General features: G+C 36.4%; 5 protein-coding genes across 5 annotated transcripts; all 5 read left to right on the forward strand.

Moving 5' to 3' along the window:
- Window positions 1–7,433: 7,433 nt before the first annotated feature.
- Window positions 7,434–8,372, forward strand: LOC105716032 (olfactory receptor 6C68). The gene has a single exon (XM_012450566.2). It carries the CDS (start codon window positions 7,434–7,436, stop codon window positions 8,370–8,372), a length of 939 nt encoding a protein of 312 aa, XP_012305989.1.
- An 18,032-nt stretch (window positions 8,373–26,404) lies between these two features.
- LOC105716033 (olfactory receptor 6C2-like) lies at window positions 26,405–27,343 on the forward strand. Its single transcript, XM_012450567.2, has one exon. It carries the CDS (start codon window positions 26,405–26,407, stop codon window positions 27,341–27,343), a length of 939 nt encoding a protein of 312 aa, XP_012305990.2.
- A 9,890-nt stretch (window positions 27,344–37,233) lies between these two features.
- LOC105716034 (olfactory receptor 6C2-like) lies at window positions 37,234–38,172 on the forward strand. Its single transcript, XM_012450568.2, has one exon. The coding sequence runs from the start codon at window positions 37,234–37,236 to the stop codon at window positions 38,170–38,172; it is 939 nt and encodes a 312-aa protein (XP_012305991.2).
- A 9,622-nt stretch (window positions 38,173–47,794) lies between these two features.
- On the forward strand, window positions 47,795–48,724 carry LOC105716035 (olfactory receptor 6C4). Its single transcript, XM_012450569.2, has one exon. It carries the CDS (start codon window positions 47,795–47,797, stop codon window positions 48,722–48,724), a length of 930 nt encoding a protein of 309 aa, XP_012305992.2.
- A 19,449-nt stretch (window positions 48,725–68,173) lies between these two features.
- LOC105716036 (olfactory receptor 2AP1) lies at window positions 68,174–69,103 on the forward strand. Its single transcript, XM_012450570.2, has one exon. The coding sequence runs from the start codon at window positions 68,174–68,176 to the stop codon at window positions 69,101–69,103; it is 930 nt and encodes a 309-aa protein (XP_012305993.1).
- The last annotated feature ends 2,986 nt before the right edge of the window (window positions 69,104–72,089 follow it).

The following is a 72,089-nucleotide window of genomic DNA, read 5'->3' on the forward strand; positions in this document are numbered from 1 at the left end:
CTCCTGGATAATATCCTGGAACATGTTTTCCAGCTTGGATTCATTCTCCCCATCATATTCAGGTACACTGATCAAGCGTAGATTAGGTCTTTTCACATAATCCCACATTTCTTGGAGGCTTTGTTCATTTCTTTTCACTCTTTTTTCTCTTGCCTTCCCTTCTCTTTTTATTTCATTGAGTTGATCTTCAATCTCTGATATCCTTTCTTCTGCTTGATCGATTCGTCTATTAAAACTTGTGTTTGCTTCACATAGTTATCATGCTGTGTTTTTCAACTCCATCAAGTTGTTTATGTTCTTCTCTAAGCTGGTTATTCTAGTTAGCATTTTGTCTAACCTTTTTTCAAGGTTTTTGGTTTCTTTGCATTGAGTTAGAACGTGTTCCTTTAGCTCAGAAAAGTTTGTTATTATCCACCTTCTGAAGCCTATTCCTGTCAATTTGTTGCACTCCTTCTTGGGTCATGTTGTGTTCCTGTGTTGTTGAGGAGTTGTGATCCCTTGAAGGAAAAGATGTGTTCTGGTCTTTGATGGTTTCATCTTTTTTGCACTGGTTTTTTCCCTTCTTTGTGGATTTACCTGGCTGTGGCCTCAGGGAGCTGCCTGATGAGTTTGCTTGTCTTCCTGTTGAGGCCTACTGGGTTTCTAGGGACTCCTTCAGGTTACTAGGGAAGCTTCCTGTGTCTTTTTTGTTTACACTGGGGGTTTAGGCCCACCTCTTCCACTGACCTGGCAGCGCTGCTGGGTGGTCAAGAACGCAGTGCCATTGCTACGTAGGCTTCCTGCGTTTTTTGTTAAAACATGTAGCCCAGTCCCACCCCTCTAATGGTGGGTTGTGCCCTTCCTCCACTGGGCTGGATCATTCAGGGTTCAGCTCAGACTGTGGCACTGGCTGTGCAACCTGCTAGAGTCAGAGCTTCAGCCCTTTGGGGTTTGTGGGGGAGGGTAGGGACCTACCCAGCTACACCTGGCCATCTACCCCTTTCAGCTTCCTCTCTCTCTAGCCATGGGGTAGGGGCCCATCCAGCTCCTCCCACTGACAGCTCCCTCTCTCTCCAGGTAGGGGAAGGGGTGATATCTCGGTCCGCAGGCTCTCTTTGCTGCCTTTTGTGCTTTTGCATCTGTTTAGGTCTGTGTGCCAATCTGGGACACCGTCCTGGATTATTATTCAACTCTGCACTTGTAATTCCCGGCACTTGACTGGCAAAGATCCCGTTCTGTGTATTGCTGAGGCTTTGGGGGAAGCACTGTATCTGGACTGGAGTGCCAGAGGGGGAGCCTCCAACTCGCCAGTCAGATGCACTTTCTGGGTGAAGCAGCACCCCTCCCTGCATATGTCTGCCCTGTGTGGGCTTTGCTCATTGTTGGACCAGACCCGTTGAAATGCACCTGGTACCTCGGTTGGAGCTAGGAGATACCTGGATTTCTGCATCTCTCTCACTGAGTGTTGTGCACGAGAGTTGTGTCTATTCGACCATCTTCTCAATCTCTATTTATCTATTTTTTAAAATTGACTCACATGATTGTGGAGGCTTGCAAGTTCAAAATTTGCAAGGTAAGCTGACAGGCTAGAGATCCAAAGAAGAGGTGACATTACAGCTTGCATATGATTTAAATGTGAATTTCTTCTAAAAATATCTTCACAGCAACATAAAATAAAGCCTGGTGACAGATATGTACACACACATACACACACTCACACACATACACATACACTTAGCCTCTAAGTGGTAAGAAGTAATCTAAATGATCAATTATACTCAGTTTCAAAAATTATTCATGAGCCTATTGTGTATTGAACTTTTGCAAAATAAAAGACAAAAAGGCAGCAATGAGGACAGAATCCTTAAAAGACAGTAAGATGCAATAATATAAAAAGAGGAGGTATAAACAATAAGTGTCACATCGTGTTGGCTGCTTTCTATTTTTAAGGAATTTCAGAGAATACAAAACCCTCTTTCTTTCCTTTATTATTTCTTCATGATGTCAAATCATATTATTATCAAAATAGAAATGTATTCTAGAATTCAAAACTGTCCCAACACAGAGACAATCAGAGTTAGAACTAATTAAGAGCTTCAGGTATACATTTCTAGCATGGATACATGTGTGTGTGCACGTGTGTGTGTGTGTGTGTGTACATATATGTACCCTATACATTATAACCTAAATTATTTTATATTAACAATATTTGATTAATATTTTCTATTTAAGTATAAATACACTCGTAATAGCTAATTTATATGTCAATTTGGCTAGGCCACAGCTCCCAGATTATTTGCTTAAACATTATATGTTGCTGTGAAGTTTTTTTTAGATAATATTAATATTTAAATCGTATCCAAGCTCCAATATAACGTCAGCCTACCTTGAAAATTTTGAACTTGCCAGGCCCCACAATCATGTGAGCCAATTTATTAAAATAAATAAATAAATAATCCCCCCATCTTCTTTCATATATACATACATACATAAATCTTCTATTGGGTCTGCTTCTCTGGAGGACCCTGACTAATATGGTACCTAATCATTTCCAAGTCTATATGGCATTCTATTGAATGCATAATTCATAAAGCCATACCCTATTATTGGAAATTTACTTGGCTTACAGTTTCTACTGTTATTTAAAAAGCTATATATTAAATGTCTTTTTGTGTCTTACAGAAACATATAATGCTATTTTGTTTCCAAACATAATTTCAAGAGGACATTTTCAGGTTACAATGAGACACATGTTAAACTTTTTGGTATTTGTCATATTTTCCTTCAGTGTTACGAATACATTACTTCTTAAGCATCAAGTCAGAAATCCATTTTACTCACCCTTAGGAAAACATAAGGAATTGTGATTATTCCTAAGAATAGTTTATATTTGTTTCCAGCATTAAATTACCTTCTCAGTGACAGCATGCCTCAAATGCGCTATGGAAAACGTTCCTCACATTGCTGTCCTTCTCTTCACATTTACCACCATCTAAAACATTATATGCTGTACTAATTTATCTGATTATTTTCTGTCTCCTTAAGATTAGAATATAAAGACCTGCATGGATTTTTGTCTTCTTTGTTCACTGATGTAGCATTACTACCCTGAACAGTACTCAGGATACATAACAGGGTCTCAATAAATACTGGCTAAATGAAAGAAAACTTGTGTTTTAATTAATGAGAGAAAGGGTGATAGTCAATTGCGTATACAAAAGAAGGAAGAGAATAAAATCAAGTTTGGAAATGTCTATTTGGAACTGTCTAAATATCTAAGTGCTCCACATTTCTGCCTTATTTTTCTCTCTGCATTGCCCTCACCCTTTCAAGAGTCTAGTTGTTGTCATGGAGACGGTGTGCTCTGACACCTCTACTCATTATTGGAGACATCTAGAGATGTCCTTTTAGACTAAGAAAAACAAAATTATATCACTGAACTACTATTCTCTTTGTGTAGTTACAGAGAACTCTTTCTAGTACAAAGAAAGTTCCCGAGCCTCCCCAAAGGATCTATTAAGATTATCCATCCAATCATATCTATTCTAATGATTTCTTTTTCCAGATTGGACCACATATATTTTTTAGTGTATATGGTGGGAAACACATTTCAAAAGCCATACAAATGCCAAAATTTTCTACCTACAATTAAAAATATCTCCTATAAGAATGCTCTGGTATCTAAAGAATTATGTGTGCAAAGATAATTATATAAAAACTTCAGGGCAGTATTTTCATTACAAAGAAGAAATATAAATAATTTAAGTTTCCAAACTGGTGGTATTTACTAACAAATTGAGACATAAAACATATAAATTCAGTCACTAAACATGACCATTAGAGACAGCTATAATGAATGAAAATGGTAGATTACAACTGTTTTTGCAAGTTTACTTATGTGCTTATGTTTGAATGGTTATCTACGTGTCATTTTTTCTTTTCATCTTCATATTTTTCATAATATCCATAAGTAACCTTTTCAAAGTAGAGAAAGTGTTTCTGTACCAGCTTTATTGCCTTAGACGATACAAGGAAAAAACCAAACACCTTATTATTTGACTTACATTGTCCAGTCCAATCACAGTATGTCTGGTGCTGTATTTTTTTTTTTTTTTTTGGCCCCAGGGGCTCTGTCCCCATTGTTGCCTGAGGTTGATTGCCAAAAGTGATTACATCCAAGATTCCTTAGTGACTTTTAAAACTGGACTCCAAAGACTCTTTTGTTTGTTGACTCTTGACTTCTTTTATAGATGAATATTTAGGGCCAAACATGTTTTTCTGACCAATAAGTTTACACCAGGTATTTCTTATTTCTTAACTTTAGCCAACAAGAGAACAAGAACATAGCTTCTTAGATTAAAATGGCAGAAGCCCTTTCATGGAAAAAAAAAACTGTGCAAAAGGGCTCTGGGCATTTCTAGTGCCTTTTCTGGGTGAGTGTATTTCCCTGAGAAAACTTAGCATTCATATGTCTCCACAGTAATATTCCTGTTCAACCTCTTACTGTGAGCTTCTGTAAATAAACCATCCGCAGATGTCATGAAATAACTTACTGTTTAAAGGGTAAGTATGAACATTTTTTACGTTGGTTATTTTCAGTGTATTTTAGTGTATACTTGTAAATATACTGGCAGAAAGAGAGATGTGGGTGGGAAGTGTAATGATATATTTCTCTTTTTAAGTAATGTGTTAGGCTTAAATAATCAATATGTCAAATACTTATGTTAGTATTTGATGGAAATGCTGGAAATCATTACTAATTCTGGGTTGGAAATACTCAAAAATAAAATTCCTCCTCACCACACACACAGGTATGCAAAAAATATATAAATTCAAGTGCACACAGATGCATAATAGCAGCAGACTGAAATATTACATGAGATTTTATTATGTATTTCTGATCTCTTGCCAAATTGAAATATTTTCTGGAAATTAAATATGCAAAGCAGTATTGAGTCAATATGATTATGACGATATTGTTAAATATTTAATATTTATGCAAGACTGGATTCAGGGAAAGCAAGATACTAAAGATGAAAGATAGTCTGGAGACCCAAACAAAGCTGAATCCAATACCAAGAGAACTACTGGATGCTATATTGAGATAGTGAAAAACAAGAAAACAGGACAGAGGTTCTAAGTGTGAGTTACAGAGTCACCTTCTGATTATGTTATGCTCAAAAGGGTATTAGCTTCCTATCCAGCTTTACCTATCCTGAGCCTAAATTAAGATCTCTCCCATGTGATGGTGTTCCTCTACCAAGGAGACTTTGCTCAGTGTGTTGGGTGTATAGTAGCGGAAGACAGCACTTATTTGATCTGACGAGAAAGAGAAAAACACTGATTTTTTAAAGCTCTTGTAGTACATGTATTAGGGCTTTCTGAGGGAACTGTTCTAAAACCATTTTTAAAATGGCTTATTTTGTTCTGCACATGCATCCCACATCTTAAAGTATAATTTAAAAATAGCTTAAAATGGCTTATTTTATATCTCTTTTGCATTTAATAAAGGTAAGAAAAATTGAAGCTCTTAAGGTATTACTTAAAAATTAGAAACCTGTGAATATCTAACAATATGATAGAGAATACATTTAAAAAAAAATCTTCTACCTAGCTATTGAACTTAGCCCAGAATAACAGAATCTCTAGTCTTCAGTCTTATTATTTCACTGAAAGAAATATTTAAAAAAACATTGAGGGATCAGTATACTAAAAGAAATAAAGAATAAGATGGGAAAACTAGCCAGTTGCACTTCGTCAACTTTTAATCTCCGTCAGCCCTAATATTACACCTGAATTGAGGAGTAAGGAATTATATAGAGAGTGGCACAAATTTAGTTTTTGCTCTTGATATAGCCTTACACCAGTTGTGTCAACATAATTATTAACACTGTCCCCACCTTTGTTTCTCACACATCTTGGTTTAGATAATAAACTATGTGGTAACCCCAGCTTTGTTTCAATTACCAATAGACAGAATACTGTCTTCATGAAACTAAAACATTCGGGTAAGATGTGCACCACAAACACAGTACAGGGATTAAAGAACTGGGACTCTAGGGTTTCTCTGGCCACTTATCCAGAAAATAGTGGCCACATACTTTACCTCTTTGTAAATCAGCTTTTTCATTTTTTAAGTGCAGATAATATACCTCCCTACTTCACAGGTTGTCCTAAGGATTATATTAGTTATATATGTAATACACTTAAAACAGTGCCTGAAGCATAGCAAGAGATTTGTGTTTGTTATTATTATGATTATACTGGGTTAAATCATAGGAACATACCTGATTAAGCACTTTAAAAAATCTGATGAGGTGACAACTAGGACAGTAACAGATTGAGAAATGAATGCATGTTGTAGAATAGAATCAAAGAATGTGGACCTGAAGGAAATGAAAAAAGGGGAGAATACTGCAGGTGAGGATATTCAGCAATTTTTGTCCTGACTTTTCTCTATGTTATATAACTGGTTCTAACCTGAGAAGCTAGTAAAACTGAACGCATGAAAGCATAGTTTTTACATTTTTCAGCAGTTTATTTTTTATAATCGAAATTGCCTTGCACTGTGATAAAAGAGCACTGAAAAATAATCAGATGGCACTGCACAGCATTATCCAAAGAGTAGATATAAGATTTACATAATGAAGCAAAGAAGAGGCATATAAAATTATAAATGCTTTAGGGTCAAAAGATGGTTTTCTCTTATAATGAATAACCAATAATTTAAAAGCAATCAAAAAGCAAATAAACATACATCTCAGAGGGAATTGAAATGCTTCACTTGGATCCTGACATAAATTTTAAGATTTTAACAATTCCCAATTTTTAATTTCCAAATTTTAAAACATAGAAATGAAACTAAAGCAAATTTTTAATGTAGCTTATGAGTTGCAGGAAAACATTCGGCAGCACAAAAACAATTCATATTTCAAAAAATAATTCAATTCAATAAAAAGGCACAACTCAGAATAAAAGTTAACATGTTTAATAGAAATACCTAATATAGATGACGGCGCAATGGATGCAGCAAACCACCACCATGGCACGTGTCTACCTATGTTAACAAACCTGCACAACCTGTGCATTTACCTCAAAACTTAAAGTATAATAAATAAATTTTTTTAATGTTTAATACACTATAATTTAATTCCTATAGAAGATTAATAAAGAAAAGTTATTCTATAGTTCATTAACTAAAATTTGTAAAATAATTTTATTTAGCCATTTTGCTTAAATAGATCGGGGATTTCAACTTACTAAAACATACATACATACATATATTATTTATATTTTCAGTATAAACTTCTGCAGATCAACTAGTAAAACCTATGATGTTGGATAAATGGAACGTGCATGAGAGTGTTCATCATTAGCTGCTTTTGTTATTGAATGCTGCAGTTCAAGTTCCTCTGACATTTAAATTTAGTTTTGGAAAAATCCAGAAGTCGCTCATGAGAAACCACACAGCAATAACAACATTCATCCTTCTGGGACTGACAGAAGATCCTCAGCTGCAGGTTCTGCTTTTCTTGTTTCTGTTTGTCACCTACACGTTAAGTGTAACAGGGAACCTGACCATCATCACCCTCACCATGTTGGATCCCCACCTGAAAACACCCATGTATTTTTTTCTCCAAAATTTCTCTTTCTTAGAAATCTCATTTACAACTGCCTGTGTTCCAAGATTCCTATACAGTATCTCAACTGGGGACAGAACAATAACGTATAATGCATGTGTCATTCAACTGTTTTTTACAGATCTCTTTGGGGTCACTGAATTTTTTCTTTTGGCTACCATGTCATATGATCGCTATGTGGCCATCTGCAAACCCTTGCATTATATGACAATTATGAGACACAAAGTGTGCAAAACAATGGTTATTTGTTGTTGGATGGCAGCACTTATGATTATCCTCCCACCACTTAGCTTAGATTTTCGTCTAGAATTCTGTGACTCTAATGTCATCAATCATTTTGGCTGTGATGCATTGCCTATTCTGAAAATATCATGCTCAGACACATGGTTAATTGAGCAGATGGTTATAGCCTCTGCCGTGTTAACCTTCATCATCACTCTGGTATTTGTAGTTCTCTCCTACATATATATCATGAGAACGATTCTAAAATTCCCTTCTGTTCAACAAAAGAAAAAAGCCTTTTCTACCTGTTCTTCACACATTATTGTGGTTTCCATCACTTATGGCAGCTGCATCTTCATCTATATCAAGCCATCTGCAAAGGAAGAAGTAAACATTAACAAAGGTGTGTCAGTGCTTATTTCTTCCATATCACCTATGTTGAATCCTTTCATATATACCCTGAGGAATAAGCAAGTTAAACAAGCCTTTCATGACGCACTCAAAAAAACTGCATTTCTCTTAAAAAAGTAAAGTGTACCTAAGTTGAAAAATCAATACAAAAGATCTGCTTCGTATTTTTCATAAAGCCAATAACCAACTTTGTAAGTTCTTAGTCTATAGAGCAATCAGGCTGACTGCATAGTCATTTCATTGTTAATTTTTTATTAACTTATTTACTGAGAAATTAATTATTGAATAATACTCTATGATAGACAAAATATAGCACTTTCAGTTGTTAACCGGATTAAATCACTCCTTTTTCCTTCTTTCCAGATGTTTTTCTCTGATAATTTTATAATATGGTGTGAAAAGTCATTTTTTTCCAACCTCTATGAGAAGTTATTCTTTCCCCAACCCACCCACCCCACCCCACCCCACCCCCACCCCACCCCCACCCTACCCCCGCTTGGAGACAGAGTCCTGCTCTGTTGCCCAGGCTGGAGTGCAGTGGCACGATCTTGACTCACTGCAACCTCCACTTCCCAGGTTCAAGCATTCTCATGCCTCGGCCTCCCGAGTAGCTGGGACTACAAGCATGTGCCACCATGTCCAGCTAATCTTTGTATTTTTAGTAGAGACGGGATTTCACCATGTTGGCTAGGCTGATCTCAAACTCTTGGCCTCAAGTGACCCACCCACCTCAGCCTCCCAAAGTGCTGGGATTACAGACGTGAGCCACTGCACCTGGACTATGAGAAGTCATTCTTAATCAAGATACAAATTCCTTCCCCCATTGAGAAACAGTCAGATTTAACTAACAAACTTTAAAATATCTATAGCAAAAAGAGAAAATTTAAGAAAAAATATGACGGAGGAAACGTAAGTAAAAGAATAGCTTTATGGTACAGTTAACATGAAAGGTTTAATATCATAAATATATACAAAGTTTCTATGAATCAAGAAAAGCAATAAATTTACTATAAATACCAATAAAATATTAGACATTTGCTGCAAAATAAAATTACCTATAACAATAGGAAAGGATGAACAACTTCATTATTAGCCTTAGATTTAAACATTAAAGTCATATATATTCCACCCAACACATTTGCACAAACTAAATTTTTTGTAGGTTCAATGTTAGCAAGTATGCTAACACTTAAAGTGAAACAGGTACTTTAATGCACAATTTACTTGAAAACATTGGAATTTATATTTACTAACAGTACGGATAACATTTCACCTAGAAATCAACATCTAGGGTTATATACCAGAATCTAATTGCCAATAAGTCTACTCATTGCAGTCACTTTGTAATAGTAAAAGGCTGAGAATTACCAAATGAACATCACTTGGCAATGTGTAAATCAATTAGGGAATTACAGCATAAGATGTAGTATTCATCAAATGATATAGAACTTGATCTTATAATGGAAGGATATTGAAAGTTTTTTAAACTATTTGCAAGATAATACATATATCATTATGTCATTTAGGAAAAATGAAATCCTATGTTGATCATAAATGCATAAAGATAGATGATACATGTTTTAGCCATCCCTTTCCCATCCCATGATCACCAAATACAATAATCATGTTGCACTATGCACAGTACATATTTGTTAAGTGAATGAACAAATGAATAATTGCCTGTATGAAAATTCGAATAGATGGATAAATCATTCTGTGTAAATAGAAATGAAATGTAAAAACACACTATACAGTTTATACTATTCATCTTGGGAGAATAGTGAGTGACATAAAAATCAAGAATATTCACCTATTTTCTAAGCCCATGTCATTCGCTTCTATTGGTAATATTTGACAAATGCCTCTTGCTCTGTTTATCAGCCTACATTAAACTTTGGGGGTGAAGGGAAAAAATTGTTCACCCAGTGAACAATTTTATCAAACTGAATGTTTCAGGAAAGTTGTTTCCATTCTAATTTCAGTGGAGAAACTCAAAACTCCCCAAAAGTTAATTACTGCATTCTATTACCCAATCCACAGTGTTTTTAATTCAGGGTTGTGATCTAAATCAGGCCAGAGTTCATCAAGACTTTTTCTGGAAGTCTGATACATTGTACATTCTTTCTCTGATATGGTGTGAAAAAGTGAAGTCTGACACTGCTATGTTTACACTTTCTATCAGCAAAGGAACTACCCTGAGTACCAGGCCAGCACACAGATACGGTTAGAGCACACATATAAGTGAGTCACACGGAAATGCAGACAGTACCCTTATTCCCTCATGGACCTCTGGATCAAACTATCTGAAAGGTTCATTCCACAAGTTATATGAACTCTATCAATAATTTATTTGGAGTATTTGTATGTATATTGATGTATTTCTTACATCAATTTACGTTGTTTTGGTCACTTGCCAATAAAAGATACTTATTCATCAGAAATTGCTACCAAAAGTAGCAGAAAGAGGTGACAGATCTAAAAACTATAATTGTGCAAATAAATGTAAGAAAGGAGAAATTTAGAAATTCTTCTTCTATTGTAATGAACAAATTGGTTAAACTGCCACCAGGCTTGTGTTGAGAATGCAGAATTTGTGTCTAGCAAAACTACAGCAATAGGGGACATAGTGGAAAAATTTTAGGGTGGTTCACTCTAAGTGGCTTTCTATAGTCATCAAAATAGTCATACACTAGAGAAAAATAAAACTTACTTGAAACTGACTCATAGAAAAAAGAAAAGATATTAAATTATTTCTCAGAATTCCTGTAAATTGGTAATCTACAGCCTTAAAAGCTTGAAAAAGTCAGTTTTTCATATTGCAAGTTCAAGTTGGGGAGGGATAGCATGGGGAGAAATGCCAGATATAGGTGAAGGGGAGGGAGGCAGCAAATCACACTGCCACGTATGCACCTATGCAACAACCTTGCATGTTTTTCACATGTACCCCAAAACCTAAAATGCAGTTAAAAAAAAAAAAAGTTAATGAAAACAAGTTTGGAATAAAGAACTCTAGTAAGAAATAATATGGGATATGGCACCTATAATAGGTTTGATTATTCAGGCCCTGTTTCGCGTTCCCTGCGACAACTGGTAAAGATTGACTCCAGTTTACGAAAAAGTAGGAGGGATCCATTCTGGAGACACAAGGCAGATGAAAGTTGCTTCCCTATACCTGGCCATTGATTTGAATTGTGTCCAGTTCATGATCAAGTCTAAGACAGTTACTAATGAGAGGTACGAATAAAGCACCAGAAAAGAGCTGGCTGTTATGTCACAAGTCTTCAGATTCATTTCTGAATCTGACTTGAAAATATCTTCAGCTTTGCTTCTATAATGACTTGGCTCATAAATGAAGAGTGAATGGGGATATATTGTCAAGACAACATTGGAGTCTTTCATTCATTTATCATTTTTTCCCAGCATATAATATTTTGTACTGTCAAGTAACAGCAAAGAGCACTATCAGAGAAGAATGCAGGAAACCATAGAGCATTATAACATCATGAAACCAAACTGATTCATCTAGAATTCTTCCTCTTGGCTCATTTTGGCATATGTTGTCTTGATTATCTCCACAACTCAGCATCTTCAGCCCTTTCCTACTAATCCTTCCATTCAACTACCTTTTATGATAAAGTCTCATATTTACTATACTGTTTATTTATTAGAAATTTACCGTAGATTTTTTTTATTGTACTTTAGGTTCAACACCCACCTATAAGTGAAAACATGTGGTGTTTGATTTTCTGTTCTTGTGTCAGTTTGCTGAGAATGATGGTTTCCAGATTCATCCATGTCTCTACAAAGAACATGAACTTGTCATTTTTTATGGCTGCATAGTATTCCATGGTGTATATGTGCCACATTTTCCTTAACATAGATTTTTACCTATGCTAGTATTTTTATTTGAATTGCTTTACACAAACCTAATTTTTGAAATAATGCTTATTATTTTTAATTTGTGATTTTTACCTAATACAAAGTTTTTCATGGTTGCATGTATTGTGCATGAACAATGCCAAAGAAACACCAACTCTGTCCAACAGCTTATGATTGCTTAGCTCCTCAGAAAATCTCAAGACACATACACTTCCATTTTCACCAAGAAGGGAACTATTAGTTTTGTACAAATCCCTGTGGTGGAAAGATTTATCACCCATTTCAAGTATGTGCACTCTGACAAGATGAAGAGTATTTCCCAAATTTCAAAACCACAGGCACCTGGATTGGCCACCAATTGATTCACTCCAGTTCTTGAGCAGTTAATTCTTGTTATGCCTTCCAATTAGAACATGACACATTTTTGTGGACTAGTAACTGCTATACATTATTTTCCTGATTATTACAAAAGCAAATAATGAAAAAGTCATTTTCATTATCACCTTCTCTCTCTAGCATGGTATATTGGGTTGTGTTGGATGTGGCCAACATAATTTAATAATAGCTTTCATATCTGAGGAAAGATCCACCTACAACTAATAAAAGCATTTCAACATTATCCAATATTCCTGGACTTAAAGGAAAATGAAATTTGGGTTTGCCTTTTGAGAGTTATTTATTATGTGCTATGCATTCTACAGTATTTTCAAAAGCATGTATACTAAAACGTGTACAATTTCAAAGGGTAACTTTTATGATACATAAATTATATCTCAATTTATTTTAAATAGAATTTTAAAAAATTTTTAAAGCATATGTAGAGGAAGAAGAATGCTTGTGGAAATCAGGGTATCAAAAATATATACATATTGTAATAAACATGCATTGTTTTAGTTTCAGTTTTTGTTTTATTCTGCTCAGCACCTTTTCTCCTTTCTCATAATAAACAATATAAGGCAAAACAAACAGACTAACAAAAAAACAGGTTTATCTTATAGTTGATTCCAAAAGTAAATAATGTAGTCTAGGATAATTCACATTGTATGTTCTGTTTGTCTAGCTACAGTAGTGGCTTAAAAATGACCCTATGAGAACAAGCAGATCTTAATTTTTCCTGAAAATCCTAGGGACCAGATAACTTTTCTTCTTCTCATTGATGTTATATAAGGATATTATATATAGAACTGCTGTCACAAATATTGCTAGTATAAAGGGAGCCAGCATGAGGATAGAGTCACACTGAGAAGAGTAGAACCTAGAAATTCTTAAGGAGATAGAAACAGGAAAAAAAAAGTGCTAACATGAATTTCTGAATCATAGTGTACCAAGCACCAGCCCTACAATCAGACTTCTTGTCTCACATCAATCAACAGTCTATCGTCTCTAACAAGTTGAAAATAGGTGTTTCATACTCACAACCAAAAATTTCTAGCTGAAAAAAGAAGCTTCATCACCCTACATGCCTCCACAGCACTTTGAGCTTTCCTAGGGTTGCAAACAATAGAAGTCACAACAAATTGTTTTATTAATGGACTAGGGAGTCATGGTTATCTGGTTGTATCATTTGCAAAATCATACAAGCAGAGGTGGAAAATGCTTCCACATTTGAGCTTGCCTTCCCTGTTTCTGCTTTTGGAACACAATTGTTATGTGAAGATGCGAGGGCTCACCTGCTGGAAATATGTGTGGGCTATCCAGCGCAAACATCAACCACCAGGCATGTGAGTAGGACTGCCCAAAACAGATCTGCCCTCAGATGACTTACTATGATTGGTAATGATTGGTAATGCCTAACTGAGCCAAACCAGCATGGAGTAGAGATGAGCTGCCTCAGCAGAGCCCTAACCAAATTGACAATTCACAGAATTATAAGCAAAAGAAAAATGGCTATTAGTTTAAACCACTAAGTTTTAAGATAGTTTGTCCTGCAGCAAAGGGTAACATATAGAAACTGGCCTAGAATAAGGTAAGAAGAAAAGAAATTTATGCCAAAATATAAATGCTCTGATAAACTTAATTAAGCAAGTCTAGAATGTGATCAGGAGCAGAGATGAGATGAGCAGTAGGAAGGGTCTTTCCCAAAGATTGCAGTACTGTCCAGTGTTCTCTTCTGCTAAAAAGAACTTTCATTTTAAGCTGTTGTCATTGAGCCAGATGTTGGCAAGGTTGTAAGGATATATGACATGGTTCGGGTCTGTGTCCTCACCCAAATCTCATGTCAAAATGTATTCCTCAATGTTGGAGGTGTAGCCTGATGGGAGGTGACTGGGTCATGGGGGTGGATTTCTCATGAATGGGTTAACACCATCCCCTTGGTACTGTTCTCATGACAGTGAGTAAGTTCTCATGAGATCTGGTCATTTAAAAGTGTGTAGCACCTCCCCGCTTGCTCTTTCTTGCTCCTGCCCTGGCCATATGACATGTCTGCTCCCCCTTGGCCTTCTGCTATGATTCTAAGTTTCCTGAGGCCTCCCTGAAGCCAAACAGATTCCAGCACTATGCTTCCTGTACAGCCTGCAGAAAAAGTGAGCCAATGAAACCTCTTTTCTTTATAAATTACCCAGTCTCAGGTATTTCTTTATAGCAATGTAAGAACAGCCTAATACAATATCTAATCTCACCTTCCTTCATTTTTATATCAGTCACTAAGATTTGAAGTACCAGCTTTAAGAATCCAATTAGCTCATCTAAAACCATGTACCTATGCCTTGGGTTTTGCAGAGAGTACAAGTGAGGGAGAAGGAAAGTAAAACTTACTTGGGTAAACAACTAAGAGACCAGTCCTCAGAGAAACTGCCTGCCTGAAAAATCACAGCTATAGGCAAAAATAGAGCAGCCTGGGGAAAATTCAGACTACAGCTGCACCAGTAAGCCACAGATAAGCAGGCAGGCAGGCAAAGTCCAGCATAGAGGCCCTTTTGTTCTTTGCATGATTAACAAGCTCCCAGGAAAAAGTTTCCTCCCCTTTTCAGATAGGTACACGGTGGGCTTCGTGGGAGCTTGCACAGGGAGAAGGCAGGCTTACCTAAAACAAACACACAGTTATACAAACAAAGAAAATGGTGCTTCATAGGGACATGCCCACAGCTGCATAAGATAAGGGGAGCTGCATAGACAGCTTTACTGATAAGAGAAGTTACTCGAACTGCTACAGAGATGAGAAGAATTTCTTATAAAAGTTCTTGAATTCAATTTTAAAAATGGCAATCCACTCAGATTCTCCTCTCCACTGCACAGAGCTTTCTTCTTTCACTTATTAAACTTTCGCTCCAACCTCACCCTTGTGTCTGTGCTCATGCATCATCTTGGATGTGAGATGAAGAACTCCGGGTAATAACTCACAGGAGAGACTATTACATTGTCGTATTTTGGTGAGACTGTAACAGAAGGATGTTCAAAATGTACATCTGAAATGTATGTTTCATCAACCTTGTAAAGCTAATGAAAACAATAATGTATGCTTTTGAACATTCATTTTGTATGTACAAACACAAGTATGTGTGTGTGTTTGTATGTGTGTGAGAGAGAGAGACAGAGAAGGCTTAAGAATCCATTTGTCTTTACCCTAAGGAATAAAACTGAATTACAAACATTTCATCCAGAAATTGAGAAAATGCTCAATGAAAAAAATGATGGTTGTATGTCAAAGGAACATAGGATCCAACCGAAAGAGCTCTCTTTAGCAAAGCTGGACTATACTGAGTAACAAAATAAAGTAGCATTCATTACAACCCACAGTACAAAAACAAACAGCTATATTTCATACTGATATAAACAAATAACTGAATGAATAAATGGAAAAGAAGAAAAACTCCCATGGAGAAGAATTCCAAGTAGTTTATGTTGATACAACACCTCCAAAAAGGTGGAACATACCTTTTATTCTTTAAATGGGGGCTTCTCAGAGTGACTTCTTTCCAAAGAGTATCATATAAAAAGGTGGGAAAATATTAACAATAAAATTTAAATTTGTACCCTCATTGTAGATGTTTCACAAATCAATATATTATTAAAAGTGAAATGGAAATGTTTAGAAGAAAAAAAACCAAATGGATACTTCACCGTTACACCATAATTAAAAGAAAAAGTTTATAAGATTCTCTTTGTAACTAAGAAAAATAATGACATTTGTGTCCTTGAAGATACCATGAGTAAGAGTATCCTCAAGGGAAGGAAGGGAATAAGCATATAAGTTGGATAAGAATATCTTCAAGAGAGTAAGGGAATAAGACTATAAGTTGAAAAATCTAAATACACATTTCCTACATAGGACAATAATAAAGAATACCTTTTGGGGTTTAAATATACATAATTTTTTTTAAAACACAACAGATATTTCTGAAAACCTTTTGTTTAATGGGATAACTGCTACAAAGATTGTGGATTTGTTTGCAAATTTTCTTTCTACTAGAATAAGAATAAAAAAGTCAGATAATCAATTCACTGGTTTCAGTATCTTTTTTGGATAATTTGGATACCTGGAATCTTTCAAAGTGGACAAATTAGATTTTCACATCTTTAATCCCTTGAAGGAATTAATTCAATTTAGAAGACATCCTTTTGGAAATAAGAATATCTCAATTCTATTCAAACTTCAAGTACCCCTACTTAAGAATAAACTTGAAGAGGAAGAATTTGTACTCTTCTTCATACTTTTAATGGCTACAGTATTTTATTTCACAGTTCAATTTTCTAGGACTTCTTCCTAAGAACTCCATATCTATATATAGGAAATACTTTTAACTATCTTATATAGGATTATCTTTAAGATATATAATTTTATTACTAGAGTATCAACAGTTTTATTTACTCTTAGCTTGCTTGTTAGTTACTATACCTAAGTAATCAATACTGGAAAAATATTACAAGGTACATTTTCAGCTACAGATTCAGAGTGGCCACGTTAACTTATTTAGTACCCTGATTTGAAGTAAATTCTAAAATGCCCATTATAGTTTCTAGAAAGATATTCAATACTAGTGGCACAAGAAAAATAAAATAGAGAAGATGGAATAAGTTCTGATCTTCTTCCTTCAAGGATGTAGCCACAGCTATGATTTTTCTAACCACAGATATAATAGTAAGCCATTTTAACCTAGAGAAAATACCTTGCTGAAGATTAAGAGGAAAGACTCTTAACCCTACTCTGAATATTTTTTCCATGTGGGGGTTTAATCTATTAAAGCATAACTCTCAAAAAGGGAAAAAATGACTCAAACAACTCTTAAATCAACACATAAATTTTCTTCAATTAAATTAACAGTGAAATCAGTAGGAGAGTAATGCTGTTTCAAAGAATAATTAAACAAAGATAAAACAATCAAATAAAGATAAAAACAATCAAAAGTTTTTATCAAAAGACTGCTGAAACAAATTTTTTAATAGATATTAAGTTGGCTAATGTCATATACTATCATAAAACTATAATCTTTTATGTTTCCTACTGAACAGAAATCTACAAGTTAGTGTGTTACTTTATGATGTCTGGATTCTTGGCAAATAGTAAATAGCAAAGTAAAATGCATATGCATTTTCCTATATAATTAACTAATTTTTGGATAAATTTGTTAAATAATAGAATTGTAAAAATAGGATGTCATTCTCTTGTTTATTTCTAAGATTTGGAAAGTTTTTCTTAATTCATTTGTGCAATTCTCCTGGCTTCCCTCCTTTCTATTTTTTCTCCTGGTGTTGAAAAGTGGCATATCTGACAAGTGAGTTTTGCTGTTGTTTGTTGTTGTTGTTGTTGCTGTTTATACTTTAAGTTCTGGGGTACATGTGCTGAACGTGCAGGTTTGTTACATAGGTATACATGTGCCATGGTAGTTTGCTGCACCTGTCAATCCATCGTCTAGGTTTTAAGCCCTGCATGCATTAGGTATTTGTCCTAATACTCTTCCTCTCCTTCCCTCCAACCCTCCAACAGGCCCTCAGTGTACGATGTGCCCCTCCCTGTGTTTATGTGTTCCCATTGTTCAACTCCCACTTATGAGTGAGAACATGCAGTGTTTGGTTTTCTGTTCCTGTGTTAGTTTGCTGAGAACGATGGTTTTCAGCTTCATCCATGTCCCTGCAAAGGACATGAACTCATCCTTCTTGATGGCTGCATAGTATTCCATGGTGTATATGTGCCACATTTTCTTTATCCAGGCTATCATTGATGGGCATTTGGGTTGGTTAAAAGTGAGTTTTAAACAAGGATACAGGTTTTCTATTTCCTTGCCCCTTTTATATTGTCCTTCTGCAGATGGATGTGACACTGGTCAAAGTCATGCAATAAAAAGTTTTGCCCCAGGTTGTGGAAGAGGTTTGGATTTCCGGCACTGCCAATCTAGTATATATTATTAATGTATGGGTTTCTCATTTAGATGTTCAAAAGCATGATTTCAATATCTCCATAATAAAACTGATATTTTAATGGCCCATTCACTTGCCTACTTTATCTCACTAGTTGACACAGAACTCAAGCAAGGAATAGGGTGAAGTCCCTTCACATCCTACTAGCTTAAAAAATGATGCATTAGAGACCTATATATTTGTGTGAATATAATGTGGTATTATACATTGGAAGCAAAATGTGGTAATACATTGAAATTCTAAAATGTGAGTGAACTTTGTCTCAGAAATTCCACACTTGATGATTTATACTAAGGAAATAGATGGTGTTTATATAAAATAATTATTGGGAAATTTTAATATATAATTTAAAATAATTACAATATACTTTTTCCATAAAAAATATAATACAGAAAAGTAATGATGCAATTTTATATTTTTAACATTTTTCACTTAGCAAATGACTACTTCCAAGTATATGTACATATTTTTTCACTGAAAACATAGACATAAAGCGATTTTGTTATCTTTTATTAACACTTTGTTATCTATGGTTTGAAGAATAGCCAGAATTGTCTTTTCATCAGGCAACTATTGTTTTGCATTTGGAATGTATCTAATCAAATCGATGCATCTTGCTGTCTCCAAGGACACTGTTCCCACTGCTGCCTTTGTTAGGTATTTTGCCAAAATCCAGTGAATGTTCAGCTATGTTTGAATTTGGCCACAAGGGACTCTTTATCTTCAGGGATGAAGATAAGAGACTAACATAAGAGATTAATATAAAGCAGTCATCTTTAGTCACAGGTAAAAATCTATACTTGCCCACAGACATCAGAAATCATCTCTTTCAAAATCTGAAAATCGCCTCACAATTTCTTGAACATTAAAAATAAATATCCCTTTATTTCAGCTTAGAGATATAAGAAATTGTTTCCCAGGCTTAAAGTGGAATTGTATCTTTAAGGAGAGTCTGTTGTCATCTCAGAGAGCACCATCTACTGCAAAAAAATTGTGGATGTGTATGTCTTCATGAGAGAGGCATTAGTGCACACATTTGATCCCACTTATATTTTCAACTCTGTCTTTGGGACTACCAGGAATACACTATCAACTAAAGTCATGGTTGCCTTCCACAAGAGTAAGTTTGTTTTTGTTTGGTAACTTCAGTTTCTTTCCTCTTCCAACATTCAATTTCCTTGGTCTCTGTAAAATGTCATACTTGTCTGTTTAAAAATCAGAGATGACAGTAAATTAATGTGAGCATCTCAAGAAAAGAAGACAGGCATTTCTGATGTCATTTTGCTCTACAAAAATTAAATGTGAAGAGACTGGACTAATGGAAATATTTATTACAGGCATCGGTAAGAGATGGGTTAGCTGTTGTTCACTGTTTATCCTCAGTATCTACAGTAGTACCAGCCATATCACAGGTGCTCAAGAAATACGTGTTGGATGAATTCATGAGTGTTCACAGAAACAGGATAATTTGAAGGGCAAACAGAAGTGAACTGCCCCACAATGTCATTCTCAACAATCCATATGCATCTTAAACCAAGATATAACCACAACATCTTTCATTAGCGTGCCAAATTATCTGCAATGCTTTCATTAATGACCACTAAGATAATTATAAATGCAAATATTCTCTAAAGTATACTAAATTGAAAACACACCTAAATTAAATTGGTTTATAAAAACATTTGTTTAATATTTGGGTGTCACAGAAAATAACTATTAGTTATTAGAAAGAGAGGAGACTTTTGCGATTTGGGACATTGCTCTGAGGCAAAATGCTACAGGTAAGCAATGAGAGCTTAAGAAGTTTCTCAATTTGGTTCATAAAGCTCCATTCCTATGTGATTCTACCTAATAGGCTACTAAATAACAGCTAAATATTTCTCCCCTGAACCTGGATTAGTGATCCTTTCCTGTAGATATGCCTATAAAGCATATCTATTTTCCTATCGATAGTAATCTAATGCTGTCATTTGTTATCATCTTAATAAAAACAGCATGCCTTAATTCACCAACCTAAGGAAAACACACTTCTAAGTTTCTTGCGGGGTATAGGAAATAACTGAAATCAAAATATACCAAACCAATTAATTTTGTCATGGAAGATCCTTTTCTACCTTGGAATGGAAAAAAAAAACAGAACTCTATTTACAAAATAGGCTCCTTATGTACAAAAGGAAATAGATGCCCATATAATTAGTTAACTAACTAATTATAGTTGAGAAAGAAATGTGAAATACCTATTGTGTTATGTCCTAAATTTTAGTCTCTGCACTCTGCCCTTAACATTTCATTAGTAGAAAAATAAATAAATAAATAAAAACATTTCATTAGCAGAACATTGAACATGTTATTAGAGGCATCAAAATTCACAAACTTTATGAAGAATGCATGAGAGAAAGCAGACTAGGCACAGTGACCATTGATTAGTGGTGTCATGCATTAGCATAAAAATTAAAGCAAGTTTTGGAGCAAAAAGAGGAAAAGAAAGAAAAAGAACATGAAGAAGAAAAAGAGGTTGGAGTAGTGATTAACTTACTATCTGCCATGCATTCAGCATGGATTATCTCAAATCAATTCTCACAATAATTCCATAACTAGATATTACTGAGAAACTCCTCAGGTTAAAAAGGACAAGCAGGTTGACAACACCCACAGTCTGACTCTAGAGACTGTGTGAAAAACACAGGAAATACACTTCCTCTTACATCATTCCACAGGAAAGCATTACAGAGAGTTTGAGTCAAACTTGTATATTATGTTTATAAACCTGTGTATATTAAAGGCAGTGTCAAAAATCAGTGCATTTTTACTACTAGGCTCATATAAAAAGAAAAAATATTATTATTAAAGTTTATTCTAAAAGCCTACTAAACCTTTTTAAAGAAGATACTTTTTGGTGTATAAGACAAACATGACATTCATTCTTTTCTTATTTCCACAAATTTTTCAAAAGCACTTACTATGCTTCTGGAAATAAGCTTGTTTCTGGGAACACAGCAATGTTCAAAATAAAATTTGTAACATAATTTGACAATCTAGTATTGTGCTTTAATAAGAATAATCAGAAGCTATTATGTGAGTAGTAAGATGAAAAATTAATCTCATCTTGAAGAATTATAAATGTCATTGTAAAAAAAATTAAATAAAGTAACTATAGGTGAATTTCTGGTGGAACTGATAAGCTGAAACTTGAAAGAGGGCTATTGGAGGTTAGCACAATCAGAGAGAAGGGAACTTCCACAGATAATTTTAAGGATGGGCTTTTGTTGTTACAGTTAGTAGATAAGTGAAGCAAATTGAACTCAGAAACATAAAACTAGCAACCTGACTCCATAGACTATACTATATTTTTTGTTGTTGTTTTGGGTTTTTTTTCTTTTTCAATTTTTATTTTTAATTCTGGGATACATGTGCAGGATGTACAGGTAAATGTGTGCCATGGTGGTTTGCTGCACCTACCAACCCATCACCTAGGTATTGAGCCCAGCATGCATTAGCTCCTTCTCCTAATGCTCTCCCTCCCCCACCTCACCTTCTGACAGACACAGTGTGTGTTGTTCCCCCTCCTGTGTTCATGTTTTATCATTGTTCAGCTCCCACTTATGAGTGAGAACATGCAGTGTTTGGTTTTCTGTTCCTGCATTAGTTTGCTGAGAATAATGGCTTCCAGCTTCATTCATGTCCCCACAAAGGACATGAATGCATTCTTTTTTATGGCTGCATAGTATTCCATGGTGTGTATATACCATATTTTCTTTATCCAGTCTATTGTTGATGGGTATTTCGATTGAATCTGTTATCTTGCTAGCAGCCAGAGCAACTGTACTAGACAACAGGATAAGAAATTAGGTAAATTGTAAGAATAAATACTGGTAATTTAGAAAGATCTTCATATGCTAACTAAGGAGCTTAAATATTGTAATGAGGTAAAAGGAAATAATTTATAGTATTAAAGTTAATGTTTCAGTTAACAAAATCTTCTTTTAGAAACTCTGAAAATATAAATACAACTGATTTTAAAATTTAACTTAATATCTATTTCTTTCCTCCCTATCAAACCTCACCACATCCTACTAGTGGATTATGTCCGTCTCTCTGTGTTGCTGCCCTCAACCCAAATTCCTCTTAATCCTGGTACAGTTACATAGTTCCAGTGTGTTAAGACTACAGAAATGTCAGTTTTCATCAGGACTGGCATTCACAGGAACATCAGTCAACTCTTCTGGTTCTCAGACACCTGTTCAGGGCATCATTGCTGTGGGATCTCTTTTTTCCCAGGCCTATAATGCCCTTCAAGTACAGTTGTTCTCTGCTAGGTTTAAGACACTTTTATTGTTCCTGTGGCAAACTGCAATACAGGAAAATTTGTGAAATAGCTAAAGTTCTTCTTTACTTTTATGTAACTGCTAGCCATGGGAATATCCTTCGGCTAATGCTATATGATGTTAAAAATGAGACAATGTATATGACTTTCTAAAGCCATTTTAGCCTATATTCAAAAAGCAGTTAATTATTTCCTACTGTTATTCCCATTAGATCTCCATAAGGAAAAAGAATTGCAGGAATATATCTCCTTTTTCCTTCCTTCTACTCTTCTGGCCCCCTATTAGTGGAAGATGACAGAGGGCCAGTCAGAGACCTCATTCAGAGTGATAAACTCTCTAAACTATTCTCTAACTCTCTACTCCTCTGCTGAAGAGATTTTATAAATTATGTAAGGATGAGCTTTGTCATTATTTATTCTCCTGCATAAAAATATTATTGACTGAAAATATTTTATTAATCACAATGCTTGGTACATTTGAAACTCCAAACAATGAATGTAGTCTTTCTTCTCCTCTCCACAATTCTTCCCTAAAGCCAAAACAAATTAACTTATGAGTGGAAAAAAGTGAATCAAGAATTTCAAGGAAATGCAGAGTATGGAAAGAATGTTAGTTAACAATAGATCTAAAACTTTTTCCATAATACGCAGGGGAAGATTAGTCTTATCAGGGCTTTAGAAAAATAATTCTGATTCCATTCATCTTAAAAGACTGAATGAGAGAAGCCAAAATGTTAAGCAAAGGTTAACATGCATTTGTGGTATTTCAGCTATGAGTTAAAAACACAAGAGTAAAGTCTGTGTCGTGAGTAAGCAAGAGAAGGAAACAAATTAACAAAATATTAAGAATACAGAAATGACAGGACTTGGCGATAAACTAAAAATGGGAAAAAGAAAAAGAAGCAAAAATGTCCTTATGAGAGATTTAGTATTAACAGGGAAAGAAAAATAATAATGAGTGCCTCATTTGAAATCTTGAAATATGTACATTTAGAAGACTCTCAATAGAAGATAATAAGAGAAAATAAGAATGCTCAATATAGTAAGTAGCATAAATATTTTAACTCTATTATCTAAACTTACCAGTATAACAAAAATTGTGCATATGATTTTTATCTAAATTTTGTACATATGAAAAAACACAAGATAAAGAAATTAAGCAAATTGTTCAAGGGCATTCAAAAAGTAAAAGCAAAAGCCTTAGTCAGACCTCCTAAGTGTGATCTAGATGACCAAGAATAAGTTTAATGTTGAAGTCAGGAAACTATAAGATATATTTTTCCTACAGATATAAATTTGGGAATTAACAGCCTATTACTAGTCACTATTCATAGCAATTTCCTAGAGATAAAGAGCTGGATGAAAGAAAGGATGGCCTAGAAAAGAGATTTCAGGTGTACCAACAACTATAGATATTGGTAAAGAAAAAGAAGCCACAAAGGAGAATAACAAAGAGCATAGTGTTAAGAAAAAATTTAGGAGCAGCACTATTCACAATATTCACAATAGCAAAGACATGGAATCAACTTAAATGCCCCATCAGTGGTAGACTGGGTAAAAAACCTGTAGTGCATACATACTATGCAATACTATGCAGCTATAAAAAGAACAAGATTATGTCCTTTGCAGGAACATGGATGGAGCTTTAGGCCATTATCCTTAGCAAACTAACACAGAAACAGAAAACAAAATACTGCATGTTCTCACAAATGGGAGCCAAATGATAATAACACATAAACATATAGAGAGGAACAACACACGCTGGGGTCTCATCAGAAGGTGAAGGGTTGGAGGAGGGAGAGCATCAGAAAAAATAACTAATGGATATTAGGCTTAATACCTGGGTGATTAAATAATCTATACAACAAACCCCGATGACATAAGCTTACACATATAACAAATCTGTCCATGTACCCCTGAACTTAAAAGTTTAAAAAAAAAAAAAAAGGAATGTTTTCAAAAAGCAGAGTTAGCCTTTCAACATCCAAATGGTGTCTTATTTAAGTTAAGAATTTATTCCCACCCAGGGAAATAAATCATAGATTTAGAATATTAGAGCTGGGATGATTATTAGAGATCATCTAATATAATTTTATCATATTAAAGATGAGAAATACTGAGGCCTGGAGGCTTGTACCTTTTTTAAGGCTTAAAAAAAGAAGAAAGAAAATGTGAGACACTGGAAATTGAACTGTAAAATTTTTCATGAAGTTTACAGTTCACAGTCTTACATGCAGGAGACAGTTTGAGTTAAATGAAGACTAAATTGTGTTTAATTAATGAAGCAAGTGGAGGCTATTGGTGACCTTGTCTAGAATAGTTTAAATGGTAAAATCAGATGAGTTGATGTATCAGTGGAAAACAGAAAAGTTGAGACAATTACCAAGTAGATAGAATTTAAAAGGAAGTGAAAAGTGGAAGTACATTTAAGAAATAGCTTAGCTTTTTAAACATGACATTACAAATTGTTATTGTCATTTATAGTAAGGCGACAGAATGTATTCCAAACTGAAACAGGGCAGATCAAAACCAGAAAAATTCAGGGATATGGCTCTTCAGCTCTGTAAACATACTTCTAACATTCCCTGTAATAAACTCCAAATCAAAACTATCACTATAGAATTATTACAAGAAGTTGAAATATGCCACTGCCAGATGCATTTAAAAAGAAACATGGGAAATTCATTTAAGAATTTTAATACCAAAAATCTGCTTTTATGGATAACCCGTTGGTGGAAACAAAGGAAGAGAATCCTCAAGATCTAGAGAATATGGAACTATAGCAGCTAGTTAGAGGGCACTAGGTTTTCACTGTTAAAGAAATCCAAAAGGAAAGTAATTAACCAGATGATACAATTCCAGACTTCCTCTTATAAATAGGGGAGAAATTCTTTGTGGTATGAGGATATCCTAGGAAGCATAAAAATATACAACATAGACTTCTTATTCTAACATTAGGAGAAAAATATAGCCAAAGATAAATATACAAATATAAAAAGGATTTAAATCATTTTCTACCTTGACTTTAACACATTTAAATGTATATTAAAGAAAATGTATCTAGTAAAAATTATTTAAACACACCTCAAAAGAGCTAGACTGCAACTATGTGGTAAGTATTCATTGTCAGTTTAATAATTAGTACACATTTGAACTTTAATATTAGGATCCTTTGACAAAGACCATTGTTAGCTTATTTGGGGACTTGTCTACCAAAAGCATGTCTGCGGATAAAAAGTTTGGGAAGGCAGGATTGCCATCCAAAAGTGACTGATTAAAAGGAGATTTTTTTCAATGACATTTATAAGATAATATGTTGAACTTATACCAATTAAAGCTCAACTGTATATTCATTAGATGCAGCAGTATAAAATATGCGATTCAAAGACGAATGAATAGTTTGTGGGACACAAAGAGGAGGTGATCAAATGTCAGCATGTGTCGTATGTTTGCTTCTCCACTAGTCAGTTGTATAGGAATCACTCTCAAGTTTACTTCTCTTGAGGTTAGGAGCTGGCTAGAACTCTGGAACTCCTCATAGAAAGTCTTCCTTACTGTTTCCAGCAGATTGGACAAGAGACAACAATCAAGGATGAAGAATCAAACAGCAATAACAACCTTCATCTTACTGGGACTGACAGATGACACTCAGCTGCAAATTCTGCTTTTTGTCTTTCTATTTCTTTCTTACATGTTGAGTTTATCTGGAAACCTAACCATCATCACCCTCACCCTGATTGATTCTCACCTTAAAACACCTATGTATCGTTTTCTCCAAAATTTCTCCTTCCTAGAAATTTCATTCACAACTGCTTGTGTTCCCAGATTCATGTATAGCATATCTTCTGGGGACAAGTCCATTACCTATGATGCTTGTGTCAGTCAATTGTTGTTTACAGACCTCTTTGCGGTGACAGAGTTTTTTCTCCTGGCTACCATGTCCTATGACCGCTATGTGGCCATCTGTAAACCACTGCATTACATGACCATCATGAACAACAGAATCTGCAAGAACTTCATACTTTTCTGTTGGGTAGCAGCACTGATCATCATTCTCCCACCAATTAGTTTGGGTTTGGGCCTGGAATTCTGTGGCTCAAACGTTATTGATCATTTTTGCTGTGATGCATCTCCTATTCTAAGGATCTCTTGCTCAGACACATGGTTGATCGAGCAGATGGTGATAGTGTGTGCCGTGCTGACATTCATCATCACCCTCATGTGTGTATTTCTTTCCTACGTTTATATTATTGAAACTATTCTAAGAATATCCTCTTCCCAGCAAAGGAAAAAGGCCTTTTCCACTTGTTCTTCCCACATGATTGTTGTTTCCATTACTTATGGTAGCTGCATCTTCATTTATGTCAAGCCTTCAGCCAAGGATCAGGTGGCTATTAATAAAAGGATTTCACTCATTATTACTTCTATTTCACCAATGTTGAATCCCTTTATTTACACGCTAAGAAACAAGCAAGTGAAGCAAGCTTTCAATGACTCAATTAAAAAAATAGCATTCCTCTCAAAGATGTAAAGGAAAAACGGTTGATATATCCAACTAAAAGGAAGAATGAGCACAAAACCTGGTGCCTTTGATATTTCTCCATATATTTTATTCTTCATTCATATCGATAATCACAATTTCTCTTTAAACTTGTTTATTGTGAACTCTGACTATTCCATTCTTTATCTCCATTAAAACCAAACTCTCTTGAGGATGCTTACTTTTACAATCTAACTGAAATTGCTATTTAGCTATTACTCCTGGAAACACAGTAGCCACATTTTTTCCACCATCTTTTCCACACTAATAGATGTGGCTATTTATTTTAAGTTATAAGTAATAGAATGGATGTAGAAGTAATGTGCACCATTTCTAAAACTGGCCTATAAAAATACCCAACATATGACATCCTCCCACTTTTCCCCACCTACCAGACAGATATCCAAATTAAAATGACTTCGTAAGCTTCATGTTAATGATGAGTGAGCTTGAGAAAACCTGCTTCTCTAAAGACCTATAAACAGACCTCCTCAGTCAACACCAAACTGAAATCTCCATAAACCATTTCTGCAAGAAATAAATTTCAGCTCTGTTTGAACTATTGTCCATAGGATATATCTTAAATTTGTCACCTATTACAACAAAAACTTAACATAGATGGCATTTGCAAGCAGTAAGGAAACTGACAAAAGACTAGAAACATGAAAATTCTTGTAATGTAGTGGGAAAACATTTAGTAAGGTAGTTTGTTATCTGAATTTGGAAGGCAGACTAAGAGTCTGCTGAGATATTAGCTCATGGGAAGTAGTTAGATAAATCCAGTAGTGTGCGTGGGCTATTATTTGCTACTTGTTAGAAAGATACTGAAGAATAGGCATGAGCTTGAGCTAGAGCTGGCATGTGTGAGAGCAGAAATTAAAGGGATTAGCGAGGACACAGAATATGTTAGTATAGTAAATTTACAAAATCCAATGCTTCCAAATTTTAAACAATAAGATTAAAATGAATAAATAAGACTAAAAAGACTTTAAGAAAAAAAGTATGACTTCTCAGTTAAAGAGATACAGTTCTATGCATAAATCATTTTATGAGTATTTCTCTTTTCTTCATGCTTTAAGTTATCATTTACTTTATGATTTCCATGTGAGTTAATAGCTAACAAAGCTTTTGAATTGTATTGTGGACAAAGTACACTCACATACACAGGAGCAGACAAGTATAAAAATGCTTCTATGATTCTGACAATGTTCACTTCAGCTCCAAGATCAAAAACCCTGGGGAATCACTCTCAAAGAATAACCTAGTATAATTTTATGTGTGTGAAAGATTTAATTAACATCGGCAGGCCTGACTGAACATTCTCCGGATAGATTATCTTCAGTTATAGGGATCCAGGTAATGCTCTGGGGCTACACTGCCCAGTACAGCAGGCATTAGCCACATATGGTGATTTAAATCTGAATTAAATTTCTTTCTCTCTCTCTTTCTTTCTTTTTTTTCTTTTCTTTTCTTTTTTTTTATTACACTTTAGGTTCTGAGGCACATGTGCAGATCATGCAGGATTGTTGCATAGGTACATATTTGGCAAGGTGGTTTGCTGCCTCCATCCCCCTGTAACCTATATCTGGCATTTCTCCCCATGTTATCCCTCCCCAACCTCCCCACCCTATGCTGTCCCTTCCCTAGTCCCCACCCCCAACAGACTCCAGTGTGTGATGCTCCCTTCCCTGTGTCCATGTGTTCTCATTGTTCAACACCCACCTATGAGTGAGAACATGTGGTGTTTGATTTTCTGTTCTTGTGTCAGTTTGCTGAGAATGATGGTTTCCAGATTCATCCATGTCCCTACAGAAGACAAAAACTCATCATTTTTTATGGCTACATAGTATTCCATGGTGTATATGTGCCACATTTTCCTTGTCCAGTCTATCATCGATGGGCATTTGGGTTGGTTTCAAGTCTTTGCTATTGTAAACAGTGCTGCAATGAACATATATGTGCATGTGTCCTTATAATAGGATGATTTATAATCCTTTAGGTATATACCCAATAATGGGATTGCTGGGCCAAATGGAATTTCTATTTCTAGGTCCTTGATGGATAGCCACACTGTCTTCCACAATGGTTGAACTAATTTACACTCCCACCAACAGTGTAAAAGTGTTCCTATTTCTCCACATCCTCTCCAGCATCTGTTGTCTCCAGATGTTTTAATGATCACTATTCTAACTGGCATGAGATGGTATCTCAATGTGGTTTTGATTTGCATTTCTGTAATGACTAGTGATGATGGGCATTTTTTCATATGTTTGTTGACCTCATATATGTCTTCTTTTCAAAAGTATCTGTTCATATCCTTCGCCCACTTTTGAATGGGTTTGTTTGTTTGTTTGTTTTATAAATCTGTTTTAGTTCTTTGTAGATTCTGGATATTAGCCCTTTGTCAGATGGGTAGATTGCAAAAATTTTTTCCCATTCTATTGGTTGCCAGTTCACTCTAATGATTGTTTCTTTTGCTGTACAGAAGCTCTGGAGTTTAATTAGATCCCATTTATCTATTTTGGCTTTTGTTGCCAATGCTTTTTGTGTTTTAGTCATGAAGTCTTTGCCTATGCCTCTGTCCTGAATGGTTTTGCCTAAGTGTTCTTCTAGAATTTTTATGGTGTTAGGTCTTATGTTTAAGTCTTGAATCCATCTGGAGTTAATTTTAGTGTAAGGTGCAGGAACGGGTCCAGTTTCTGCTTTCTGCACATGGCTAGCCAGTTTTCCTAACACCATTTATTAAACAAGGATATAGGTGATGGGGATGGAGGCAGCAAACCGCATTGCCATGTATGTACCTATGCAACAATCTTGCATGTTCTTCCATGTACCCCAAAACCTAAAATGCAATAAAATATATATATATAAAGAATAAATTTACATTGTTTTAAAAAAAGATGAAAAATTAATTATCTAATTTTATATATGCCTAAAAGTGCATAAAACAGTGGAAAACAGTAAAAATGTACAAATGAATAACTGAACAAATGAGGATCAGAAGGTAAAAAAGAGCTTTCACTGTATACCTTTTTATACTTTCTGCTATTTGAAAGCTGTAAAAACTAAAATAAATGAATAGGTGTTCATCATAAATATATGCAAATACTACACACAAATACAATTCATATAATATATTCATCAACAAAAGAACTCACATGTATAAAATATTTCTATTTCATTTGCTTTAAGGTTTTATATTCATTTCATTCACATTTATATTTAATTCATATTCATAATAAATATGAAGTATAGATATAGAATAAAATGAGTTTATAGAATGTATACATCATTAAAATGAATACCAGTACTACATATTGAAATGTGCTATATACTGAAAGTGATAATTTGAGGGAAATTTACAATCTTAAATGCATAGTTTTGAAATATGGCTGAAGTTAAACTTTCAAATTTAGAGAAATAAACTCTAAAGAAAATATAAAGCTATGAGCACATATTAATGAAACAGAAAACAAAAACACAGTATAAGGAGAATTAATGAAGTCCTCCCCAAAAAGCAATTAAGGTTATCATAGTCTAGTTAAAAGTATATCAAGAAAAAAATGAAGAAGGTACAAATAACATTTAAAAATGAAAAGATTTTTGATAGATCCAACTGAGATAACAAAAAGAAAAATACTACAAAAATGTTATATTCATAAATGTAAAATTTTGTAAAATAGACTAATTCTTATAAAAATTTTGACCTCAAAAAATAAAAAACCCAAATGGTGTTATAAAAATTAAGGAAATTAATCAGTAGTTTAAAATCTTTCAACAAAGAGAAACCCAGGCCCAGATATTTTAAATGTGAATCCTACCAAACTCCCAAGGAACAGATAATTCCAAAGAAATAAAACATTTTCAGCAATAAGAAAAAATGTGACTACTCTCGAATTTATTTTATAAAGCTAGTACAACCCTGAGCCTAACACCATGTAACATCAGTGCAAAAAATGAAAATGAAAGACAATCTAACTCAGGAACATATGTACCAAATCTTATAAAAAGAAAATAGCAAATTGAACCCTTTTTTCTGCTAAGAAAAAAAAAATGAGAACAAGTTTGGGTTTATTTCAAGAATGCAAAAGTTGTTTAATGTTAGCAAATCTATTAATATCATTTTATGACTCATAGACAAAAGCAGAAAATGGTGTATTTACCAGATACACTAGATTTATTTTACTACATAAGCTAATTTACTAGGTATTTAATAATTTTGTAATATTCAACACTCTTCATAATAACTCTTAGCAACCTCTGAAGGGAAATTGATCTTGGAGTGTCTGAGTGAACCCAAACAATTAGTTTTATGCCACAAAATAAAACAGTCTCACCGTAAAGTTTATTACAAGCACTGGAAGAGTGAGTGCACATTCTCCTAAATACTTATAATAATGAGTCACATGAATGTGTAAAACACACATCAGGTTAGGGGAGGCTGGAACTAAGGGGAGAACTGTTTCTCTTGTGGTAGGTGATGGTATGGCTTCCTCTAAATCTAGTATCTCTCAAGTCATTCCTGAGAGGTTTCTTTGAACTCCACTTGAACAGAATCCCTCAAGCAATTAGAAGAAAAGTGAAGAGAAACTGCACTTCTGACTTTTCACCTGACGCAGTTTTGCACCTGACCTGTTTCTGATCATATTGTTGCATCTTCCTTTCTCCAAGGACACAGTCCCTCTTGATAGCTGTCTAATTTTTGCCTTACAAGATTCATGTAAGTTCATTATACTATATAGGTCAATTAGTGACTTTTGGACCTAAGATCCCAAGGGATCCTTTTGTTTGCTTAATCAGGTGATCCCCTCAACACCAGTTGAGGACCAAACAGACATGACTTATACCATTCTTGTTAATACAGATTTGCAGGGAAACCTGTCTTCCTGCACAAAAGTCAAGATATTAACTGACCAACAAAGAGGGCTTCTCATCATTACAGTAGTCTATAATTCTTCCAATATATAGGGCATATGAGCATTTTTCCTAAAATTAAAGTCAGAAAATATCCTTTATTTGGTGTCCTTGTAAGACAAGTTGAAAGTAAAGAACATTTGAGGAAGACTCCTAGGAAACTGGGCAATGAGAACATAAGAGACCTCTGCCCACTCACAGACTTGCCAGTGAGTGCAAGTATGTGGGTGCATGAAAAATACCATAGTCCACACTGTTGTTAACAAACTCCTGCTCACCACTGAGTTACCCTAAAGATCTTTGTGGTTAAATTACTCACGGAAACCATGAACAGCAACCTGAAAGGTGAGTATCATTGACTTAGTCATGCTAATGGTTCACCATCCAGAACCCAAGTAGTTCAAAGTTAAAGGGCAGAAGGCTTTGACTTATGTGTTGCAAAACCCAGGTCTTAAATAATTATAAACTATGTTTTCCTAGAGGAATCACTGTATAGGGATCAATAGAACATCACTGTATTCTCTAACAAATGGCATTTGAGTTTTAATAAGACTTTACAAAGGTACCCTTGGGAGAGCTTTTAAGAACAGAACAATATTTTTAGGAAGAGAATATAGTCTCCCATGTACAAGTTCCTGGGAAAATGTTCCTGTTCTCTTAATCCAGCAAAAATGTCTCCCTAATCCTTATTTTTTTTGCTATATGACTTGAATATCTACGACTAGATATAGTTCCCTCTGTTTAATGAGCAGTACTACAAAAAATACTTGAAATGGTAAAATATTCTGTTATCAGTAAGACTGCACAATAAATCAATAAACTTTCATATGCTATTGTACATGAGTTTATCCAACATGTTCCAGATGAGATTAGGATACCAATGGATATTTGTTTTTGCAAAAGCAGAAGTTAAGATATTATGGATGCACAGAGATGAGGCTAGGTTAAGGAGACCTTGGTGGGTACCGTATGTGGGCACTTGGAATTTGAATCAGAAGACAAAACAGGGCAATAAGAACACTTCTCAGCTTCAACGTGGGATCTAGTGTGATCATTCCTGAGTGATGTTACAGTCCCTGGAAGAAAGCAGCTAATATTCTAACCAGTTATTACACATTCAAGTCAGATTGCCTTCCATAAAGGGTCACAAAGCTCTGAGGTGTGATCTTAGCATATGCTGGAGATGGACATTGCCTTCCATAAAGGGTCACAGAGCTAGCTCTAAGGTGTGATCTTAGTATATGCTGGAGATGGACACCGCACCCTCAGTAGGAAGAAAAGAACCATATTTCCCCTGTCTCGAGGGAAACGCACTTGAAGATTATTGTGGGAAATATGTTGAAACAGCCAACTGAAAACCATTCATCTTCCAAACTAATTGGAGTCTCCTGGGAAGATCCTGTTCCATTCCAGTAATGAGAAAAATTGGGATTCCTAGTGACAGTAACTGCAAATGGAAAAAATTTTAGTTGCTAAAAACAGAATTATTATTGTTGAAGAACAAACTGTCTCTCTGCAATGATTCCTAAGTCAGAAATAGAGAAGCCCTGGATACTGATTCATGTCGTTCCCTAATAGTTACTTAGTGAATGGCATCACGAAGAGGATGTTGGTCATTTCCTCAAAAGGCAAAGAAGTCAATTCGTCAAGTAAACAGTTAAGTAGGCAGTGTTTTGCAGTAGTTAGAGATGGGTTTCTGTAGTCAGACTGCTCAGGTTCAAATTCCTGCTTTACCACATCCTAAACTCATGACCTTGGACAATTCTTAATATTTCTGGACTTCAGTTTCCTCATTTGTAAAATGAAGATTAAATTACAACCAGCCTCAAGTGAAGTGCTTTCATAATTAAATGAGATAATCAAAATGTTTCATACAGTATTTTAGAAACTGCCTTATAAATGTTACTATCATTTTCATTTCTTGGAGAGTTTTGTGAATTAAGTTGAACACAGCAAAAGGATATTTTTGCCCTAATATCTTCAATAAAAACCTAGTCTTATTACATGAAATTCCTCACTAGAAATATATTCCTCAACTAACAACATAAATATGCCTGGAATACCTAGCATAAATATGATTATAAGACATTGTCAGTTTCTAAGACATTAAGTGAATTTACTTTCCAGATCACTGGTAGTACTAATGATAAGTTTCCCCTGAAGTAACATAGAAACAGAGAAGAAAGAGCTGGAATATACTGGGTGTCCTGGGAAGACAGAGAGACACATTAGAAGTGGCAAACTTCCTAATGGGTGAGTGGAAACCAGAAAAAAAATTCCTAAATCCTTTTCCTAAATTGATACATTGGGAAAAATGAATGGCTTTCAGATTTAAGAAAGTTGGATTCTTCCTTTGACTTTGCTCCTAACAAGTCTGGGGACTGCTGACCCTCGATTTTCACCTTCAAAATTAGAAGATGGACTAAAGTAATCTTTAAGGTCTTTTATATTTCTCAAATTATACAAGCTGTCTTAAGTCCTTGATCACTTTATTTATTGTAACCTGGCACCCATTTAGCTAAGCTTTTTTTCTTGTTCCTTGATAATAGTTCAAAAACAAAGAGACAGGGAAAGAGGTAGAAGACATAGACCTCTGATAAATTAATGAGGAGAACTAAAGGGGTGTATGCTCAATGTGATGAAGAATGGGAACCCTAAGACAAGCTCAGAGGAGAATTTGAAAGCTGTGGTTACTGAGGAAATGGGAAGTGGACGTCCCAAAACACAATAATCAAATTAAGAGATTTGAGCAGAGAATCACATACAAAAGTGCAAACGGTGGAGATTACAGATGTAAAAGAGATCCAAAAAGAATAAATTGCATGTTGTATGTAGTTGAATTGAATTATATCCATGATGAACAGACCTATCAACAAATACAACTTTTTTAGAACTTAAGAGGACCCTATAATTTTGTGTTTAATTTTAAGGATAAGAGAAAATTTTAAAAACATATGTAGAATGTAGTAAAGAGAGCAAATGTAGGGAGAAAGTGTGGAAAAGTGTGCAAACTCTGTTCAAGCAGTAATAAGCAGCAAGTACTGGGAGAAGAACTAGAAAAACTAAATAAAATTTATTTAATATTTGTCTGTACAAGGTATGATTCCTACAGCCTGAATTAGTTTGTTTAATATTCATAATAATCCATGAAGAAAAACACTTATTATTATCTTCATTTCACAAAATATACAGTTTTTATCTGCATTTCACAGACCAGGAAACAGAGCCTATTAGTGAACTTCTCAAAGTTTCATGGCCATTAAATGACTGGCCTAGCTTTCAAGCCCTGATCTATCTTACTCCAGAGCTCATAGTCTTAACCTCTATATTTAATCCCGATCGGTGTACTTCAAGGAGACTCAAGGACCAGAACTTAAGAAGCCTCAGCCAAACTCAAAGAAAATGGGCTAAAGAGATGAACAAAATATGTTACCTTTATCTCTTGCTTCAAAACAGAGATAATATAAACAGAAAAGGAACCCTCGCTTCTGGGCCACCCCCACACACCTACAGTCCTCCCTCTACCACCCTACTCTTAACCCCAAGTAATTTTTTAAAAGATTAATTCTAATTTACCCTTATGTACAGATGAAATAGCCTAGTATAATTTGGAGAGATTCTAAAAGTAACCATTTATCTTTCTGATTTCTAAAATTAGCCCAATACATGGAGTTTCTTAATTGAAGATTTAAATCTTAAAATGTGAATGGACGGACGATGTAATCTTTTTGATGATGCAGTTGACTAAATGTAACCAGTCAAAACTGTCAGATAAAATGTCTGGTCTCATTCATTCAATAACAATTTATTGAGTATCTGTTACATGCAAAAAACACAAGAGCTAGTTTGGGATTTACAGTGGTTTCCAAAATAGATATGATCTGTTCTCATGAGCTTACTAGAGAGTATTGGATGGGGTAAAAAACAAATGAATATATAATAAGAAATTATAATAAGTGCCCTAAAAGAAATAAACATAAAAGCATATTTATAACATTGAGGGTAGACAGACTAGAGTTATATAAGACTCTTCAGGAAGGCATTTTGAAGGGGTCATATTTAAACTGAAACCTGAAAAATAAGATTTATCAATGCAAGCAGAACATTTCAGTGAGAGAGAAAACATTGCAAAATTCTCGAAGTGAAAAAATTACTCAGCATCTTCAGGGAAATGAAGAAGACTAACATAACTGGACAAGCAAGAGATGAATTAGGGCTGTTACATACTGATGTAGCCATGAAAATCCTTACAAACCAGAGTCAGAACTTTGAATTTTATTCCAAGGGAAATGAAACTCCACTGAGTGGCTTTAAACAGAAGAATGGATCTTGTGTATGGTTTTAAAAGATCACTCAGATTCTGTCTTTAGAATGGACCTGAAAAGAGTATTTTTGTGCAGTTTAGAAAGGGAAGAAGGCAGAAAGGCATGAGGTACTTCATAGGACAATGTGGACTATCATAGCAAGTGAGAAAATAGGCTGAAATCAGAAGAATTTTAATTTCACAACCTTGACTACAGTCATCCCTGTTTACCTCACATGAAACCAAGAGGATAAGCACATGTAGAGGTATTATTATCATGAGATTACAAACCATGTCTATTTTATGACAGTGTTTTTCCATCATTAACTCAGACAACATAAAATAGCATTCTTTCTATGGAGTTGGTAATCAAAAAATGCTTTTATAATTGAATTTATACTACATCAGTATAGTAATAAAATATACTTAATAAGCCTCTGGCTGGCCTCTCCTATAGTACTCAGCATTGGTGTTCCAGTAGCATTATTAGTTAACTATTACTCCAATAGCATGCTGGTTAACAGAAAAATAAAATAAAATAAAATTGTGGCTTATCTAACTTTTCACCTCACCCCACTGCTAGTTCATGCTGACAGTCTCTTTCTCTGCTCTAATTTTTTTTCTTATTTTTACACACAGACCAAGCCACAGTCAGGAATCAGTGATGAAAAATTATACAGCAATAACAACATTTATTCTGGTGGGACTAACAGATGACCCAAATCTACAGGTTCTGCTTTTCATCTTCTTGTTTCTAACCTATTTGTTGAGTGTTGTTGGAAATTTGACCATCATCACTCTCACCTTTGTGAACTCCCACCTTAAAACACCTATGTATTTTTTCCTCCGGAATTTTTCCATCTTGGAAGTCTCATTTACAACTGTCTGCATTCCCAGATTTCTCTACACAATGGCATCTGGGGACAATACCATTACCTATAATGCATGTGCCACTCAATTATTTTTTGTTGTTGTCCTGGGTGTGACTGAGTTTTTTCTCCTAACAGCTATGTCCTATGACCGTTATGTAGCCATCTGCAAACCCCTGCATTACACGACCATCATGAACAAAAGAGTCTGCATCAAGTTCCTTATTGGCTGTTACATAATTGCTCTAATCATTGTTATCCCACCATTTGGCATGGGCTTGGAGCTTCAATTTTGTGATTCCAATGTCATAGATCACTTTGGCTGTGATGCTGCCCCTATCCTGAAGATTACTTGCTCTGACACAGAGTTTATAGAGCGATTTGTATTAATCTTGGCGGTGTTGACACTCCTTTTTACCTTGGTGTGTGTGATTATGTCCTACACTTACATCATCAGGACCATTCTCAGATTCCCTTCTGCCCAGCGAAGGAAAAAGGCTTTTTCCACTTGCTCTTCCCATATAATTGTGGTTTCTATCACTTATGGAAGCTGCATCTTTATCTATATTAAACCATCTGCAAAAGAAGGGGTAGCTATTAATAAGGTGGTGTCAGTGCTTACCACTTCAGTTGCCCCAGTTATGAATCCCTTCATTTACACACTAAGGAATAAGCAAGTGATACAGGCTTTCAAAGACATGATCAAAAGAATTGCATCTCTCTCAAAGAACTAAAGGAGCAATGAGTGCAAATTGAAAAATTATAAAAGAATTCATTATCTCCATTTTATTTTTCCCTAATTCTATACTAGTCATGATTTTTGTATGTTACAACCTCATTCTGTTACACCTACCGCCACTATCTATAAAAGTATTAATTAACCTTTTTATTTCAAGCTATTCCCAGAAATACATGGGAATAAATCTTCAGCAAACTTTTACAACATCACACCTATCATTACTCACATAACAAGAAATGTGGACAGCATCAATTTACTGTCATACTGGTGCTCATCTGCTCCTTTTGTACTGACTTACATGTCCAGATTTAAGCCCCAGATTTCCCAAGGACATCAATGATGATCATCTATGTCTACAGAAATAATCCTGTAAGTACCCTCCTTGATAACAGGCATTATTCTATCTCTTCCACTTTTCAGCAAGATATAAATACAGACTAAAATTTTTTTCAAATGCCATTTCCTTAAAAGCTGTACAGCTTCCTTTTATAAAAACACTAACTCTGTGTAAATAGAATTTCACATGCCTGTCACTGTGTGTATACCTGGGTGCATCTATGCGTATTTTTTTGCCCTTTCAGAATATCAGCTTAATAAGCTTAAGGGGGTTAATGGGAAGGACAAAATATAAATGAAAATTTGTACCTGAATTCTATTCCATTATCCAAATTATTCGCCATAATAATTTTTCTAATCATTTTTTCTAAATATTTTTGAGGATTTCTAAATACTTTTCTAAATACAAAGAAATCCAATCTAAACCGCAGAGTCTGATAAAACTAACCAATGAATAAAGAATTCAAATTTTTAAGTGCTAATTTTTGCCTTTTCAACTTAGTCCCACTTCCTCATTACCTCTCTTTCCTCATAATTTTCTATTGTTTATCTGATGCTCTAGAGAAACATGTGCTGTACCAGGGGTCAAAAAGTTCATGTTACACTCTGGCTCTTATTGCCACCAACTCAGACAGATCTTTTAACTGCATAATTTCTTCCAAATTTGAGGAAATATTAAACTGAAGGACAAGTTGGAGGAGTAAAGTGGCACTAGAAAACAGACCAGGAATTCTAGTGATATTTAGGGGGCTATCCCAAGCTAATTTATAAGACCAAGAAATTGGACCATAATGGATACAGTTCCAAAATTCCTCACATCAGAGATAAAGAATGAGTCTGAAGATGATCACACTAGAATAAATAAATCTTTTTCCTCCACCCTATTCCCAGTCTCTCCACTGGAACTGTAGATGTAGAATATGCTTTTAAAAATAAAATGGGAAAGAAATATCTGTGGAAATTCTGAACTATGAACTGAGCAAAGCAAGTTAATAATTCAGTTTACCAAACTGAAGGAGTAATTAAAGAATATATTTAGTCTGCTGAGGGTAGACAAGATTTTGTTACAGATAATTCTTCTTATCTTTTTTATATGTTAATAACTTCAAAAATGAATAATCTATTATATGACATATTTTTCAATATGATTATTTCATTAATGATCTCTTCTTCACTAGACACTGAGCTCCATAAGGTCAAGTACTGTGCTTGTCAATCATATTTCCAATAGAGTTTAAATGTACTCCATACACCTCTTAATTGGCTGAAGATAGCCTCAACCATTCTGATTCTTCCCCAACCTTGGCAGTCCCATGGTCTTACAAAGGCCATAGAGAAGATCCTCCAGGCATTAGCCTGTGAAAACAACCATTGTCGTCATTCGCACAGCCTTCATGTTCATGAGCTCCACTGCTTCCATGTAGTATTTGAAAATGGAAATCTATTTTTTAAATATTTTTATTATACTTTAATTTCTGGGGTACATGTGCAGATCTTGCAGGAAGGATTGTTGCATAGGTACATACATGCCATGGTGATTTGCTGCCTCCATCCCCCCGTCATCTACATCAGGCATTTCTTTCACTGTTATCCCTCCCCAACGTCCCCACCCCTCTGTCCCTCCCCTAGCCCCCCACCCCCCAACAGACCCCAGTGTGTGATGTTTCCCTCCCTGTGCCCATGTATTCTCATTGTTCAACACCCACCTATGAGTGAGAGCATGTGGTGTTTGGTTTTCTGTTCTTGTGTCAGTTTGCTGAGAATGATGGTTTCCAGATTCATCCATGTCCCTAAAAAGGACATGAACTTATCCTTTTTTAAGGCCACATAGTATTACATGGTGTATATGTGCCACATTTTCTTTGTCCAGTCTATCATTGATGGGCATTTGGGTTGGTTCCAGGTCTTTGCTATTGTAAACAGTGCCACAATGAACATACATGTGCAGGAAAAATATTTATTTAATTGACAAACCTTTAGCTGGACTAAGGGGAAAAAAGAGAAGACTCAATAAACACAATCAAAAGTGAAAATGAAATAAAATAAATCATGAGAATATACTATGAATAATTATATGTTAAAAATAAATAAATAAATAAATTCCTAGACACACAACCTACCAAGACTGAATCATGAGGCAACTGAAAATCTGAGCAGATCAATAGTGAGTTAAAAGACTGAATCAGTAGTAAAAATTCTCTAATCAAAGAGAAACCCAGGACCAGAATACTTCATGGGTGAATTTCACTAAACATTTAGAGAACTAATACCAATCTTTTTCAAACTCTTCCCAAAAAAATGTTGAAGAAGAAGAAACACTTCAAATCTCATTTTATGAGGCCAGCGTTACCCTACATCAAAGCCAGAAAATGGCACAACAAGAAAAGAAAATTACAAGCCAATATCCCTGATAAACACAGGTATAAAAATCCTGAACAATATAATAACACACTGAATTCAACAACACATTAAAGAATCATTCACCATGATCAAATAGGACTTATCACTGGGGTGCAAAGATGTTCAACATATGCAAATTAATAAATGTCATACACTATGTTTTCAGAATAAAAGACAAAAACATGCCCATCTGAATAGATGCAAAAAAAAAAAAAAAAAAAAAAAAAAAAAAAGCATTTAACTGGCCCGGTGTGGTGGCTCATGCCTGTAATCCTAGCACTTTGGGAGGCCAAGGCAGGCAGATCACTTGAGGTCAGGAGTTTGGGATCAGCTTGGCCAACACGGTGAAACCCCATCTCTAATGAAAATAGAAAAAATTAGCCAGACATGGTGGTGCACACCTGTAGTCCCAGCTACTCGGGAGGCTGAGGTTGGAGAATTCCTTGAACTCAGAGGGTGGAGGTTGTAGTGATCTGGGATCATAACACCGCACTCCAGCCTCGGCAATAGAGTCAAACTTCATCTCAAAAAAAAAAAAAAAAAAAAAAAGCAGATTAGGTACAGAAGGGATATACCTCAATACAATAAAGCTCACATATGACAAGCCCACAGTGAACATCATACTCAATAGTAAAAAGTTGAAGGTCTCTCAAGGATACCCATGCTCACCACTTTTTTCAGCATAGTACTGAAAGCTCTAGTCAGAGCAATTAGGCAAGAGAAATAAATAAAAGACATCATGACAGAAAAGGGAAATGGTCTGTTTGCTGACATGATATTATTTACAGAAAGCTCTAAAGACTCCTCCAAATGACTGTTAGAACTGATCAACAAATTCAGTAGAGTTGCAGGATACAAAATTTACATACAAAAATCAGTCTTATTTCTATACACTAACAACAAACTATCCTAAAAATAAATCAAGAGAACAATCCCATTTACAATAGCAACAAAAAAAAATAGCTAGGTATAAAAATTTAAAACTCAGGTTAAATAAGGAAGTGAGACATCTCAATACTAAAAACTATAAAACACTGATGAAATAAATTGAAAAAATACAAATAAATGAAAATGTATTTCTTGTTTTGGCATTAGAAAAATGAATATTGCTAAAATATGTAACTACCCAAAGTAATGTACAGATTCAATACAATGCCTATCAAAATTCCAATGGTATTTTTTACAGAATAGAAAAAATGTATATAAAACTTATATGGAACCACAAAAGATCCCACATAGCCAAAGCAATCTAGAGCAAAAAGAATAATGCTTGAGGCTTCACACTACCTGATTTCAAAATCTACTACAAAGCTATTGTAATAAAAGCTGCATGGTACTGGCATAAAAATAGACATATTGACAATGGGACAGAATACAGAGCCAAGAACATATAATGGGAAAAGGACAATCTCTTCTACAAATGGTGCTGAGATAATTGAATATCCACATGCAGAAGAATAAAATTGGATCCTTATCTCACATTACATACAAAAATCAACTCAAAATGGATAAAAACTTAAACATAAGATATGAAACCAGGCTATTTCATTTAATGTATCCAAAGCATTGGTTGTTGGTTGCATGTGTGTAGAGACTATTTTAAATATTTCCTGGTTAGCACTAACCATGTGAGTTTCTTCTACAGAAGGGCCCCATATGAAGCCAACAAATGTAGTCCTAGTGATGTGTAGGGCAGAGACAAGGCAGGTGGTTTTTTGTTTGTTTGTTTGTTTTTTTCAGCTGAATCCCCTAAATAATTTATGGCCATTGTGGATGCAGAGACTTCAGAAGGAATGAGAAGAGATTGTTAAAGTCTCTATGTTGCAGGAGTCTCTGTGGGGCATTAATGAAAGTGCCTGTTGTATTACAATTTAGAGAGATTCTAGAGCCTTTTCTTATTGGGTGGCACACTCTAAGTGGTTATCAGCATAACGGACTTAAACAAAATTTGTAAATGAGGAATATACTGCCACTGAAACCCAAATAAATATCTTAAGTGTTAAGCCCACTTTAAAATAGCGGCTGCTAGTGAAGCTGAGGAGTTGATTCCTCACTTCATCAGGTATGGATTATCTCTGAGCTGATTAGTAATGCCCAGAAATTTTTCTGAAGTGTCAGGGTCTTGAAATTTATGGGACACAATGGCCCAACCTCATTTGGAAAGTTCAACACGTGTTTGTGTATCCTGTGTGAGTGTATTCTTTGAATTTCCTCACATGAGGATGTTATCAACATAATGTTATACATGCTGTCTTAGTATGTTTTCTGTTACTTAGAATAGATAAAATGGGGTAATTTATTTTTTAAAAAAAGAAATTTACTTCTTACAGTTATGAAGCCTGAGAAGTGCAAGCCGAGAAAGTATATCTGGTGAGGGCCTTCCAACTGTTGGGAACCCTGCAGACTACCAAGGTGGCACAGGGCATCAAGTGGTGAGGGAGCTGAGCATGTGGACATGCTAGTTCAGATCTCTCTTCCTCTTTTATAAAGTCAGTATTTCCACTCCCATGATAACCCATTAATCCATTAATCTGTGAATGGATTAGTCTATTTATAAGGACAGAGCCTCCATGATCCAATCACCACTTAAAGGCCCTACCTTTCAATATTGCTAAATTGGAAATTAAGTTTCAATACAAGTTTCGGAGGGAATATTCAGACCATGCCATTATTCCCCTGAACCCCTAAAACATGTGTTCTTCTCACATAGAAATATATTTATTTCATCCCTAACGCCCCAAAGTCTTAACTTGTTTCCACACCAACTCAAAAGGTCAAAGTCCAAAGTCTGATCTGTGAGCCTGTGAAAGATGCATTCCCATTCCAAAAGGGAGAAAACAGGCAAGAAGAAAGGGATAACAGGCCCAAAGCAAGTTCAAAACCCAAGAAAGTAGACTTAGGTCCTAAGATTCCAAAATAATCTCCTTGACTCCAAGTCTGGCACCCTCACTTTGGCTTGATGATTTTATCCCCAAAGCCTCAAGCAGGCCTGCCCCTATGGCTTTGCTGGGCTTAGTTCATTCAACTTTCCCAGGCTGGCATTGCACATTGGTAGCTCTAAAGTTCTGGAGTTTCAGCAGTTCTACTCCCATACTCCACAAGGCATGCCCCTAGTGAGGACTGTCTGCAGTGGCCTCACTCCCACAGCCCCATCAGTCCCATGGTAGGAACTCTATAGCAACTCCAACCCCATGTTTGTGCTGAGTATTGTTTTGATTAAGCAATCAAAGTCTCTATGGTGGCTCCACCCCTGTGACACAACTCTGCCGAGAACCCCAGGCTTTTGATGCCATTCTTTGAAATCTGGGTGGAGGCCACCAAGCCTCCACAGCTCTCATTTTCTGAAAGCCTGCATAATTAATACCACACGGACACTACCAACTATAACTTGTGCCTTCCAGGGCTGCAACATGAGCTTCACCTGGGGCAGGTTGAGACATGGCTGAGGCAGCCATGGAACACTGTGCTAAAATGTAGACAGCAGAATCCTGAGGCAACCCTGGGCAGTGAATCCATGAAGATCACCCCAGGCCCATACCCTGAAAGCATTTTGCCCTCCTATACCTCTGGGCCTGTGATGAGAGAGGCAGCATTGAAGATCTCTGAAATGTCTTCAGGGTATTTTTTCCATTGTTTTGAGAAATAGTACCTGACTCTTTTTTACCTGTGCTAATCATTTTAGCAAATGGTTCTGTATGCTTGGTTTCCTCTCCTGAACATTACTTTTCACTCTACATAGCCAGGCTGAAAAGTTTTTCAAATATTTCTACTCTGCTTCCCTTTTAATTATAAATTCTGTTTTAAATTGTTTCTTTGTTCCTGAATCTCAATGGAAATGGCCAAAAGCAACTATGCAGCTCCTTCTATTTTGCTTAGACATTTCTTCTGCCACATACCCTAGTTCATCAATCTCAAATTTGATAAACAAAGCTCTCAAGTATAGACACAGCTCAGCCAAGCTCTTGTCCAATTTATAACAAGGGTGGCCTTTCCACCAGTTTCCAAAACTTTGCTCCTCAGTTTTATCTGAAACTTTGTCAGAATGGCTTTTACTGTTCATATTTCTATCAGCATTCTGGTCATAACCACTTAACCAATCTCCAAGAAGTTCCAAATTTTCCATAGCCTTCTTGTATTCTAGGCCCCCACCAGATTATAGGCTTTTTCTAGCCTACTCCTCCAAATTCTTTCAGCTTCTGCACAGTATTGACTTTTAAAGCTGCTTCCACATTTTCAAGGGTTTGTTATTAGCAACGTGTGTGTTCCTGGAAAAAGTTGAATGTGGTTAAGATCTTGCCTGCAAAGACTGTGTGCTGGCAGACCTGTTGAGATATCCCATGGGGAAGTGAGTGAAATTATATTTCATTCAAAAGTGAAGGCTAATTGCTTCTGAGAGGCTGTTTGAACTATGCATTGAATTGAACATATTAGCAGAATATGTAAATAGCAAACGATTTTCCAGCTGTTGGTTCAATGTAGTCAGTAATTTGGTAGTTTAGACATGGGCGATTAATGGAGGATACCACAGCATTCAGGCTATGGTGATTTACTGTGAAGTGTCATTCATTTATATCATGTTTGAGCACTGGCCACAGTGGGTTATTGAAAGAGAGAAACAGGAACAATGACAAGACCAGGCACACCCACCCCCAGGGAGTGTCCCTCCATTGCTCTCCGTTTCCTCACAAACTTCATGGCTGTGGTAGATTCTCTAATGGAACTTTTATCTCAGTGGTCTCTCTGGAGCCTCTCTTCTCAGACATATGTTTACAGTTTGTTCTCAAAATTGCCAACAACTGAGGTTCATTAGCCCCTTTTGAACTTTGGTCCACAGGGCTTCTTTAGCTTCTTCAGGAAATTGATCCCATGTGCCTGCTCTAAAAAGAGCAGATAAAACCTGTGTTCCTCTAGCTAACACAGAAACTGCAAAGATGCCCATACCCTCCCATCTAAGAACTTCAACATAATCTCTCTTAGAACATAAATTTTAAGGAATTTGCAGTCCCTCAAAGTATTTTCTTCTGATTCAATAATCACTATAGGCTTTTTTTTTCTTTTTTTATTATACATTTGAAGGTCTGTGTCTCTCAGGAACTATGATTTGATTCTGGATTGGATTCTTAGAATGGAAAATAATATGCTCTTTTTCCCAGTTAAGTTCCACAAACTTGGATACTTCCATTAAGAGAAAAATAGAATGTGGATGGAAGTCAATGGAAAACATGTTCAAGTTTATACTACTCAAAGCTCCACGTGGCACATCTCATCTTTTATTTACCTCTTAGGTACAACAAGGTAAATAGTTCACTACAGTCATTCAGATTGTCAAAAGTATAAGCATCATATGTTTTTAAAGTCATTGATTTTATAATTCTATAAATGTGGATTATGAAATGAATCAACTGTGAAAATCTGGAAGAAAATGCAGTACTTGCTGAAGACTACAGGTTAGTATAAACAAGGAAGAGTGCTGCAGGAGACCCAGATCAATGTTTAACATCATCTAGGACCTCCAAAAACTGTATGGGAAGATGGGAAGGATGAAAAGAATGATTGTAATAATATAATTTTTCTAATCCATTGCATGCAAATTAAAGGGACCCCTTTATATCATATTTCCCTCTTAATCAGAAAAATCTAAAGATGCACTCAGAATACTACCACCAAATTTCCCTTCCCTGAGAATTACCAATTTATTTACAGAGAACTCTTACTGTCGAAAACTTTTTCTGTCTTCTGTAAGACAAGAATACAAAACAGGAGAGTTTGGGTAATAAACTGTCATCTTTAGTTGCCATTAAGGACTCTAAGCCTGAGCAAAATTCATTCCATAGTGCTGCTTACAGAGATTTTAAAATTTCTCTTCTCAGAGATGTATCTCAAATCAGTGCCTGGAAGACTCGGAATGTGGCACAGAAACCTATAATAAAATGTTAATTAATATAACTTATTGATGCTTAAGACTTGTTCATATAGAGGAAAAGGCTCACAATATAAAATGGTATTATCTTCAGCATTGCCTGTGTAGGGAAATTCCTACTTGTTTCTGAAACAAGGATGTCAGAGATTTGGACAGTAATGGAGATAAGGATCTACAGCAGATATCCAGTGAAGCATCAAATAGTACAGAGAAAGGAAAGAAAGAAACAGGAAAGCACAGAAAACAGAATGAGGTAGAGAGATGTGTGTCAAAAGCACAGAAGTAGGAGGGCTTATAATACAGTCAGGAGAAAGTGCTTTAAATGTGAAGATTTTATAAACATTTTGAAAGGAAGCAATAGGTTCAAAAACTTCTCTTTTTCTGGAAGAATCATGAATAGTTATTCTATAATAAATTTCTCTTTTTTTTGGAGACCGAGTTTCATTCTTGTTGCCCAGGCTAGAGTGCAATGGCATGATCTCAGCTCACTGCAACCTCTGCCTCCCGGGTTCAAGCGATTCTCCGTCCTCAGCCTCCCAAGTAGCTGGGATTACAGGCATGCACCACCATGCCCAGCTAATTTTTGTATTTTTAGTAGAGACAGGGTTTCTCCATGTTGGTCAGGCTGGTCTCGAACTTCCAACCTCAGGTGATCTGCCTACCTCACCCTACCAAAGTGCTGGGGTTACAGGCGTGAGCCACTGCGCCCAGCCTAATAAATTTTCTTAAGTGCCCAGGAACAGGTCAACTTGAGAAATGAAAAAGGTTACTTACACAAAAGATATGGGGCTTGCATGGAGCTAAGTGCTATCCAATGGGACACTCATTTGGGCCATCTGAATGGTGAGTAATGTATGATCTGATTCTGTTCATTAAAATAAGCTTTATCACTCTTGCCCTAAGAAATTCTTCCATTTTCATCATTTTCACTTTTTCCCTTTAGGTTTTCTGAAGGTCAACAATGAAAAACAGAACCATGTTTGGTGAGTTTATTCTACTGGGCCTTACAAATCAACCCGAACTCCAAGTGATGATATTCATCTTTCTGTTCCTCACCTACATGCTAAGTGTTCTAGGAAATCTGACTATTATCACCCTCACCTTACTAGATCCCCACCTCCAGACCCCCATGTATTTCTTCCTCCGGAATTTCTCCTTCCTAGAAATCTCCTTCACATCCATTTTTATTCCCAGATTTCTGACCAGCATGACAACAGGAAATAAAGTCATCAGCTTTGCTGGCTGCTTGACTCAATATTTTTTTGCTATATTTCTTGGAGCTACAGAGTTTTACCTCCTGGCCTCCATGTCCTATGATCGTTATGTGGCCATCTGCAAACCCTTGCGTTACCTGACTATTATGAGCAGCAGAGTCTGCATACAACTAGTGTTCTGCTCCTGGCTGGGGGGATTCCTAGCAATCTTACCACCAATCATCCTGATGAGCCAGGTAGATTTCTGTGCCTCCAATATTCTGAACCACTATTACTGTGACTATGGGCCTCTCATGGAGCTTGCCTGCTCAGACACAAGCTTCTTAGAATTGATGGTCATCCTCTTGGCTGTTGTGACTCTTGTAGTTACTCTGGTGCTGGTGACACTGTCATACACATACATTATCAGGACTATTCTGAGGATCCCTTCTGCCCAGCAAAGGACAAAGGCCTTTTCCACTTGCTCCTCCCACATGATTGTCATTTCCCTCTCTTACGGCAGCTGCATGTTTATGTACATTAATCCTTCTGCAAAAGAAGGAGGTGCTTTCAACAAAGGAATAGCTGTACTCATTACTTCAGTTACCCCCTTGTTGAATCCCTTCATATATACTTTAAGAAATCAGCAAGTGAAACAAGCTTTCAAGGACTCAGTCAAAAAGATTGTGAAACTTTAAAAAAGGAGGTTACACATTAATAAAAAAATATATTTTCACTTAATAAATATGCATTGAGTGTCTATATTTCAAGTGCTAAATTGGCCCTTGAGGATAAAAATAGGAAAAGTATGTCTTAATTTCAAGAAAACTATAGTCTGGAATGAAGAAAGATATATAAATTTATAAAAAAACAAAATAACATTTTAACTGTTATTAGAGAAGAGTTAATGGAGATCCAAAAAGGAACAGTTAGAAAGAATTAGTTCTAGCCTGGCGCAGTGGCTCAGGCCTGTAATCCCAGCACTTTGGGAGGCTGAGGCAGGCAGATCACGAGGTCAGGGGTTCGAGACCAGCCTGACCAATATGGTGAAACCCTGTCTCTACTTAAAAATACAAAAATTAGCTGAGTGTGGTGGTGCACACCTGTAATCCCAGCTACTTGGGAGTCTGAGGCAGGAGAATTGCTTGAACCCAGGAGGTGGAGGTTGTGGTGAGCCGAGAGCACACCATTGCACTCCAGCCTACGTGACAAAGTGAGACTCTGTCTCAAAAAAAAAAATGAGAAAGAATTAGTTTTGTTTTCCAAAAATTACTTAACATTTAAGAAGCAAAACACACTGCTTATTTAGAAGAGTAGGAGGATAAGAATTTAGAGTGAAAAAGGAAGCCAGATCATAAAAGTATGTAAATACAACTACTCAGTTAGTTGGGCTTCATGAGTCAAGAAAAGTTTTGAGAATTGTTTTGAGGAGAATGTAGTATTGGCATTGTTCTTCAGCATGGAGCCCTGGAAACTATGTTTCCATCAAGGAGTGAACAATTTTGATTCTCCTCCCTTTTTTCATTTATATTTCACATATAACCAATGTAACTTCCATCCTTTCCTGAGAGGAAAATAAAAGAAAGAATATATACATTTAGTCTACTTTTCTCCAAATGAGGAGAAAATTCTTAAGATTTTTGTCAACTTATATGTCCATTTTTCTAGTTTATGGTTAAAAGAGGTTTCTAGAGGCAAGTTTAGAACACTTTCATTCTCCTAGACAAAATCTATTGTTTCTTTTCTTAAATGACATATTTTGAGTTAATGGCATGACATCTGTTTTCTCTGTCTTTGATAGTTTCTGGTGATTTTTTTCTTCCTATTGTGATTTTATTTTCATCTTTTTGTTTCATTTTATTAGATAATACAAAAGAAAATTCTGTTATCTGGCTCTACTCCTTTAACTTTCCCCCAAATTTTTGCTTTTATTTTTAACATAAACTATGGATGACCTTTTTATAAAGTGACACAAATATAAAGTGTCATTGCAATTTTATATTTAGAATGTTCCAAATTATGAGTCTTGAAAAACAACTAGAAATAGACTACCTACCAGAAACTTTACACATGGATTCAAGGCAATGACAACTTGAATTTGAATAGGTAGTGGTAGTGTCCAACTTCAATGGAAGTAAGGATTTTTTTAAATCTGAGCACTTGTACACAGTTTAATAATATCCTAACACATTGCAGGAGCTTTGTTAGTATTTGGGGTACAAGTGGAACATAATCTGGTATTTTTCACATGCTTTATATGGGTAATATGTTGAGTAGAATGAGGTACTTCTCAAGCATTTAAGGAACAAGTTGGATTGAACTGATGATGAGAGCAAATTCTCAAAACCACAGAAAGTACTGGAGAATGTATAATATTTTTGAAAAAAGTATTTTGTGTAAAGCTGTTCCCATTTTGAATATCTGGTTTTCTTTGGTTGCTAGCTAGAGATTAGTGATAATATTCAATATATTCCAAATTTATTGCACTACATTTCAATTGGTAGAGATATGTTCTTGAACAGCCACATCTAAATCATTAAGTTCCCCTACATCCACATATGTACCAAAACCTATGGTACATAGGGAACAATGTCATATAGTGGCTTAAAACATAGGCTTTAGTTCAAATCTCAGATTTTCAACTTTCTACTAAAGTTACCTGGGGATACTTTCTTGATCTCCCTAAGGCTCACCTATGCCAAATCTAAAATGTTTATAATATTAATGTCAAACTTATAGTTTTGAGCATTCAGTGAGAAAATAGATGTGAAACATTAAGACTGCCAGTATTTACTGTGTTTAATAAATGATATCTATTATAACTATCTGATAATTATAAACAATATCTTTTTCAAGGAACTAGAGGTTAACTAGAAAGAAGGTATTAAATTGATTGGTTTAATATAACTGGGACTGTAGAAATGTTGGCCATTCTACTTGAAATGCATCTGCACAAGGCCAGCATATTTCTACTTTCCATACATCCAGCTGCATGCTGGGTAGCTGAGTCAGCAAAGTTCTTACCTACACTTTAAATAAAGCCATCAAAATACTTGGAAGCAGGTTATAAGGACTGGGCTAGCATCAACTTCATTGCCCTAGATATCTATGGGGGAGAGAGGAAGTATTAATATGCTGAGACAAGGAAGGAAGGTACTTTGTGTAAGTTAATGTTTAAGATCACTAGGCAAGACTTCACTCAGCCTTCTTTATATAAGCACTTGGAAATGAATATGGAAAAGAATGTATCACTTTCTAAATGAGCTTGTCAAAAAAAAGCAAGTCATATTCTTCTGAAACTGTTCATCTAGTCTGGCTTTATGTTAATACATACTTGGAATGTAATCCAAGTCATAGATAAGCAAAAGCAATGACTTCACAGAGTCTGGTGCTGAGCTACCAGAATGTTCAGTATCTAAATATATAAAATGGTGAGTTTTATTCCTCATGTTACCAATGTGGACAAGAATTAAAAGAAACAGCTTTAACTGCCTAATACTCTCAGAATAATATTATACCAGTGCTAGGGTGAGGAGATTATGAAAATGAATAAGAGCCAATCTGCTACATTTGGGCATTCATTCTTCCATTGCCTCTCTTTAAAGCTGCCAGAGCTTGTGGATGTATGGATTACAACTCTAAAGAGGTAATCTTCCAGTGTCATTTCTTGCAAAGAGTATGAAATAGAACATGAATAAAATATAATTTTTTTTTGAGACAGAGTCTCACGCTGTCACCCAGGCTGGAGTGCAATGGCGTGGTCTCAGCCCACTGCAACCTCTGTCTCCCAGTTTCAAGCAATTCTCCTGCCTCAGCCTTCTGAGTAGCTGGGATTACAGCCATCCACCAGCACACCGGCTAATTTTTGTATAAACTATAATTTTTTTAATTTTTATGTTTCAGCCAGGTACAGTGGCTCATACCTCTAATCCCAACTCTTTGGGAGGCTGAGGCAGGCAGATCACTTGAGGTCAGGAATTCAAGAAAAGCCTAGCCAACACAGTGAAACCCCATCTCTACTATTACATTGATGCAAAAGTAATTGCATGCCTATAATTCCAGCTACTTAAGAGGCTGAAGCACAAGGATCATTTGGAGTACAAGTGGCCTTTTGTTACATCAATAAATTAAATAGTGGTGAATTCTGATATTTGAGTGCACCTGTCACCCAAGTAGTGTAATTTTTATCTCTAGCCCCCTCCCATCATCCCCCTTCTGAGACTCTAAAGTTCATTATACCACTCTGTATGCTTTTGTATACTCATAACTTAGTTCCCACTTATAAGTGAGAACATACAGTTTTTAATTTCCCACTCCATATTACTTCACTTAGAATAATGACTACAAGCTCCAACAAAATCAACAAACCCTTAGTTAGAATAACTAAGAAAAAAGAGAAGACTCAAATGAATTAAGTCATAAATGAAAAAGGAAACATTCAATACCACAGAAATATGAATAATTATGAGACTATTTTGAACAAATATACATCAATAAACTGGATAACCTAGAAGAAACAAATAAATTCCTTAAAACATACAACATACCGACTTATTTATAAATAAATAGAAAATATGAACAGATAAACAATGAGTAAAGCAATTTAATGAGCAACAAAAAGCTCCCATTAAAGAAAAGCTCAGGACCTGATAGCTTCAGTGCTGTTTTCTACCAAACATTTAAAGAATAATTAATACCATTCCTTCTCAAGCCCTTCCAAAAAAATTTCAAAGAAGAAATTCTTCCAAACACATTTTAGGATGTCAGCATTACCTTAATATCAAAACACAATAAGAACATTAAAAAAAAGAAAATTAAATGAAAATATCCTTGATGAACATAGATGAAAAAAATTCTCAACAAAATACTAGAAACACAAATCCAACCAGCATATTAAAAAGATCATTCCTCATGACAAAGTGGGATTCATTCCAGGGACACAAGGATTGTTCAACATATGCAAATCAATAAATGTGATACACTACATTAAGAGAATGAAGTATAAAAACCACATGATCATCTCAATAGATGCAGAAAAAGCATTTGATAAAATTCAACATCACTTGATAAAAGCCCTAAACAAATTCAGTATAGAAGGAACATACCTCAACACAATGAAACAGTCTCTCAGAACACAGTGCATCAAATTAGAACTCAGGATTAAGAAACTCACTCAAAACTGCACAACTACATGAAAACTGAACAATCTGCTCCTGAATGAATAATGGACAAATAATGAAATGAAGGCAGAAATAAAGATGTTCTTTGAAACCAAGGAGAAAAAATACACAATATACCAGAATCTCTGGGACACATTTAAAGCAGTGAGTAGAGAGAAATTTATAGCACTAAATGCCCAGAAGAGAAAAGAGGAAAGATCTAAAATCAACACCCTAATGTCACGATTAAAAGAACTAGAGGAGCAAGAACAAAAAACTTTAAAAGCTACAAGAAGACAAGAAATAACTAAGATCAGAGCAGAATTAAAGGAGATCAAGACATGAAAAACCATTCAAAAAATCAATGAATCCAGGAGCTGGTTTTTTGAAAAGATCAACAAAATAGATAGACCAGACTTTGTTAGCCAAACTAACAAAGAAGAAAAGAGAGAAGAATCAAATAGATGCAATAAAACATGATAAAGGGGATATCACCACCGATTCCAAAGAAATACAAACTACCATCAGATAATACTATAAAAACCAATATGTAAATACTACCATCAGAGAATACTATAAAAACCAATATGTAAATAAACCAGAAAATCTAGAAGAAATGGATAAATTCCTGGAGACGTACACCCTCCCAAGACTAAACTAGGAAGAAGTAGAATTCCTGAATAGACTAATAACAAGGTCTGAAGTTGAGACAGCAATTAGTAGCCTACCAACCAAAAAAAGTCCAGGACGAGATGGGTTCACAGCCAAAGTTTACCAGAGGTACAAAGAGGAGTTGGTACCATTCCTTCTGAAACTATTCCAAACAATACAAAAAGAGGGATTCCGCCCTAACTCATTGTATGAGATCAACATCATCTTGATACCAAAACCTGGCAGAGATACAACTAGAAAAGAAAATTTCAATATCGATGATGAACATTAATGCAAAAATCCTCAAAAAAATACTAACAAACTGAATCCAACAACATATCAAAAAGCTTATCTATCACAATCAAGTCAGCTTCATCCCTGGGATTCAAGGCTGGTTTAACATATGCAAATCTATAAACATAATCCATAACATAAACAGAACCAAAGACAAAAACCACATGACTATCTCAATAGATGCAGAGAAGGCCTTCAACAAAATTCAACAACCATGCATGCTAAAAACTCTCAACAAACTAGGTATCAATGGAACATATCTCAAAATATTAAGAGCGATTTATGACAAACCTACAGCCAATATCATACTGAATTGAATCATACCAAAAACTGGAAGCATTCCCTTTGAAAATCAGCACAAGACAAGGATGCCCTCTCTCACCACTCCTATTCAACACAGTATTGGAAATTCTGTCCTGGGCAATCAGGCAAGAAAAAGAAATAAAGGGTATTCCGTTAGGAAAAGAGAAAGTCAAATTGTCTCTATTTGCAGATGACATGATTGTATATTTAGAAGACCCCATAGTCTCAGTCCAAAATCTCCTTAAGCTGATAAGCAACCTCAGCAAAGTCTCAGGATACAAAATCAATGTGCAAAAATTACAAGCATTCCTATACACCAATAACAGACAGAGAGCCAAATCATGACTGATCTCCCATTCACAATTGCTACAAAGAGAATAAAATACCTATAAATACAACTAACAAGGGATATGAAGGACCTCTTCAAGAAGAACAACAAACCTCTTCTCAGGAAATAAAAGAGGACACAAACAGATGGAAAAACATTCCATGCTCATGAATAGGAAGAATCAGTATCATGAAAATGGCCATACTGCCCAAAGTAATTTATAGATGCAATACTATCCCCATCAAGCTACCATTGACTTTCTTTACAGAATTGGGGGGGAAAAAACCCTCAGCTTAAATTTCATATCTCTCCAAAAGAGAGCCCACATAGCAAAGACAATCCAGAGCAAAAGGAAAAAAAAGCTGGAGGCATCACACTCCCTGACTTCAAACTATACTAAAAGGCTACAGTAATCAAAACAGCATGGTACTGGTACCAAAACAGACATATAGAGAAATGGAACAGAACAGAGGCCTCAGAATTAACACCACACATCTACAACCATCTAATCTTTGACAAACCTGACAAAAACAAGAAATGGGGAAAGGATTCCCTGTTTAATAAATGGTGTTGGAGAAACTGGCTAGCCATATGCAGAAAGTTCAAACTGGATCCCTTCCTTACCACTTATACAAAAATTAACTCCAGATGGATTAAGATTTAAACATAAGACCTAACACCATAAAAACCCTAGAAGAAAATCTAGTCAATACCATTCAAAACATAGGCAGGAGCAAGGACTTCATGACTAAAATATCAAAAGCAATGGCAACGAAAGCCAAAATAGACAAATGGGATCTAATTAAACTAAATAGCTTCTGCACAGCAAAAGAAACTAACATTAGTGTGAACCAGCAACTAACAGAATGGGAGAAAAACTTTGCAGTCTACTCACCTGGCTAATATCCAGAATCTACAAGGAACTTAAACAAATTTACAAGAGAAAAAACAACCCCATCAAAAAGTGGCTGAAGGATATGAACAGACACTTCTCAAAAGAAAACATTTATGCAGCTAACAAACATATGAAAAAAAGCTCATCATCCCTGGTCATTAGAGAAATCCAAATCAAAACCACATTGAGATATCATCTCACGCCAGTTAGAATGGTGATCATTAAACGGTCAGGAGATAACAGAAGCTGAAGAGGATGTGGAGAAATAGGAACGCCTTTACACTGTTGGTGAGAGTGCAAATTAGTTCAACTATTGTGGAAGACAGTGTGGCGATTCCTCAAGGACCTAGAACTAGAAATACCATTTGACCCAGCAATCCCATTACTGGGTATATACCCAAAGGGTTATAAATTATTCTATTATAAAGACACACACACACGTATGTTTCTTGTGGCACTATTCACAATAGGAAAGACTTGGAACCAACCCAAATGCCCATCAATGATAGACTGGACAAAGACAATGTGGCACATATACACCATGGAATACTATGCAGCCATAAAAAAGGATGAGTTCATGCCCTTGCAGGAACATGAATGAAGCTGGAAACCATCATTCTCAACAAACTGATACAAGAACAGAAAACCAAGCACCACACTTTCTCACTCATAAGTGGGTGTTGAACAATTAGAACACATGAATACAGACAGGGGAACATTGCACACCAGGCCTGTTGAGGGGTGGGGAGCTACGGGAGGGATAGTATTAGGAGAAATACCTAATGTAGATCAAGGGGTGATGGATGCAGCAAATCACCATGGCGCATGTATACTTATGTAACAAACATGCATGTTCTGCACATGTACCCCAGAACTTAAAGTATAATAGTATAATAATTTAAAAAAAGAATTCAGAATATAAATTAATTAATTAATTATTTAAGGTCCTGTATGACAACCCACACCTAATATCATAATAAGTAGGAAAATGTTGAGAGCTTTTAATTTTTCCTCATTGAGCATAATGTTAGCAGTGAGTTTGTCATATATAGCCTTTATTGTGTTGAGGTACTTTTCTTCTATACCTAGTTTGTTGAGAGGTTTTTATCATGAATGAATATTGAAAAAAATCTCTTAAATTTTATATGGAACCACAAAAGACCCCAAACAGCCAAAGTAATCTTTAGCAAATTGAACAAAGCAGGAGGCATCTCACCACTTGACTTCAAAATATACTGCAAAGCTATGATAACCAAAAACAGCATGGTACAGGCATGAATACAGACACATAAACCAATGAAACAGAATGCAGATCCCAGAAATAAATCTACACATTTACAGCCAATTGATTTTCAACAAAGGTGCCAAGAACATACAATGAAGAAAGAACAGTTTTGTTTCATTTTTATTGCACTTTAGGTTCTGGGGTACATGTGCAGAACAGCAGAACATGTAGGATTGTTGTACAGGTACGTACATGGCAATGTAGTTTGCTGCCTCCATTGCCCCATCACCTATATCTGGCACTTCTCCCCATGTAATCCCTCCCCAACCTCCCTACCCCCATCCCTCCCCTCTTCCCCCTCAACAGACCCCAGTGTGTGATGCTCCCCTCCCTGTGGAAAGGACAATTTTTAAGTAATGTTGAAAAAACTGGATATTCACATACAGAAGAATTAAAGTACACCCTTATCTAACAGCATATACAAAAATCAATTCATAATAGAATCGAAACTTAAATGTAAGATCCAAACTATGAAACTACTAGGAGAAAACAAAGAGAGAAAGCTCCATAACACTGATCTTGGCAGTGATTTCTTGGATATCACAATAAAAGCACAGGCAACTAAAGCAAAAATACACAAATGGGATTATATCAAACTAAAAAGCTTCCGCATAACTAAAGAAACAATCAACAGAGTGAAGAGACAATCTACAGAATCAGAAAAAATATTTGCAAACCATACAACTGATGAGAGGTTAATATGCAAAATATATAAGTAACTCAAACAACTGAATAGCAAGAAAGAAAATAATCTGATTTTAAAATAGGCAAAAGCCTTCAATAGACATTTTTCAAAAAAGATATGCAACTGGCCAACAAACATATGAAAAAATGTTCAACATCACTAATCATCAAGAAAAGAGAAACCAAATCACAATATCACCTCACTTCTGCTAGAATGGCTACTATTATAAGATAGATAAAGCCCAGGTGTGGTGGCTCACACCTGTAATCCCCACACTTTGAGAGGCTGAGGTGGGCAAATCACGAGGGTCAGGAGTTCGAGACCAGCCTGACCAAAATAGTGAAACCCTGTCTCTACTAAAAATACAAAAACTTAGCCAGGAGGGGTAGTGGGCACCTGTAAGCCTAGCTACTCAGGAGGCTGGGGCAGGAGAATTGCTTGAACCCAGTAGGCGGAGGTGGCAGTGAACCAAGATTGCACCATTGCACTCCAGCCTGGGTGACAGTGTGAGACTCTGTCTCAAAAAAACAAAAAAGACAGATAAATTTAAAATGTTGGCAAAAATGTGGATAAAAGGAATCCTTTAAACTGGGCATGGTGGCTCACACCTGTAATCCCAGGACTTTGGGAGGCTGAGGCAGGAGAGTAACACCTGAGGTCAGGAGTTTGAGACCCATCTGGCCAACATGGTGAAACCCCATCTCTACTAAAAATACAAAAATTAGCTGGATGCGGTAGTATGCATTTGTAATCCCAGCTACTCAGGATCCTGAGGCAGGAGAATTACTTGAACCCAGGAGGTGGAAGTTGCAGTGAGCCAAGATCACACCACTGTACTCCAGCATGGGTGACGGAGTGAGACTCCATCTAAAAAAATTAAAAAAAAAGAAAAGAAAGAAATCCCTTGCATGTTGTTGGTGGGAATATAAATTATTACAGCCATTATGGAAAACAGTATGGAGGTACAAAAAAATGAAAATTCAACTACCATATAATCCAGAAAACCCACTACTGAGTATATATTCAAAGGAAAGGAAATATAGAAATAGAGATATATCTCCAGTCCCTTGTTTATTGCAGCACTGTTTACAATAGCCAAGAGATGGAATCAACCTAAGCATTCATCAACAGATTAATAGGTGGAGTGCAGTAGCCCAATCTTGACTCACTGCAACTTCTGCCTCCTTGGTTGGAGCCATTCTCATGTCTCAGCCTCCCGAGTAGCTGAAATTACAGGCACTAGAACTAGCTAATTTTTTTTTTTTTAGTAGAGATGGGGTTTTGCTAGGTTGGCCAGACTGGTCTTGAACTCCTTGCCTCAAGAGATTCACCACCTTTGTCTCCCAAAGTGCTAGGATTAGAGATGCCCTGCTGAAATGTGACCTGGCTGCTTCTAACAATCTATGTTCATGTGTATGAGACAAATAAATAATATGAAATTGTAACTTACATTTAAAGAGGAAGCAGAGAGTAAAGATTTTTTTAAATTGCAGCCTAGTTATGTGGCGGACAAGAAAAGCCCATATTCAGGGGATGAATTCAAGTGTGGCTACAAAAATTGCAAAACTAAAAGAAATGCAAGTGCTGATAGCCAACACAATAAGGAAAAGGCCTCATAGGTATTTCAGAGACCTATGAGGCAGCCACTGCCCTGCACAACCTCAGGACACTGCTACCTGCATCGCAGTCAGGGCAACTCCAGCCATGGCTCAAAGGGGGCCAGGTACTCAGGCTGTTGCTTCAGAGATGTAAGACATAGCCTTGGTAGCTTTCACATGGTGTTAAGCCCACAAGTGCATAGAACGCAAAAGTTGAGGCTTGGAAACCTCCATCTCTATTCCAGAGGATGTATAGAAAAGCCTGGATATCCAAGCAGAAGCCTGCTTCAGGGGTAGAGCCCTCATGGAGAACCTCTACTAAGTCAGTGGAGGAAAAATGTGGGGTTGGAGCCCCCACACAGAGTTCCCACTTGAGCACTGGATCTGTGAGAAGGTAGCCACCATCCTCCAGATCCCAAAATGGCAGGGTTACCAACAATTTGCACCATGCACCTGGAAAACCCACAAGCACCCAACACCAGCCCATGAAAGCAGACACAGAGGTTGACCCCTACAAAACCACAGGGTTGGAACTGCCCAAGGCCTTGACAGCCCACCCCTTTCATCAGTATTTCCTGGATGTGTCACATGGAATAAAAGGAAATTATTTTGGAGCTTTAAAGGTTAATGACTGCCTTGCTGGGTTTCAGACTTGCATGGGAGCCATAGCCCCTTTCTTTTGGCTGATTTCTCCTTTTGGAAGAGAAGTATTTGCCCAATACCCACACATCAATTGTATCTTGGAAGTAATTAACTAATTTTTTATTTTACAGGTTCATAAATGGAGCTAACTAGCCTTGCCTCAGATGAGACTTTGGCCTGTGGACTTTTGAGTTAATGATGAAATGAATTAAAACTTCAAGAGACTATTGGGAAGGCATAATTATATTTTAAAAATATGAGAAGACAGAGGAGGATCCAAGATGGCCAAATAGGAACAGCTCCAGAGTGCAGTTCCCAGCAAGAACAACGCAGAGGGTGAGTGCCCACTGCATTTCCAAACAAATTTTCACTGCCCACAGACTAGGAGATTCCCAGGCCGAAAACTGCCACGAGTTTTCAGCATGGCAGTTTCAGCCAGTGCTGGGTTGGTGCACAGAAACTCACACAAATCTGGGCAGGCATTTCAACTGGCACCTGGAACACCTGGAGACAGAGCCACCCATTCAACTGAAACGGAGGGGGCAGAGACAGGGAGCCAGGCAATCTGGCTCCATGGTTACCACCCCCACAAAACAAGCAATCTGAAATGCTCTGGATTGCAAGTTGTGCCCAGGACGGTCCAGTTCAGTGGGGGAAGGGCAACCACCACTACCAAGGCAGTCTGCCACTACTGAGGCAGTTCACACAACAGCTGGGCAGAGCCTGCGGCAGCTCAGCAACACCTCTGCTGGCAGACTGTGACTAGACTACTCTGTGCGGGGCAGGGTATCTATGAAAAAAGGCAGCAGCACAACAGGAACTTATAAATAAAGCCGACCTTCCTAAGACAGAGCACCTGGGAAAAGAGGCAGTTATGAGTTCCACTACAGCAGACTTAAAAGTACCTGCCCAGCAGCTCTGCACAGAACAACAGAGCTCCCAGCACAGGACTTGAGCTCCTATAAGGGACAGACTGTCTCCTCAAGCAGCTCCCCAACCCCCATATACCCAAAGAGACACCTCATAAAGGAGAGCTCCTGAATGCCGACTGGATAAACAATGAAATGAAGGCAGAAATAAAGATGTTCTTTGAAACCAATGAGAACAAAGACACAATCTACTAGAATCTCTGGGACACATTTGAAACAGTGTCTAGAGGGAAATTTATAACAATAAATGCCCATATGAGAAGCAAGGAAAGATCTAAAATCGATGCCCTATCATCAAAATTGAAAAAGATAGAGGAGCAAGATCAAAAAAACTCAAAACCTAGCAGAAGACAAGAAATAACTAAGATCAAAACAAAACTGAAGGACACAGGAACACAAAAAAAACCTTCAAAAAATCAGTAAAGCCAGGAGCTGGTTTTTTGAAAAGATCAACAAAATAGACCACTAGCCAGATTAATAAAGAAGAAAAGGGAGAAGAACCAAAAAGATGCAATAAAAAACAATAAAGGGGATACCACCACTGATTCCACAGAAATACAAACTACAATCAGAGATAACTACAAATAACTTTATGCACATAAACCTGTAAACCTGGAAGAAATAGATAAATTCCTGGACACTTGCATCCTCCCAAGCCTAAACCAGGAATAAGTTGACACCTTGAATAGTCCAATAACAAGGGCTGAAGTTGAGGCAGCAATTAATAGCCTACCAACCAAAAAAAGCCCAGGTCCAGATGGGTTCACAGCTGATTTATACCAGATGTACAAAAAGGAGGTGGTACCATTCCTTCTGAAACTTTTCAAAACAATACAAAAATAGAGAATCCTTCCCAAATCATTTTATGAGACCAACATCATCCTGATACCAAAACCCGGGAGAGACTCAACAAAGAAAGAAAACTTCAGGCCAATATCCATGATGAACATCGATGCAAAAATCTCCAATAAAATACTGGCAAACCAATTGCAACGGCACATCAAAAAGCTTATCCATCATGATCAAGTAGACTTCATTCCAGGGAATGCAAGGCTGGTTCAACATACACAAGTCTATAAATGTAATCTACCACATAAACAGAAGCAAAGACAAAAACCACATGAGCATCTCAATAGATGCAGAGAAGGCCTTCGACAAAATTCAACAGTGCTTTATGCTAAAAACTCTCAATAAACTAGGTATTGAAGGAAAATGTCTCAAAACAACAAAAGCTATTTATGACCAACCTACAGCCAATATCATACTGAGTGGGCAAAACTGGAAGCATTCCCTCTGAAATCCAGCACTAGATAAGGATGCCCTCTCTCACCACTCCTATTCAATATAGTATTGGAAGTTCTAGCCAGAGCAATCAGGCAAGAAAAAAAAAAAAAGGGTATTCAAATAGGCAAAGAGGAAGTCAAATTGTCTCTATTTGCAGATGATATGATTATATATTTAGAAGACCCTATCAACTCAGCCCAAAATCTCCTTAAACTGATAAAGCAACTTCAGCAAAGTCTCAGGATACAAAATCATGTGTAAAAATCATCAGCATTTCTATACACCAATAACAGACTAACAGAGAGCCAAACCATGAGCAAACTCCCATTCACAACTGCTACAAAGAGAATAAAATACCTAGGAATACAACTAAGGATATAAAGTACCTCTTCAGGAGAACTACAAACCACTGCTCAAGGAAATAAGAGAGGACACAAACAGACGGAGAAACATTCCATGCTCATGGTTTAGAAGAATCGATATCGTGAAACTGGCCATACTGCCAAAAGTAATTTATAGATTCAACGCTATCGCTATCAAGTTACTAATGACCTTCTTCACAGAACTGGAAATAACCACCTGAAATTTCATATGGAACCAAAAGAAAGCCTGCATAGCCAAGACAATCTTAAGCAAAAAGAACAAAGCTGAAGGCATCACACTACCTGATTTCAAACTATACTACAAGGCTACAGTAATCAAAACAGCATGGTACTGGTACCAAAACAGAGATATAGACCAATAGAACAGAACAGAGGACGTGTAGGCAATGCCACACATCTACAAACCTGACATCTTCGACAAACCTGACAAAAACAAGCAATGGGGAAAGGGTTCCCTGTTTAATAAATGCTGTTGGGAAAACTGGCTAGCAGTGTACAGAAAGCAGAAACTGGACCCCTTCCTGACACCTTACACAAAAATTAACTCCAGATGGATTAGACTTAACCATAAGACCTAACACCATAAAAACCCTAGAAGAACACTTAGGCAAAACCATTGAGGACATAGGCATAGGCAAGGACTTCATGACTAAAACACCAAAAGCATTGGCAACAAAAGCCAAAATAGACAAATGGGATCTAATTAAACTCCAGAGCTTCTGTACAGCAAAAGAAACAATCATTAGAGTGAACTGGCAACCAACAGAATGGGAAAAAGTTTTTGCAATCTACCCATCTGACAAAGGGCTAATATCCAGAATCTACAAAGAACTAAAATAGATTTACAAGAAAAAACAAACAAACCCATCCAAAAGTGGGCAAAGGATATGAACAGACATTTTACAAAAGAAGACATATATGAGGCCAACAAACATATGAAAAAATGCTCATCATCACTGATTATTAGAGAAATGCAAATCAAAACCACATTGAGATACCATCTCATGCCAGTTAGAATGGCAATCATTAAAAAATCTGGAGACAACAGATGCTGGAGAGGATGTGGAAAAATAGGAACACTTTTACACTGTTGGTGGGAGTGTAAATTAGTTCAACCATTGTGGAAGACAGTGTGGCAATTCCTCAAGGACCTAGAAATAGAAATTCCATTTGACCCAGCAATCCCATTACTGGGTATATATCCAAAGGATTATAAATCGTTCTACTATAAGGACACATGCACATGAATGTTCATTGCAGCACAGTTTACAATAGCAAAGACCTGGAACCAACCCAAATGCCCATCGATGATAGACTGGACAGGGGAAATGTGGCACATATACACCATGGAATATTATGTAGCCATCAAAAACGATGAGTTCATGTCCTTTGTAGGGACATGGATGAACCTGTAAACCATCATTCTTAGCAAACTGACACAAAAACAGAAAATCAAACACCACATGTTCTCACTCATAGGTGGGTGTTGAACAATGAGAACACATGGACACAGAGAGGGGAGCACCACACATTGGGGTCTGTTGGGGGGAAATAGGGGAGGGACAGTGGGGGGTGGGGAGTTGGGGAGAGATAGCATAGGGGAAAATGCCAGATACAGGTGAAGGGGAGGAAGGCAGCAAATCACACTGCCAGGTGTGTACCTATGCAACAATCTTGTATGCTCTTCACATGTACCCCAAAACCTAAAATGCAATAAAAAAAAAAAACTAAGAAAAATGGGATTTTCTTTTCTGTCATCTCATCAGGCTGAAAATTTTCCAAACTTTTATGCTCTACTTCTCTTATAAAACTGAATGCCTTTAACAGCACCCATGTTACCTCTTGAATGCTTTGCTGCTTAGAAATTTCTTCTGACAGATACCCCCTAAATCATCTCTCTCAAGTTCAAAGTTCCACAAGTCTCTAGGGCAGGGGGAAAATGCTGTCAGTCTGTTTGCTAAAACATAACAAGATTCACCTTTGCTCCAGTTCCCAACCAGTTCCTCATTTACATCTGAGATCACCTCAGCCTGGACTTTATTCCCCATATTGCTACCAGCATTTTGGCCAAAGTTATTCAATAAGTCTCTAGGAAGTTCCAAACTTTCTCACATTTTCCTGTCTGATCAGCCCTCCAAACTGTTTAACCTCTGCCTGTTACCCAGTTTCAAAGTCGCTTCCACGTGTTTGAGTATCTTTTCACAGCACCCCACTCCTGGTACCAATTTACTGTATTAGTCTTTTCACACTACTGATAAAAACATACCCAAGACTGGGCAATTTACAAAAGAAAGAGGTTGAATGGACTCACAGTTCCACATGGCTGAAGCAGCTTCACAATGATAGAAGAGAAAAGGCACATCTCACATGGTGGAGAAGAGAATGATAGCCAAGCAAAAGGAGTTTCCCCTTATAAAACCATCAGATCTTATGAGACTTATTCACTATCATGAGAACAGTATGATGGGGGAAACTGCTCCCCCATTCAATTATCTCCCATTGGGTCCCTCCCACAACATAAGGGAATTGTGGGAGCTATAATTCAAGATAAGATTTGGGTGGAGACACAGCAAAACCATATCTATGTTCATTGCAGCACTAGTCATAATAGCAAAGGCATGAATCAACCCAAAGGTCCAGCAATAGTAGACTGGATAAAGAAAACACGGTATATATTTACCATGGAATACCATGCACCTACAAAAAACAATATCATGTCCTCTGCAGGAATATGAATGGAGCTGGAAGCCAATTAGAATTAATGCAGGAACAGAAAAACAAATACCACATGTTCTCACTTATAAGCAGGAGCTAAACAATAACAAATGGACACAAAGAAGGGAACAACAGACACCGGGGCCTATTTGAGGGAAGAGAACAAGAGGAAGAAGAGGATCAGAAAAAAATAACTATTGGATACTATGCTTAGTACCTGGGTGATGAAATAACCTCCACACCAAACCTTCATGACACAAGTCTGCCTATATAACAAACCTGCACATGTGCCCCTGAACCTAAAAGTTAAAAAAAAAAAAAGTGTGGCTTTTTAGGACCTCCACATGGTTCCACCTAATCTGTTTATCCATAGCCAAGTCCAGCTATGACCATCCACCTGAGAAAGAAAACTATAATAAACTCTTCTTCTCTGCAGCTGATGCTCTCTGGCTACCTCCCCCACCACCAACAACAAATCTCCAAGATAGTCTCCCTGGACCCTCTTCTCTCAGCTGTATATTTAAAGTTTGTTCCCAAAGTTATTCACAAAGGATATTCATTAGCCTGTTCCAGGTGGGATCCCCCATGCAACTTGTGTTTCTTCACTCAATTGATCCCCAGTGCATGCTCTCAATAGAGCAGATATAACCTGTGTCACTCTGGGTAAAGTTTAATCTGGGGTAGGAGAGGGAGTGCATATTATGCCTTCTGAGATCATCAGTTCATTTCTCCTACAACAGAAAAGTTCAGGACTACTCTGCTCCTCAAAGTCCTTCTTTTAGTGTCCTAGTTATTGGCTATGCTTTAAAAAGAGGATCACCAAAAACTGATTCAGCTCCAGTTTAATTAGTTGAACAGTGGAGATCAGCAAATCCCCACTGAAATGATAAGAAATAGGAGCAGCAGAAGACTACTTCTTACCTACAAAGAGAAGTTTGGAGTTTTGTGTATTTCTATGAAATGTAGTATAGAACTTGGTGGCAGAAAAGGTAAAAACAAAATGCAATAAATCTCATACTATTTTGTAATTATGTTGCCTTAAAATTTTAATTTACCACCAAGAATATTTAGGATGACAGTCTCACAATAGTCATTTGGATAGTCAAGTAAGGAAGTATGTTACCTATTTGTAGCTTCATTGATTTTACTTCTCTGGAGTTGTAAAGCCTGAAACTGATACAGATGTGAATATTCAACCACTCCCTGAAGACTCCAGGTTAGTAACCAGGAGGGGAAGGGCATCTGCAGCTAATGCTCTCTGGCCACCATCCCCAGCACCACCAACCCATCTCCAAGCTAACTTCTCTGGACCCTCTTTTCTCAGCTGTATATTTAAAGTGTGTTCCCAAAGTTATTTACAATAACTTACCTTGATCCCTGATTTCAACTGTTGACTGCAACCCACAAGGAGGTTATAAAATCAACTTAGTTAGTGGGCTGCAACCAACATTTTAAAAAATTAAATAGAAAATATCAGATTTTATCACATGGGCCAGGTACAGTGGCTCACATCTGTAATCTCAGCACTTTGAGAGGTCAAAGGGAGAGGATGACTTGAGCCCAAGAGTTCAAGACCAGCCTGGGCAACATAGCAAGACTCTGTCTTCACAGAAAATTTACAAAAAAATTAACTGGGCATGGTAGTGCATGCCTGTGGTCCCAGCTATTCAGGAGGCTGGGGTAGGAGGATCGCTTGAGCCCAGGAGGTCAAGGCTGTAGTGAGTCATGATCATGCCACTGCACTCCAGCTGGGGGTGACAGAGTCAGACCCTGTATAAAAAAAAAAAGAATATACCATACGTAGTAAGGAATGCTCTATAAAACTTTTAAGTGAGATATATATGTGTTTATTAAAATATATATAATTTAGAATGAATTTTAATCAAAAATGCTTTAAACCTGTTGCCTTAAAAACATTTATAAAACATAACTAGAAAGAAATATTAAATAAATCAATAAGGGCACTCCCCAATAATGTGACTCTATAACTGCATGAGCTCACAATAAGTAGAAACTTGAAACACCCATCAAGTGCTCAAATATGGAATCTCCCAGAAAATCCTGGATCATAGTTTTATACACTTTCTCCATAAAATTCACATGCTCACATACACAAAATGTTTTACACATAATTTAATGGATTCACAGACATAGTAAATCTAATCTAGGGATTGCTGGATCCCTAGTTTAAAAGCTCTTGCTTAAATATTCTTAAGATCCTAACATTTCCTTGAAATGTAATAGAATCTCCCTGTACTTACAGGAAAGCAAAATTCTAGATCTAAAGATTCTAAATGTGTTTGTGGAAGTATTCTAATCTAATATTTACTCACCCCTAGAAGTGGTGAACGTTTCAAAAGACAGAATAGCATAACGCTAATACACAGATCTTTAAATCTAATAGACAGACATAGGCTAAGAAGTTGGAGGGTCCACTGGAAAGAAGCTGCACTTTTTTTTGGCATCAAGGGAATTAAGGAAGCTGAACCAGAAGAAAAATAAGAAATTGCTATATTTATATATTTTTTTAAAAAGTAGGGAAGAATAAGAAAAACAACAATTCTGAGAAGAGTTAGGCACACGAAGTATGGCAATGAATGGAGTCAATGAGAAATAAAGAAAGTTAATGCTGGGGGAAAGAAATTCATAACTATTCTGGAAGGAGGTAGCAGCTGGAGGCATTCTTTTATTAACTTATTTCACAACGTTTTAAACATCATCTGTGAGACAGACGCTTGCTTCATGTGAGCACTAGGGAGGGTACAATGTGGAAAAATAATAACAAGAACTTTCCTCCATAGGGTGAATGGGACTGGAAAGGATCCAACACCATTCAAATGGGCCACTGGTCTGGACCATGTCATCAGAGGAGAAGTACATCATCCATTTCATTTTGGTCTTGTCAGACTTTATCTGTTCATTTTGGAGCCCCTCTTCCTTTCTCACCTTTGATTACTACTCTCTTTTTCACTTTGAGACTGAAAATTTTTTCAACAATGAAAAATAAAACTATATTAACTGAGTTCATCCTTCTGGGTCTAACAGATGTCCCTGAACTCCAGGTGGCTGTTTTCACCTTTCTTTTCCTTGCATATTTACTCAGCATCTTTGGAAATCTGATTATCCTCATCCTCACCTTGTTGGACTCCCACCTTCAGACTCCCATGTATTTCTTTCTCCGGAACTTCTCTTTCTTGGAAATTTCCTTCACAAACATCTTCATTCCCAGGGTCCTGATTAGCATCACAACAGGGAACAAGAGCATCAGTTTTGCTGGCTGCTTCACTCAGTATTTCTTTGCCATATTCCTTGGGGCCACAGAGTTTTACCTTCTGGCTGCCATGTCCTATGACCGTTATGTGGCCATCTGCAAACCTCTGCATTATACCACCATCATGAGCAACAGAGTCTGTACCCAGCTGATTTTCTGCTCTTGGCTGGGTGGGTTAATGGCTATTATACCACCAATCACCCTGATGAGTCAGCAGGACTTTTGTGCATCCAACAGACTGAATCATTATTTCTGTGACTATGAGCCTCTTCTGGAACTCTCATGTTCAGACACAAGCCTCATAGAGAAGGTTGTCGTTCTTGTGGCATCTATGACCCTGGTGGTCACTCTGGTGCTAGTGATTCTCTCATATACATTCATTATCAAGACTATTCTGAAACTCCCCTCTGCCCAGCAAAGGACAAAAGCCTTTTCCACTTGCTCTTCCCACATGATTGTCATCTCCCTCTCTTATGGAAGCTGCATGTTTATGTACATTAATCCCTCTGCAAAAGAAGGGGACACATTCAACAAGGGAGTAGCTCTACTTATTACTTCAGTTGCTCCTTTGTTGAACCCCTTTATTTACACCCTAAGGAACCAACAGGTAAAACAAGCCTTTAAGGATATGGTCAAAAAGCTCGTGAATCTTTAAAGAATTTAAGAAATATCTATGGAACTAGGTATGAAAAAAAGAGAGACGAAAAAAAAATTTAAGACTTCATTAATGAGTCCCTACTATGTACTAAGCTCTCTGCTGGTTACTAAGTACTCAATAAAGAGGTTAACTTCAGTTCATTGAGAGAGACTTGGAAATAAATTACAACCTGTAAAGTGTTAATAGTGAAATGAATATGGTTTTATTCTATTTAGTTACTCAGTTGAATAACTCAACCTAAGTTAGAGAGAAAATAAATGTTTTCAGAGAGGATAGAGAAAGAAATATTGGTAGAAGGAATATTGTGAGTAGGAGAACAAAATTTCAATCCAAGGAGACTGAGTAAATGTTACCACTATTAATTTCAATCAAAACAAAAGGAGTCTGAAAAAGTTATGGAGATAATAAATTTAGCTTTGAATTAAGTTAAATTCTCATTTAAAATGAGTTAAATGCCCATCTGAATTTGGAACCAGATCTATGAATTTCACAATCTTTAACAGGTACATGATAGTTGATGATGCAGGACTAGATGAGGTCATAAATAAAAGCTTGTATAGAAAAGGCTTAAATATTAAATGTTAAGGATCCTCCCAAAATTTAAAAAGAAGAAGCAGCAGAGGGGTTAATAAGAAAGGCAATAGACCTGTAGAAGAGATATCTCAAGAAATACAGTTTGTTGTCAATGTGAAATGTTGCAGAGAGAGATTGATAAGAAGAGTGAAAGTATGAGAACTGACAATGGATTGTTGTTGATCTTAGCCATTTTCAGCAAATGTGAAAGTTGGGTAGGAAGCTGGATTGTGTAGGAAGAGATCAGATTATTGTGGGTCACTAGTGAATGGGAGCTGACAAGTGAGAGAATGATAAAATGGAATTTCACGAATAGAGAAATGAAAAGAAGAATGACCCCCAAGTTATATTTCACTGTGGTATTCTGTGCTTTTTCACTAATAATATCATAATAATGATTATAGATGTAAATCTGTATTCACCTCTAGTCTGTAAGGCACAAGAGTGCAGGGATAATAGCTTCTTATCACAATTTTGTCTGCAATGCCAAGCAATGATAAGTGCTCAATAAATAGTTCTTAAAAGGATGAATGAATGATGCATGGATGGATGGATGGATGGATGGATGGATGAATGGATAGACAAATGAATGAGTCCTCTGAGAATGAGGGACAGAGACAGAATTTTTTAAAATAAAGGGCTGTGATCATTTGAAGCCTTATATACTTTGAGGAAGGAATTATCAAGACATGTTACATATGAACTAGATCTGCCTGGAAATTCCACTCTGTTTTACATATGGGGAACTGAAGCTTTAATAAGTGAAATCACTTCTGCAAGGTTACACAGCTAAGTGCCTGCACTACAATCAGAAGCCAAATCTGTCTGGTGCCAGAGTCCACTGCTTAACTACTGAGCCATACAGCCATTCTAACTGGTTTTACCATTTCCACTCCTCAACACTTCTATGTATTTTAAGTGACCTTGACTTTTTATCTATTTTATTTTTCCAGCCTTTTAACAGGCTTGGTTAGAAGGCTTTGGGACATGATTCTTTTTAGGAAGTTGCAAGTATACACAAGCTCCACCCTATGGCTCTTGACTTCTCTCAAAATGCTTCTCCTTTCCATATCCATATCTCTTATGAACAATGTGGATCTCCTGTATATTTTCTCCCTTTCAAAAGGAACGTAAAGACCCCAAAGAGCATGGAAATTAACAAAACAGTATTTTGTTTCCATCTTCCCCCTCCCCCCAACAATAAGATTTCAATGAGGATTAACTAATAAACAAGGAGACTCATATAAGCTGCTAACTGGGCTCACCTCCTCCCTATTCATCTTGTTTCTGAGCTACAGGGGAACATCTTTGGCTTCTAGACTTGAGAGCAGAAATGGTAGGTACATATAATAGTGCCTTGCCCATAACAAGTACTCAATAAATGTTCAATTAGTAAAAAAAAACAAATGAACAAATGAAAAATGTCTTTATTTCAAGCAATTGTCATAAGCTTTTCTACAACCTACTTGGTTTTTTTTAATTTATTTATTATACTTTAAGTTCTAGGTTACATGTGCAGATCATGCAGGTTTGTTACATAAAAGGTATACACGTGCCATGGTGGTGGTTTGCTGCATCCATCGCCCCATCGTCTACGTTAGGTATTTCTCCTAATGCTATCCCTCCCCAATCCCCCACCTCTTGCTAACCTCCCCTAGCCTCCCACCCCCTAGTGTGTGATGTTCCCCTGCCTGTATTCCTACATTCTTATTTCAACACCCACTTATGAGTGAGAACATGCAGTGTTTGGTTCTCTGTTCTTGTGTCAGCTTGTTGAGAATGATAATTTCCAGTTTCATCCATGTCCCTGCAAAGTACATAAACTCATTCTTTTTTATGGTTGCATAGTATTCCATGGTGTATATGTGCCACATTTTCTTTTTCCAGTCTATCATTGATGGGCATTTGGGTTGGTTCCAAGTCTTTGCTATTGTGAACAGTGCCACAATAAACATATGTATGCATATGTCTTTATAACAGAACAATTTAAAATCCTTTGGGTATATACCCAGTAATGGGATTGCTGGGTCAAACGGTATTTCTATTTCTAGATCCTTAAGGAATCACCACAACCTACTTGTTTTTTAAAGGCTCTAACTTGACTGGGCACAGTGACTCATGCCTGTAATCCCAGCACTCTGGAAAGTCAAGGCAGGTGGATTGCTTGAGCTTAGGAGTTCGAAACCAGCCTGGGCAACATGACAAAATCTTGTCTGTACACAAAAATACAAAACTTAGCTAGGTGTAACAGCATGCACGTGTAGTCCCAGCTACTTGGGAGGCTGAAGTGGGAAGATCACTTCAGCCAAGGAGGTTGAGGCTGCAATGCACCATGATCTCACAACTGCACTCCAGCCTGGGTGACAGACTGAAACCCTGTTTCCCTCTCTCACACACACACATACACATA

Source organism: Aotus nancymaae, unplaced genomic scaffold (assembly GCF_030222135.1).
Source record: "Aotus nancymaae isolate 86718 unplaced genomic scaffold, 86718_ANA_hifiasm-v0.15.2.pri h1tg000016l, whole genome shotgun sequence".
Taxonomy (NCBI): Eukaryota; Metazoa; Chordata; class Mammalia; order Primates; family Aotidae; genus Aotus; species Aotus nancymaae.

Excerpts from the sequence above, each read along its gene's own strand:
- LOC105716032 (XM_012450566.2), top strand. The coding sequence starts at position 7,434 with ATGAGAAACCACACAGCAATAACAACATTCATCCTTCTGGGACTGACA.
- LOC105716036 (XM_012450570.2), top strand. The coding sequence starts at position 68,174 with ATGAAAAATAAAACTATATTAACTGAGTTCATCCTTCTGGGTCTAACA.
- LOC105716033 (XM_012450567.2), top strand. The coding sequence starts at position 26,405 with ATGAAGAATCAAACAGCAATAACAACCTTCATCTTACTGGGACTGACA.
- LOC105716034 (XM_012450568.2), top strand. The coding sequence starts at position 37,234 with ATGAAAAATTATACAGCAATAACAACATTTATTCTGGTGGGACTAACA.
- LOC105716035 (XM_012450569.2), top strand. The coding sequence starts at position 47,795 with ATGAAAAACAGAACCATGTTTGGTGAGTTTATTCTACTGGGCCTTACA.